Source organism: Opisthocomus hoazin, chromosome 6, assembly GCF_030867145.1.
Source record: "Opisthocomus hoazin isolate bOpiHoa1 chromosome 6, bOpiHoa1.hap1, whole genome shotgun sequence".
In the NCBI taxonomy this organism is placed as follows: Eukaryota; Metazoa; Chordata; class Aves; order Opisthocomiformes; family Opisthocomidae; genus Opisthocomus; species Opisthocomus hoazin.
This window is the reverse complement of record NC_134419.1, coordinates 31,701,249-31,763,214: the sequence shown is the minus strand read 5'-3', so window position 1 is coordinate 31,763,214 and position 61,966 is coordinate 31,701,249. Positions and strand designations below refer to the sequence as shown.

Here is a 61,966-nt window from a genome sequence, read left to right as displayed (position 1 = left end):
GGCACTGAAATACAAAAGGGAAATTGTGGAGCATCGCTGACAGACACCCATATGGTTTTCCTCGCTGTAAATGAGATTTAAAGAGTGCTCGCAAGCTGGGGGGCTGCTGGTGGCCCCTCTCCTCCTGGTCAGGCACAGAGCTCATCTTCCTTCACGCCACCCAGCTGGTAAGCGGTCCCATTACCCCTGATCATGTCTTTGCTAATTGAATCCCCGCGCGGTGGTCGTCTCGCTGGCACGCTTGCAGGCAGGCGGGAGGGCAGATGCTGGCAGGACACGGGGGGACGTCCCCTGCGCATCCCCGGGGAGCAGCATCCCTCCAGCACGTGGTCGCTGTTTCAGCCACCGGCCCTACAGCGTTATCTGGGCTGCAGGAGGGCACGACTTAAAACCAGGAGCTGAGCAGGAGAAATGATTTTCTATTTCATTTTAGCGAAAGAAAGAAATTGGGTGACGTCGAGGCACGACAGATCTGCCCCGGCGCGACTCAGGCGGCGTTGCCCGAGCGTGCCGTGCCAGGAGGGCTGGAGCTGGCAGGGTGACAAAGGCGCCAGCCTCGGCCAGAGCTTTTCCCCCGGGCTTTGCTCCTGGGAGTGGAGCCTGCTGCAACACGGAGAGGTTTTACACGAGTCGTGTTTCGTACATCAGGCTGGGAGGAATGGGGATGCGGCGGCGAGGGCAGATCCCGGCGGGAATTGGGAAACTGGGCAGAGGGTTTTCATGGGAATGATGGAAATGAGGTAGAAAGGGCGAGATGGCACCGACGTCCAGGGCACGGAGGGAGATAACAAGGTGGTGCTGGGAGGAGAAGCTGTCCTGGGGGTTGTTTCAAAGAAAGCTGGTGAGAAACCGGCTTAATGAAGAAAAACCTTTGGTGGGAAACTCGCTGCTGTGCTCAGTTGGATCTTGTGGGGGATGCTCCACGCTGTGGTGCAGGATGCCACTGCTGGGACGGATCCTCCTCTTCCAGTTCGTGCCAGGGTGGAGATGCGGTTGGTGTCCCTGCCTTCCCCGGTGGCATTAGCCCCGCTGGAGAGCAGAGCATGCACCTTCCTGTGGTCGAGCAGCGAGAAAACTGAATCAGGGAGAAGATGCTATCTCCACAGAGCGGGTTGGCAGCCCCCGGGGGAATGGAGGGATCCAGCCAAGGTCTCCGTGCCCTTGCCCTGATGGGTGCAAATCAGGATCTGCACGGGGTGCAAATCCGTCCAACCCAGCGGGACCAGCGGGGTGGCACCAGCTCACACCAGTGGGCACCAGTTCCCAGTTTGATTGACAAGGTCTCAGTGGGAGACCTCCCAAACTGTTCCTCTCCCGCCGCCTCCCTGACAGATTCACCAGAACCACAACAGGTGCCTTTTGTTAAGACTAGGAATTGCTTTTTTTAAAACTCATAATCGTGGTTTTTGCATTGGGGAAGGAAAGAGTAACCGAGGTCTGGTGTCTGCGCTGTCTCGCCTGAGTTTTTGCCCTTGCTCGCTCGCTGCTTTCTGGGCTGGACGCAGAAATCGCAGTTATTTCGGGAGCCCGGAGCCCAGTGTGGTGCCGGTGTTGGAGCCCCGGCCTCCTGCACCCTGGGACGTGACCTCCGGGAGGCAGAGCCAGCGGGATAACACATTGCCCGCTCCTCCGTCCCGAGACGTGGCCGCCCGGTTTCCCCGCAGTTTCCCACCCTGGCTCCCAGTTACACCCAGCTCAGACCCTGCTGCATCAGCAGCTGCAAAGTCCGTGCCGAGATCCCATCTTCGGAGGGGACGAGCCCAGTCCTCGCTCTCCAGGGCCAACGCTCACTTAGGCTCCGCAGTACGGCCGGATCCATCCTGGGCTCCATCTCTCCACCGTCCATGGGCATCGTCCCGAGCCTTTAGCTCTCCTCAGCGAAACGCTCCGGCTCTTTGGCAAGGGTCGGTCTCACCCGGGCCGTGTGCAGCGTCCTGGCTCCCGGTGGCTTCGCTCTGCTCCTGGGGCAGATGCTGCTGCCGCAGCTGCCCAGCGCGAGGAGGTATTTGGGCACTGGTGGGGATGCTGGCTGGGTCCTGGCTGGCTCCAGAGAGCCCGTGGGGGATAATCTCAAAAGCCCTTCTCTGTGCGACTTGGCTTGATGCCGCCAGTTTTTATCCCCTGGTTATTTTGGGGCCGTGGCGGAGTGGTGGCTCAGCCACGGCTTTGGTCAGGAGAAGCCCCAGGAGGGACCACAGTGGCAGGCGGTGAGCCACGTGCGTCCCCATCCCATGTCCCACCGCAGGCTGCCCACCTCTGATGCCTTCCCTGTGTCCGAGGCTGCCCATCACCCCTTCCCGGGGCTGCACCCGCCTACCGTGGCTCCCGAGCCAAGCGAACGCAGCGGGCAGGAGACTCATGAGGGGACGAGAAGGGAGGTGACATCTTCCTGCCCTGGGTTTTAAGCCATCCTGCGACGAGGAGGGGCTGCGAAGGGTGTGTAATGATATAGGGACTCGCCTAGCCCTGGCCACGCCACAGGCTTTGCAGCAGCGCGTTGATGTGTGTGCTCAGGGGGGACAAGGTGGGGTGACGGTCCCTTCTGTGTCTCTCGGTCCGTTAATCCACGCAGGCGGGTGAGACAGGATCCCAATAGTTGCTTCAGGAGATAAAGGGCAGACGAGATGCCCAAGTAACAAGGTACTGGTACAATCCGTGCCTGGGACATCCGAGGCTGCAAAGCCACCCTTCCTCCAGAAGCCCGGGAAGCCCTGGGAGGTCTCTGTGGGACAGGGATGCGGACGTGCCGGCCAGTCCCAGGACGTGCCAGGGCTTCACACACCCGACGCTGCCACGGAGACGGATGCTCGGTCCTACGTGGCCATAAAGGCAACTGCTGCCGGCGGGGGAGATCTCCAGGGCTCCCGCAGGACAGGATGAGGTTGGCAAAAACATGGGTTTTTGGTAGGGTTTGATGGCCTGGAGAGGGGATCTCCTGGGCTTGGTGGGTCCGGAGCATGGTGTTAGCAGCAGGAGCGCAGCCCTTCACGCCCACCCAGGAGCCAGGGTCTGGCCAGCAGCTTCCACCCTTGATTTTTGCTAATTGCAATTAATACCTTGCCTTTTCCAAGAAGCTTTTTGCAAGAAAAGAGCTGGCTTCAAAACCTTGTTGGTATTTCTTCTTCCCTGTCCCTCGGCAGCCCCACGGAGCCGGTGCGGGTGGTGGAGAGAAAGCAAGGGTAGGCTTGCGGCAGGGCATGGGATTTTCGGTTTTGATGACGGACTGGAAATTGCCGGAGCCTCAGCGGGGGGACGGTGTCACCTCTGCGACCGGGCTGTCCGTGTGGTGGCCGGGAGCTGGGGGGGTTTGGCTGAGGTTTCCCTTGCGAAGCTGCTGCTCGGGGCATGGAGAAGCCTCTGGTAGGAAACGGGTTGTGCAAAACCCCCTTCCTGCGGGGAAAATCCTTGCTTGGCGTTCTCTGCGGCAGGCTGAAATCCAAGTATTCCCACCTGCCGCCGTGATTTCTGCCCGCAGGCTGGTCCCAGCTCGGATGTAACCGGGGCAGCGCCAGCCATGGAGCCCAGCGCCCGTCCCGGGGCCGCTGCTGCTGCAGGAGGGAGCAGGGTTCCTCCGGTCGCCCAGCGCCACGGGAGATTCGTATGCCTTAAGGATGCTTTTTCCTCGATATATTTGCTAACAGCATATCAAGAGTCAGAAGGGGCTGGCCCCATCCTGCCCTCCCCCCCCTAGAAATGATGGGGCTGAGGCAAGTTATGTGCAAGGGTAAATCACAGCAGCAATTTGTAACTAAATCCTCCAAAAATCAGTGTTCACAGGGCCCAGGGCGGGCAGCAGCTTCAGCTCCCCAGTGACCCCTCCGGCTTCATTAATGAACAGTTTAAAGGCTTCAAGCTGACCCAGTGGTTTGGGACCCGGGCCAGGAGCCGGAGGGTGAGTGTTGGGGGTGGGAGGGGGGCTGTTGGCTGGGTGCAGCCCCTGCGTCCTCTCGCATCCTGCGCTGCCGTCGCTCGCAGGGTGAAATTATGTCTGGACTCGGCTCGTTTCGGGGGGGAAGGTCTCCTTGTTTCTGCTCCCCATGACTCGGCTCGTCCCCTTCTGCCTTGCAGCGCTGAGCATCCGACGTGCAGTGAGTTTGCAGGGTCTCAGCCCTCCTTGTGCACCATGGAGGCGGGGGTGGACACGGATGGGGACGCGCTGCTGGTGTCCTCACCCCTCGCCGAGGTTTGCAGCTGCGGGTTAATCCACCTGAATCCCACCGAGCTGAGCCCGTGCGGGGCAGGCTGCAGCCGCCCGGGAGCTGCCCTGTTGTTTGCTGCCATGTTCTGTTTTGAAGAGGCAGCCCCTGATGCTGTTTTTTTCCAATTAGGCCCTGGGAGATGATTCTGGTAAGGCAGCGGCCGGGCTAATTTACCAGGCAGACATTTCATTGAATTAGCCCGGGAGCTGCAGAGCGAAACGGGGAGAGCAGAGCCCGGGCTGGGGCAGGACTCGCTCGGCACGGCGCTCATGGCCGACAGCCTAAAACCTGCTCCCGGTGACCCGTGTTGGCGTTCAGCCCTTGTTGGGTGGAGGGGTGAGCTCGGGGCCGGTGGGACGCGCTGGGCGAAGGCAGATGGGAGTTTCTCGGCTGGGCTGAGAGCGCTGGCGGCTGGCAGAAGCCTCACCACCGACCTGCCAGCCGTGCAAATCCGCGATGGACGTCACTGAAGGGGAATAAATATAGAAACCTGCGACACCGCTCGTTCCCATAGTCACTTTCCAGGCCGTAACTTTGCGCTGCGAGGTGACATCAATTAAAGAAAATGTATCTCTGCAGCGAGCGGTTTCGCATTCCTGCCCGGAGGAGTTCGATACTGGGGACCCTCCCTCCACCCGCTCCCGTCCCCGTGACACCAGAGCCCAGCGTCGTCTCGAATCGCGTCCTGAAAGCCAGCGAGGGGCAGGGAGGGTAACGCATCCCCGCTCGTATCAATCCTGACTTTATCCGGCAGTGCTTTGTGCACCAGAGGGTCCCCGCGCCCGCCCTTGGGGTGCAGCCCCTTCTCCGGGAGTGGGTGAGCGGCGGGCGCCGACGCATCTGCTCAGCGGGGGATATTCAAACTTTTAAACAGCTCCCAACTCCCTTGGTGAGCCAGAAGGAGAAATGGGAGTTTGGCTCCGCACGACGCGCATCCCCCCTCCGAAGCCTCCGCATCCCGTCGTGCGGCTCAGCTCGCAGGGCAGCCCGAGGATTTCAGGGGACCCCTAAAAACGGACGGCTTTTTGTCGGGACGGGGTGGTGGGGCCGTGTGATGCCTGAGCCAGGGAAAAGCTAAGCCAGTGGAGCCCAAAATGCCGCTTTCCTGGCAGGTTGGGATGTGCTTGGGGAGGGCGGATGGAAGACGGACGTGGGCTGATCCCCGGTGGCAGGGATGCGGGTGCTGGGGCCGCTGTGTGGCCCGTGCACAGGCTCGAAAAGGCTGCTGTAGATGTCCTGCCCCTTTCCAGGCAGATTTACCTTGTAATTCCCAAGATCCCAATTACTCCGGAGGTTGGGGCTCTTGCTCCTTCCCGGGGGAGGCGTTTCATTCCCTGCTGCATCCTTGCAGAAGCGAGCTGTGGGCGAGGGAAGGCTGGTTGATAGGTGCAAACTATTTTGTAGGCAAAATCTGAGTCGAAAATGAAGCGCTGGGCTGCTGGTGAGCCGGATTTTGGGGGGAGGAGGGCAGGAAACTTCCTCCTCTCTGCGAGCATCGCCTCCAAAGAGGTGAGGAAAGGCAACGAGCGCTTCTCTTCTGCTTCGTTTGAATTCTTACCTTTTTTTCTTTTTAACACTCTCTGTTTTAATAAGGAAGAGCCTGGGTCAGGAGCGGGTCTGGCGAAACGCTGATCCCGGCAGCCCCAGGAGCCGGGATGCCGGAGATGGGGCACGTGGGAGCCCAACCGTCTTTGTGGCAGCACCAGTCAGGCTTGGAAGTGACCAAAGGGTCCCCAGGGCCAGTCCCTCCCCGTCCGGGGTCGTTCTCCGAGGCCGCTGGCTCGCTCCGAACCTTGGGCTAATCGGATGCCGCTCTCCGAGCTCTAGATCAAATCACAACTCCCACGAAATGAAGTTTTCTGGATGCGGACGGCCGCCTGCATCATCCATCACCGCACGGCTCGTGGCACGTCCCTCTAGGGGGTCATCATGCTCAACATTTGCCTTTTTCCAGCCGCCACCATCAGCTTTTCCCCATTAAGGATGCCACCGGGGGAGGCGAGAACTCCGTCGAAGACCCCCCCCACCCCGTGTCCCCCGCCGCCGTCCCCCGGTTGCGTTTCGAGGTGCAGCTTGGTAACAGGGCGCAGGAGCCGAGCACGTCGAGGTCTGTTATTAGCTCTGCCTCGGGTCCCCTGATGGATGGAGATGTTTGCTGGGTTACAGACCTATTGATTTCTCAAGGTTTGGGCTTTATTTTTCCTTTGTTCCATGCGCAAGAGAGGCTGGAGGAGGAAATCCAATGCGCGCCCACTCTTTGGCTCCCCACGGGAACTTCCCAAGGGCTGCGCATCAATTCACGGCGGGTCAGATGCTGCAAGTCACCGCGGCAGAATGAGGAGGGTGGGTGATTTTAGAGGGGCCGGGGGGGGATCCCCGCAGTGCCGGGGACAGGGTTGGGCAGGTCTCGTCTGGAAGCTGCCACCTCCCTCCGTCAATTAGGGCCGCGTGGCGAGCAGGTAATTAGATCTGCTCGGCTGCAACCGGCTGGCACTTGGGCCCTATCAATTAGCCTTGCTCTGGGTGAGGCACAGAGGGACGAGGGGGCTGATAATGAAATGCGGTCGTGCCAGGCGTCGCCGGAGGGTGGGGGCGATGGGTGCACCCGCTGCTTGGGTGCGAGTCTCTCGCTCGGGCTGAAATCGCGGGTTTCGGGCGCGGGATCCTGGCAGTTTGGGTTTACCCAGCTTTGCAGCACCCGCCTTTCCTGCCGGTTTTCCTTAAAAAAGCAATTTATTCAGCCCCGCCGTGGGGACAGAGGTGGCATCAGCGGGGACGGGGACAGCGGGCAGCCCCCCGGGCAGGGGGGACGAGCTGACGGCGGTGGGTTTTTCTCCTTGTCGTCCCTCCCAGGGCCGCCGGCATCTCTCCGTGGCCATGCAGCGCTGCCTGTCCCGGCCGGTCGCCCCGGGGCCAGCGTGACCGTGACGCCCTGCCTGTCCGTTTCCAGGTAGGTGCCCGCAGGGTGGTGAGGGGACTCTGGGGCTCCGGAGGGGATGGAGGGGAGAGCCCCCTTCCCAGCAGCACCCAAAACATTGGCCGCTTGCGCGGTGACGCATCCACCTCCTCCATAATTGATTTTAAAGAGGAAAAGGCTGAGTGCTGACAAAGCCAGGCCCTCGCCCTGCGAAGCTGTGTGATTCACAAGTCACTGACAGCATAGCCTTGTCCTGCGGAGTATTTCTCTGAGCTCGGGAAATGCCTCCTTCACCTGCTCCAAATCAACTAAAATCATCACAATTATAATCAGTGTCCCTGCCCATGGCAGGGGGCTTGGAACTAGATGATCTATAAGGTCCCTTCCAACCCAAACCATTCTATGATTTGTTCTATTATAATAATTATCATCACCGTCATCATCATCATCATCTGCAGGACCCAAAACACCTTTTGCACCACAGAGGCTCCCAGGGCACAGGCATATGCTGAGCCCCGGCCCTATGGGACACGGGGCAAAGCAGGGCTTCCCGTAGGTCCCAAATCCAGGCAAATTTTGGGGAAGCGGAGCAACGCGCAGGAGGGGTGCTGGTGGGTCACGGCTAACCTCTCCCTCTGCTTCTTCCAGGTCCAACGCCTCCGTCACGGAACGTAAGTAACCCCCATGGCACGGGGACAGCGGTGGGGATGCCAAGCCCACGTTAGACTAGTTGGTACCCGGCAAGCAGCCGGGGTGCGTTTCTGGGGCTCAGACTGCCAGCGTTTCAGAATTCAAAGGCTCCCCTTTGGCATTTCCTGGTGGAAACCCAGGTTTGCTTCTGCGTTTTGAGGCAGAAGCTGTATTTTCTGCTGGGAAGGTGGAGATCAGGCCTTCTCTGCCCTAGTGAGGTCCCATCTGGAGTACTGTGTCCAGTGCTGGGCTCCCCAGTTCAAGAAAGATGAGGAGCTACTGGAGAGAGTCCAGTGGAGGGCTACAAGGATAGTGAGGGGACTGGAACAGCTCTCCTATGAGGAGAGGCTGAGGGAGCTGGGCTTGTTCAGCCTGGAGAAGAGAAGGCTGAGAGGGGACCTAATAAATGCTTATAAATATCTGCAGGGTGGGTGTCAGGAGCACGGGGCCAGACTCTTTCCAGTGGTGCCCAGTGACAGGACAAGGGGCAACGGGCACAACCTGAAGCAGAGGAAGTTCCAGCTGAAGATGAGGAAGAACTTCTTCCCTCTGAGGGTGACGGAGCCCTGGCACAGGCTGCCCAGGGAGGCTGTGGAGTCTCCTTCTCTGGAGATCTTCAAGACCCGCCTGGACACAGTCCTGTGCAGCCTGCTCTGGGTGACCCTGCTTCGGCAGGGAGTTGGACTGGGTGACCCACAGAGGTCCCTTCCAACCCCTGCCATTCTGGGATTCTGTGATTCTGGTTCAGCGAGGGGGGAGGCTCTTCAGGTGGACCACAGGGTGTTTGCCAAGGACCTGGCTGGGGAGGGAGGAACCAGGATGCGGTATTTCGGGGATGCTACCCCACCTGAGACGTGAGGCTGAAGCCGTGGTGGGCGAGGTTCACGTCCCAGGGTGACACGTGTCCCCGCGGCCCTGCCTTTCAGAGTTTGATGGAGAATCGGTCGGATGACCGCGGGAACTGTTGTTATCACCGGGGGAATCCTAGCGACGGTGATCCTCCTGTGCATCATTGCCGTCCTCTGCTACTGTAGGCTACAGGTGAGCGCCGCAGCCGTCCCCTGTCTTGCCACGAACCCCAGCGGGTCTCACTGGGGGTCTTCTTGCCCGTGAAGCGCTGGGAGTTGAAACCCTGCTTTCCCCCAGGTGCTGCAGTTAAGTCCTTTCCTCCTCCCGGCACAGGAGGATTGTCCTAAGGCTTCTGGGGCTCTGCAGCACTTGCTGGTTTAGGTGTTGGCTTGGCTGGGTTTGCAATACCAAATGGAGATTATTTTATTTTATTTTTTCCCCGCCCTGTAAATTAAACAAGGAGGCTTTCAACCATGGCTGGCTACAACCTCCTGCTCTTTAAAAGTTAACGTGAAGTCTGCGCCACACAGCAGTGCCCGTGTGACGAACAGCCCAGCGGTTCCTTGGAGGGGTTTCCAGCTGGCGTGGTGGAACACCTCCCCGCTGCAAACCTCGCTGGCAGGGGAGAGGACAAGCTCCCCAGCAGCTGCCTCCCGCAGCACGCTCGGGCCCTGGCCAGGCTTTGTCCGGCTTCTGCTGCTTTGCTGGACCCAGGGGTTGATGGAGCCAAGCGGCGAGAGGCCAGCGGGGGGTTTCTGGGGTGGAGGGACATGGCAGGGCTGGCTGTGACCCCTTCCCTTCTCGCCCAGTACTATTGCTGCAAAAAAGATGACTCCGATGAGGAAGAGGAGGAGGAGGAGGAAGAGGAAGAGCCCGACCTTCCCACGTGCTCGCACCTCAGCGCATGCAACGCCTACAACTCGCGTGCGGCGGACGGCCAGGGCAGCCCCGCTCCCTCCCCCAGCGAGCTCAACCACCACGGGGCTCACAGCTACTGCCCAACCTGCTCCCCGTACGGATCCCCCTTTTACATCCGGACTGCCGAGATGGTGCGCAATGGGGGCGAGAGGGTCGCCTACGGCCCCACGTGCTGCAAGGAGATGGGGCCGCCCATCGGCATGGCCGCCCTGCAGAGCTACCCGGTGAGCCGGCACAGCCTCCTCCGCGAGAGCTGCCCCAACCCACGGGCCCTCAGCACGGAGGTGTAGCCACCATCGCCACAATGGAGGTGTAGTCACCATCACCATGATGGAGGTGTAGTCACCATCGCCACGATGGAGGTGTAGTCGCCATCGCCACGATGGAGGTGTAGTCGCCATCGCCACGATGGAGGTGTAGCCGCCATCGCCATGATGGAGGTGTAGCCGTCATCGCCACGACGGAGGTGTAGTCGCCGTCGCCATGATGGAGGTGTAGCCGCCATCGCCATGATGGAGCTGTAGCCGCCATCACCACGACAGAGGTGTAGTCGCCATCGCCACGATGGAGGTGTAGTCACCATCACCATGATGGAGGTGTAGTCGCCATCGCCTAAATGGAGGTGTAGTCACCATTGCCACGATGGTAATGGAGGTGTAGCCACCATCACCACGATGGAGGTGTAGTCACCATCGCCACGAGCACTGGGGAAGGGGCTTTTTGCTTGTCTTTGGGGGAGGGGGTTTCATGCGGAGAGGACCCTGTAAGCCCAGCCTGAGACCAGCACAGTCCTCCTGCTGAACCGCCCAGCACAGCTAAGCTTCATGGGCGAGAAGACGAGAGACACCTCGAAGGGCGACATTAAACCGGCCACCTCCGAACCCATCGTGTCATTATTGCTCTGTCTCCCAAAGGGACTTGTCTAACGAGGGCTATGTACAGTACAACCCAATTTAATTACCCCCGGCTCCCCCGAGTCCCCGAGCCTGGAGCGAGGTCTCCGGGGTCCCCACGCCGCCATGCCCACATGTGACCACCCACCAGCCGCTGCCTCGGCAAACCCCTCTGTGGAGCTGGGAATGGCAGTGTTCCTCGGCGACGGGGAAAGCGAAGAAGGGAAGATCTGGAAAGCAAAGGCAGGAGGGAAGATCTGGACCGTCCTGCTCCCCTCGCACTGCGTTCGTTGCTGCTAGCAGATAGCTTTTGTGTTCGAGTGCAAGATGGGACACCGTCTCCCACCCGCTTCGGTCTTTGCACGTGCTGGGTGAAATTCAGATCACTGCCGGGGGAGGCAAAGTTGCTCGCAAAACTGCTTGTCCACGCAAACGGGCACAGGCTGATCCTCCTGCGGCCGAAGCCCCCACCTCTCCTACTCTTCACAAGCTTTCCTAGGAGTGATTTTAACTTGGACCCATAAAAATGGCAAGATTTTACTTACGGGTAGAATTGCATCCCTAAATAACCGTAGTTTTGGTCACCTTCAGCTTTCAAAGCCTTACCCAGCCCACCCTGGCAGCCAGAGGAAGGTTGGCTTTAGGACGGCTTTTGCTCTCAACAGCAGAGACCAGCGGGTGACATCTCCTCCTCGGCGGGGACCGCGGCCTCCCATGGCAGAGTGGTGTGGAGGTGGCAGCGGTCCTCGCCCTTTTGCTTAGGGAAGAAGAAGGGGCAAGACCTGAACCTGGGTTCGCCGGCCCTGTGGCTGGTGACAACAGCCGGTGACTCGGCCTTTCCGCAAAAAATGAATGTGGGAAAGTTCCTTCTCCCTCCATAAATCAAATGAGGTGAAAAAAAATACTAAAAGAACATCTCCGTCACTCGCGGGCGCTTCCCGGGCAGCCACAATCCCCGCAGCCGTGCGGATGCCGTCGGAGGCAACGGCAGGAAGCGCTCGCCTTTGCAATATAGGATACAACTGCTCAGAAATGGGAGTGGTCTGGGGTTTCTTTTCCCACAGCCGCCATCTAGGAATAGTCCTGCTGCTCACAGGGTTTGGACTTGACCTCTCTGTTCATGCGTGGAAAAAGCAGGTCTCGGCACGGAGATGCACGTGAGCCTCGGGTGTCAACGTTATCAAGCGAAAAGCTGCTTCACACTCGGGAGCTGCTCATGCCTTGGCACCTCTGCTCAAACTACCCGAAAGAAAAGGAGCCAGATGAACGCCAAATGCGGTGACGGTCCTCGTCAGCAAGCAGCGTGCCCCAGCCCGCATTTTACGCAGCCTTTTGAGCAAGCGTCGCGCGCCATCACCCCCGCCTCTGGCGCAGAAAGGCATCGCATTTCCATTATCCTGCAGCTAGCTGCGTCTCTTTTAGAGAGTCTCCTTCCCATTTTCCACGTAGCGATACCAGGTCTTTAAATGTCCTCTCACACGAAGGGCAGGCGGGAGGGAAGATGAAAGTTAGCGTCGGCCAAGATCTTTGGATCCCGTTCGTAGCTCCTACTGCTTCCCATCCAGCCTGAAAATACAGTCTGTAACTGGGAGAAAAAACCTTGTCTAACTCGGTAAACCCCACCCTTTCCCACAAAAGCATCCACTCAGCTAGGTCCCATCCCGCTGGGAGCCCCGGGAAGTCGCTGTGTCCCGGCGTGAGCTGCGGGCTACTCTGCCCAGCGGCCCTGCGACGCCGTCCCCTCGCAGGGCGCGGAGCCAGCTCGCAGGCACGGCAGCTCCCGGCATCCAGCGCTACCTCTTGGCACGCAGCAAGGCTCCCCACCGCCGGGCCGTGACCTCCGGAGGGTGGGAACAACACCGGGAGCTTTCACTTCTGCGCATCACCCTTCCGGTGGAAGGAAGGCGACCATCATCTTCGTCACACGCAAATTAAGCGTGACCCGTCACCTGCTAACGAGGCGCCAAGGCTGGCCAGGCAGTTCCAGAGCAGCCCCGATGAGGGTTAGCCTCACGGTTAACGCAGCACCCTGCGTCTGGCGTGGCTGCAGAGAAACGGGGGAGTGCGAAAGGGCTGGAGACACGGGAGATGCCGCCGTGGGTTAGAAGGTTTGGGGAATGGTGGAGGGACAGGATAGGGTAGGGGCAGGGATCCCCAGATTTTTTCCACTTCAGATTCCTCCTGTTGTTATTCTCTGTCTTTGTTGCTCAGCTATGGGTCCAGATTCAATGTCAGAAATAAACGAGGACTTTGAAATACAAAACAGGAGTGGTTTCTGCTCTTTGGCAGGCAACACAAAATGGGTTTTACCCGGTGCTGCCTGGAAGCTCTACTGGAGGATTCTTCCACCTCACCCTCCCCGCTCCTGCTTTTGTTCCTCTCGTGTCCCTCCTTCTCCCCTGCTTCCGTCCCAGGTACACGCATCCCAAACCCACAGTTTTAGACTTTAGCTCTTTATTGCGACACAGAATTTTTCGGTGTGTTTTGGAAATTGCCCCTCTAGTAGAAAAATCTGTAGGGGGGGCAGACCAAAGAGATGGCTGCTGTCGTCTGTGCCCTGCTGTGGGCTGGCCTCTGCGCCCCACCGCCTCCAGCTAGAGCTCTCCAGAGATGATGATGGCAGGGACGAACTTCCCCAACTCACTCCTCAGTAGCTTTCTAGGAACGGATGGTTTGTCTTATGTAAAAATCCTCTTGGTGGAGAGGGAACGGTGATGACTTAAGCCCTAGGGATCCTTCCTCGCTGAGCAGGCTGATCTACAGGGACTGGCTCTGGAGCCAAGCCAAAGGAGGTGGCTTCAAGTGGTAAAGTCTGGCTTGAAGGGGCTCTTGCCCCTGACCTTGGAAGGGAAGTATGGCCTGGCAGCAGTCAGGGTGACTTCAGCCGACACGACTGGCAGCAAGCCTTCCTGTAGTACCAGTGAGAGCACAGCTTCACCTTCAGCACCAGCACGCAGTTGGCCGTCACTTTGTCCTCACAGTTGTCTTCTGGGGAGCAGAAGCGTCCACAGAAGGGGTTAAAAAGGAGACAGATGTGCTTCCCCGGCGAAAAGCTGGACGGAGGAAAGGGCTCCCCTCCCTCCCTGCCCTCCCAGACATACCTGGTGCCTCTGTGGGGCACGGCTGGAGCTGGCACATCTGCCTGGCTTCTGGTTTGGCAGCGGGGTCGCAGCCCTGAGCCAGCGCTTCCCCCTGGTAACACTTCACCTCACGAAGCCGCACACCAGCACCGCATGTCTTGCTGCACTGTCGGGACCGAGAGAGAGGAAAGGGATCGTGAGAGGCATTTTTAAATTTCTCTGTAGTTCCCAAGTTCGTTCTTCCAGTGATGCCTCCTGGTCCCTGCTCTGGAGAGTGTTCTTGAGGAGCTCTGGGTCCAACCCCACACTGATCTCAAACTTATGCTCCCCTTCTGTTGTGGAGGAGAGCCTCCCTGAACCGAGGCTGGGGCAGAGCAAGGGAGGAGTCTGATTTCATCTCTTTAATGCAACTCGGACTTGTTTTTGTTTTGAGTGTTGATGCTGTGACAGAAGATGGAGAAAATGGCTGCTGCAAGCCAGGCCCAGCATCTCCTGTCCTCCTATTCCCTAAACGCTCACCAGCTAAAATCAAGGGAGAGCAGGGCAGGACGGAACATTGACTCCTGGCAGAGGAGGAGACACGGCTGTATCCTGTATGCCTGCAGTGTGGTGCACGCTCTCGCTTGAGGCAATAACCCACAGGCTCTGAGGTTTCCTCCAGCTTGCCTGTGCCAGTCCCTCCGCCTGCTGCCTGCTCTGCCGCAGAGCAGAGCTCACGCTCCCCTCCAGACCTGGCAGAGCCGTCGGCAGAACAGGCTGCCAGAAATCCTCAGCGAAGGTCGTGCTCCACCAGCCAGGGTTATGAGGCCTCCTCTACCCCTTCCCCACCGCCCCGAGCCCTACCTGAGACCAGGAGGTGGTGAACCACGTTGAACATGGTCTCCTGAAACAGGCGGCTTGTTCCTCAGGTTTCTGGGAGGCTTCACAGCGCTTCTCGGGATACTCCTTGTACACACCGTTCTCCAGGCCCGCGCACAAGACGACTCGGGTCTTCATCCCTCGCCCACAGCTAGCATCGCACTGGGAAAGAGAAGTGTGATGGGTAACAAACGATGCTTGTCAGCCGTGGAGCTTCAAATCAGAGGGCATCCTGCTCAGAAGCAAGATGCTTAATGCCTGTGCTAACACCGGTCTAATGGAGGTAGTGCTGCCCAGGGCACAGGAGCAAAGGGAGCTGAATTCCTTAGGGAGCGGGGATGGAAGCTGGTGATTTGTGTTTAGCCCGCACTGGGGATCCTGAATTCACCTTGGCTGGCCTCAAGAGCAGCTACCACAAGGGACCTGGAGCAGCCAAGGTAAGACTACAAGATGCTGCTTCTGTCTTATTTTATGCGTATCTGTGTTCTCAAAAACCATGCAGCATACTCATGTAGCAACCTACATCCTGGAGTACTGAGAAGCTTTGCATGGGCCCAAGGGGACCAAACTGGTGCACTGCAGGTACTTTGCATGTACAAGCACTGCAGAGCCCAAAGCCAGGCAGGCTCAGCTGGGAGGACTCCCTCTCTCAGGACACCACCAAGAGAAGCAGCAGGATCTGATTCCAGTTCAGCTCTGCTCCCTGATGCACACAGGAGCAGTTGCCAGTCTGAGATTTCACTGCTTTGTGCCCTTTCTCAGCACGGCAGGGTCAGCACAGCTGGCTTTCATCCACCTTCAGCCATCCTGTGAACTCAGAACCTGAGGGAACACAGCTAAAGCAAAGAAGCTGGCACACGCAAAGGTGGGGAGCTCAGCCGGTCTTTCAGAGTTCAGGTGAGTTTAATAGCCTGGACACAGCTGAAAAACTGCACTGCAGCATCATGTGTGACCCACACAGGCCAGAGCAGGAGAGGCTTAGGGGACTGCCACGGGTCCCCAGGTTTAACTGGTTTGTGCTTGTTAACAGTGCTGGAGGGAGACTCAGCTGAATGTAGTCAACAGCTATAAAGGGCAGCGAAAGGAGCCTGGAGGTTTAACTGCGGTTAGAGGGGAGAGGCTACTTCTCTGGTTCCCTAGAAACCTTCCTCCTTAGTGCTTTGTGAATCTCTGTTTTGCTCAAGACTTTAAAGACAGAGCCCAAATCCTACAACTGACTCAATGCGTTCCTCCCGGCTGCTCTGGGATTTGGATCAGCTTGTATCAGGGAGCCTGAAGTCTCTAGCCCTTGAGCAACAGAAGAAGAGCAAGCAGATTGGCAGAGGCAGATTGTCTGGTAGAACAGGGCACCTGGACTGCGTTCACTGGACTCTAAGTCCTGAGGCAAGTATGCAGTCACAGCCTGGATGTGACATCCAGGGCAGGGATCTGGGCTGTGGTTCAGGTTTACCTCTGGCTATTCTCTACCAGAGATTAAGCTGGTTTCATTGTGGCTTTCTCTTTAGTGGTGGGACCAAAACCTTGGGGGGGGGGGGTGCATGCATGTTCTTGACAAAGAGCTCTGCTGAGGTGTCTGTAAGTGCCAGCTGGGAGCCAGAGGTGGGGGAGGAGGACAGTTTCCTCAAGACATTGCTGCCCTCCAATGGAGGTCCCTGGGAAGGCAGCAAATGCCACAAACTTTAGGGTGATCTAGACTGTATGGGGGGGTACAAGCTGGGGTATTCATAACCCCTTCCCTCTGTCTAAAAGGAGCCAGGACAAGGGTACAGCTCCATGGCTGGAGGTCGCACCATACAGCCTTGCTCTGTCAGGGGAGCCAGGCTCCCACCATCTGCTGTGGGACGTGGGGTGGAAAGGAGGGCAGAGGACACAGGGCTGGGCTTGGCTTTACCTGGTCCCACTCCTGCTCCACCCAGTGCGGTGGGCAGTTCTTGTCTCCACACGGATGGACAGCCAGCGGCTTGGTGGCTGGGTCACACTGCGAGTCGGAGATCACCTTGCCCTCCAGGTTGCGACACGCGATGAAGCGGCTCATGCGTCCCTCGCCACACGAACCTGAGCACTTGGAGGAATAAAGGGCATTTAGACACACCAGAAAGCAGGAAGGTGGAGGGGTCAGGGTCGCTGGTGCCAGGAGACCGGAGTCTAGAGGCCCTGCCACTGGGACTGTGGCACTGGATCCCAAGGGTCTGTAGAGGTACATCTGGTTGGGGCTTCCATTCTCCAGGTGCTGTGGGCTTCCCAGATTATTGAACGGAGCTCACCTCACAGCTAACCAAAATTTACAGCATGGAGGCAAAAACCAGTTTGTTCTAGGTTCTTTAGCTTAGCCTCTGCCAGAAGAAAGCCAAAAGAGAGCAGTAGCGTGGCTGTCCACCTGCTCCCTATGCCAGCCCTGCACCCCGGCACCGGGGGCAAGGAGCAGCAGACCCTCCAGACTCACCGGGCCCCAGTCCGAAGCGGTCCAGCCGCGGTCACAGGGCGGACCTGTGCATGCCTTCTCGCTGCTGGGCTTCCAAGACTCGTCACAGAGGGGTGCTTCCACCGAGCAGCGCACCTCCCGCTTCATCGTCCCCTGCGTGCCACACCGGGCTGAGCACTGCAATGGCCACAGAGTCAGAAGCAGAGAATAAGGGGGATGAGTGAAGGTGAGGGAGGCAGCCATGCCTCCTCCTGTTTCGCTCCTGCTGCCCTCGGGGAGAAGGGAAGGGCCCCAGCAGGGACAGAAAAAGGTGGGTCTGTCTCTGCTGCTTATCTACTTTGGGTCCTAGAGCTCCAGAGCTCCAAGATGCTGAGGCCTGGACTGCTCTTCAAAGTCACTGGGCAGCTCCACTGCCCCAGTCCCAAGCAGCCTGTGGAACATCAATTGAAGGGACTTCAGTTGGGGTTTAGCTCCTCTATGTCTCCATGCTGTTTTCCCATCTGCCTTTAGTTAAATCCTTGGGAAGAGGCAGGCAAAGCCTGTTGCTGAGAGGGCTTTCATTTGATCAGCATCTCGGCTTGAGAAGTGACCTTTGAAAAAAGGTTTCACAATAGCCTTTGTTTGCTGGGCAGTGCCAGAACAGGGGAGCTGTGGGTAACAGCAGTCCTCGTTTCCCCAGCAAGTGGCTGGCCAGAGGCTTCCTCAGGGCCCAGCATCCACCAGCCCCCTTCCTCCAGCCTGGCCCTGGCTGCTCACCTCTGGGAGCAAAGCTCTCCTGCTGCCTACCTCAGACCACTCGGAGAGTTCCCACTGGGGACCACAGGCCTTATTCTTGCAGGCTTTCCTCTCCATGGGCCTGGTCAATCCAGTGGACTCGCAGAGGTCGTCGTAAACGGAGCTGTCAAAGCCTGGAGCCAGCATCTTCCAGCAGCGTACAGTGCGGTACTGATAGCCCTCACCACAGGTCCTGGAGCATTCGCTCCACCGGCTGGTCTCCCACCTCCACGAGCGGTCCCCAGGAGAGAAAGCACAAAGGAAAACCCAGGTAAGGGGGACAAGGGACACGAGGTGGCTGGGGAGTGCCTGCACGCCTCGGACTCCCTCACCCAGCAGTGGCTGCTATGAATCCGCTCATCATATGTACGTCTGCGTTGAGGGGATGCTGGTCTGGAAAGTCAGCTACGCCCTTAGCAGGCAATTTAGGCAGCAAATTCCTTCCCCCTTTTTGCTTACAAGGGCTTAGCTGTTCAAGCGTATCTTCCAGCCCAGAAATAGCTGTATACTTTGAGCAGAAAATGATCCTCACAAAGACACGTTGTCCCTGCGGACAGCTGATGTCGTTTCCACTCACCTAGGCTGGCAATCTCTCCCTGTGCAAAACTCGTGAGTAGGTTCTGGTCGGGTTAGGGCATCGCAGTAAGTTTCGTCCACTTCCACTCCGTCGTACCGGACGCACATCGCATAGGAGGTGCTGATACCTGCTGGGCAATCAAGACCCTCTCTTGGTCAGGCTCCATCAGATCCAAAAGCCTCCTCCCACCATGATTAGATTACTGGAGCAGTCACTGCATCTGAAACTCTACCTGCCATTTTAAAAAATACCAGTATTCTCTTCATCAACAGCCAAAAAGGACCTCACACGATCAGTCACCTGAAGCCAAACCTACCTGAAGTGCACGTGGAGCTGCAGGGGGCATAAGCGGAGACTTTCCACCGATACATGTCAGCCAAGCTGATGTCGTCATGGCCCATGGGGCTCACATCAAACTCATTGCTGTGGAAAAATGAGGCAGCGTGAGCAAAAAATGAAAAATTGATTCAAGCATAAAATACACTGAAATTCCTCCTCACTGTCTCCAAAGATGGCAAGAAACCCACTGTTCCTGCTCTCTGTCTCCTGCACCCTGGGCAAGATGGACCACTGATGAACAGAGAGTGTAAAGCCCTGATCCACCTCCTGAATTCAACCAGCAAGGCTGTGAATAGCCGCGGATCAACATCCTTCTGAGTGGAGGCATTGCTCACAGTGAGTCTTGTGTATATCATGGTCTTTTGACCACGCAGGTGCCCTCAGCCTCAGTTCATACCATCACCTTGAGGGGTATGACGTCAGGTTGGAAAGGGGAGCTCAAGCAAGGTCCCTCCTACTATCATAATGTGGTGGGGAGAGTTCACATCTGGATGGCCAGAAATGTTGAAAAGTTGGCCCTCAGACTCCTGCCAAATGTTTATTGAAGTTACAGAAACTTCTGTGCCCAGAGGAACAGGACAGAAGGGGCATGATGCGGTAGTAAACATGTGCGTGTGACATGCTATAGACTCCCGGCCTTCTTTACAATCACATCAGTGTTGGCCTCGCAGGTCCTTCGGCACCCATTTAAATGGATCCCTTAGAGGCAGGGGGACCTAAAATAGATTCCGGGAGTTCTGTGTCAGGCCAGTTATGATAATAATCTACAGCAGCTGATATGGACAGACACTGGTGAATGGGGATATCAAGGACAGCTGTGACAGCACCAGATTATTGGCTTGACCCTCCCTCCCCAGCTAACCCTGCTCCTGTTTTGCCCAGGAAATCAAGAGCCACCTTTCAGTGCCAGGGGCGTGCAGAGGCTCTGCCTGGCTGATGTCCGTGGCGGGGCTGGCACCTAGTAGAGGGCTCTCCACCGATGCCATCATGCTGTAGTTGGCTGCTTCCCCCTGACTCCCAGCAAACACCTCCACCTTCAAGTCCTCCAGTGAGTTCTTACGGGCCGGTGCTTTGTGGAGGCCCTGTGGCCACCGGGCAGCTGCCTCGGTCCACAGTCCTGCTGTGGCATTCCTCGGGGCCAGTCTGGATGCCAGCTGCTGCAGCTCCCTACAGAAGGCAGTGTTGTGATGGCCTCGGTGACACAGTCGCCTGAAGAGACGAAGCCTGGAGGACGCTACGTGGCTGCTCTCCGAGAGCTCAGATCTTCTCATGCTGTAGGGTATGGCTGTGCTGATGGAAATCTGGTTGAACCTGAGAGCTAGAAGGAAAACACAGAAATGCTTTAACTATGTTGGATGGCTTATACTTCAGCATGCCGTATTTAACAAGGCAAAAACCATTCAGTATTGGGCCTCAAAATCGTAAATTGCCACCAGGGTGCACCAACAGTCCCTAACTGCCCTGACCAACCCCGTACACTCTCTGCCCATTGCTCAGGAGCTCCTAGGCCTTCAGTCCCAGCCCTAGCCAATGTTGCAGGTGTACTTTGCTCCTGAATTGTTGTTTGGCTTTCCCAGATTGACCTCAGATTTGACTTGTCACCTGGCTTTTTGATCACTGGACCTGTTGCTGTCACTGCCCTGCCTGCCAAGCTCAAGTGCCGTGCAACTGCACTGCCCAAGAGGCACTTGCCTCATCTGTATTGTGGCTACCCTCTCCCAGCTCCCCTCCCCTTACAGAGCTACTGGCCCTTGCTGCTCCCCAGCAGCCTCCACCACCTTCCCATCCTGTCTGCTCTGACAGTAAAGCTACCTTAGATTTCAGGAAGGCCAATGTGAGATGTCCGCTTTCAACAAACAAAACAGGAGAGAAAGAAAAACAAAGCAACCAACCCAACCCTGTTTCTCCACCAATTGCTGCTGCTTCCTCCTCCTCCTCTCCTGTGTTTGCATGGTAGACTTGTCTTATCTGGAGGTCATACTTTTCCTTCTCTTCACCTTGTTCCCAGTCCCGAGTCTGACTGGTGGAGTTGGTTTGGAAGAAGTGCGGGTGGCTGAAGCCTAAATCTTCATGCCCTTCTCTTAGAGGAAGCTGTTCGCTGGTGTCATCTGGCAACAGGGAGAGCCACGTGGCATTGAAGTCCTGGGCCGCTCTGGAGTTGGCTGGGATGGGATGGTTCTGGCTGGTCTCTGGTAGGTGATGATAGAGAGGTCTGGCCACAGCAGGGGCTGCAGTTCGGAGAGGTGGTGTCCGTGGTATGGTGTAGTCGTAAGTTATGTGTGGCATTTTCCCATTAAAGTTATAGTACTAGAGGCAACAGGGAAAGAAAACAAAACCCTTTTTATTTTAAGGACATGTATTTCCCAGAGATCTCTTCTAGCCACATCTATTTTGTGATGGATGTCAAGAGAAGATAGCATCCTCATACATCGAAGGGTACACCCACCGACCCCTCCACCTCCCCAAGACAAGACAATACCTGGCTTCCTCAGCCACCTACACACTCGGGTTTGGCTTGGGAAGCACGTTAATATTCCCTTTGTCTGAGGGAGGCTCACAGTCTTGGCACAGGCAAGACAGGAAAGCCTAGAACTAGCTCCTCACATACCATGGCATTCAGAGACTGGTTAGTGGGCCCGTGAGCTATGATATACTCCAGCCCATCTGAGTTCAGGCTTGAGGGCCGCCGGTACTTGAAGATCGTGCCAGCTACCCTGAAGTTCTGGGGGTTGTCAATGGCGGAGTTGCCGTTGAAGAAGAAATGCCCGGATTCATCTGTGAGTGCTTCAAAGAGAGAGAAAAGGGACAAATGCGGTACTTATGCAGAACACTGGGGCTGCACTGGCACTGAGGAGAGCCAACAGCTCATGGCCGAGAAAAGCCCAATAGAAAAAGAACTGCAGGCCCTCCAGTGTTCATCTTCTGCATCGGGACAGATCAGCAGTGTTCAACGCCTGCTGCTTTCACCTCCCTCTCCAGCAAGAGCACAAATGTCTTCAGAACAGGGACTGTCCACAGTGAGCTTGGTCTCTGAATGCCCCTCCTGCAGCTGGCTGCCGGAGATGTGGTAGCCTTAGTTTGCGGAGAGATGAAGTGCCCCTGTGCTGCCCTGGAGGAAACGCTCACAGACAGCACAGATGGGAGTGCACAGAGCCCTTCTCCCAGGCAGCTGAACTGGGATCTCCACATCCATCCGGGTCCGCTTCTTACCTAGGATGTTTTCCGTTTTCCTGCGCTCAATGATGAGGATGTCCATGGCACCGGCAGGGATGTTGGTGATGAATACATAACCTGAGGAACGGGAACAGAGGGTGAGGAAACCATTCCGAGGACAGAATAAAAAAGGTCTGGGTAGGAAAAGCAGCTTGTGAGATAAGTGTGTATGCAGGAGGCCAGTGCTTCCCTTCAGGGCCAGGACGCTAAGGGCATGAGTGCGTGTTGTGCCAGCCTGTCAGCTCTAATCCCAGCTCCCCTCCGAAGTCCCATTACTGATCACCATCAGAGGTCTCTAAGGCTCAGTCTGAGCACTGCTGGGTTTGGAGTCAGGAAGAAACTGCGTAAGTGTAACAGTCTGGCTTTAGGGGTGTGGATGAATGTGCTCTCATGCTCTCTCCCATGCTCTTTCTGGCAAGAGCACAGAAAAGGCTTACTAGTGGTCAGGGCTGATGCTGAACAGAGGATGGAAAAGACCATAGGTTCCCTCAGCTCCTGACTCAACAGAGTTTGTCTCGGGAGCAGCATAAAAAATTACCTTTAAAGGGAGAGGAAATAAGAAGGCTCTTAAAGTTGCGTGGTTTGGCAGCCTGTCTTTCCTGCTAGAAATGCAGGTCCTGTCTGTTCTGTAAGATTTTATGAGGACTGGAATGGGAGGCCAAAACTGTATCTGTACTGCTAGAGGGGTTAGCACCATTACCCCTGCTCTGGAAAGGGGCCTGAGTGCTTTCCTAGTCTGGTGTCTGCAGAGAGCGAGGCAGACTAGTGAAACAAGAAGAGTGTGAAATGATGTTCCAAAACATCCTCAAACCACAGTTAATTAATTACTAATGAGCATACCGCAGTCTATTCCTTCTGTGGGTAGAGGAATGGGCCATGAGGTTGCAAGGGATGAATCTCAGCCTGGTTTCAGAGGGACCGTCCCTCAGCTGTGCCAGCCATAGGACTGGGGAAAGCAGGAGAGTAAGTGCAGGCTGAAACAAACACTGGGGCCCTCATCACAGGAGCTTAAGTTTCAAATGAACACGTAGCACAAATAAAAGGAGATTCATTGATCTCTTCACATTATCTGAGGCAGGCAAGATGCCAGAATCAATAGGAACAAATAGATCCCCAGCTGCTTCCTACTATAAAGAGGTGAAGGGAAACCTTACTGGCCTAATATACAGCACACCAAACCAATCTCCTCCGATTGATTAAGTGAAAAGGACAAAATACAGGCATTTAAGCAGGGGTAGCACTCTTCAGCTCTTTCCACCAAGCAGCTGGGAAACTCCTACCCGCATTCAAGCCAGTCACCCTTCATGCCAGCTGGTGGTAAGAAGTAGCAGGTGAAGTCTCCGGACTGTGGTAGCAGGGAGTACCTATCTGTGAGACTGCCTTTCGGAAGCTGCCCGAGACACGGTGGCAAGTGCTGCCGTCCCCTCCACACACCCTGCATCTGTCCATCGTCCGGGGCGAGTACAGGCTCCCATCGCACCCAACTGGCTGCAAAGAATAAAACAAGAGAGGGTTTCCTAGGGCCAGCTTATCTCCACAGGTCAGGGTCTATCCAAGGAAATGCTACCATGTTCTTTTGGCGAGGTTCAGGGTGCGGATGTACATTGGCACAGAGTGATGAATGAATGGATCCAGCAGCAGCAGAAATTCACCCGTGTAACATCTGACCACCCACACTGTGCCCCTGAACCTGGGGTGGGGGCTTGTGTGTGTAGGTGAATGGAGGCAGGCTCGGGTGAGCTGTTTCTGTTCCTTCTGTCTCTGTATTTAGGCCAATCCTTCTCGCTGAATAATGACATACAAAATCGCTCCGCAGGAGACGCTGCACTAAAGGCAGGCCTTTCTGAGGTTGTAAGGCACCTCTCTAACTTCATATACAACCACCCTTTGTCCTTGCCACATGAGGTGAAAAATCAAACAGAAGAAATATTTTTTTTTTTTGAAATTGGATTACTGTGTAAAACAGACTTGCAATTCCAGTCTTTGCTGGAAGGAAAAGTGCTGTCGCGCAGTGAGAAAGTGTGGATGTATACAATTCCCTTTGTGTGAACCTCTCTGCTCTCTTCTAGCCCACAGGCATTCAAGAGCGAATGTAATTACTCCATGCCAGGCCTTGGTTTCAGTTCCCTGCTGGGACCCCTGGCCTTGTGATGACTAGGAGGTCCAGCCATGCACTTACACGCCCAACTTCTGTGCTGCTTCCTCCCAGAGCCTCACCTCACACTTCCCATTGATGCACACCCCTTGATAGGTCCTGTCCTTGCAGGAGGTACCATCCTGTGCTCGGGCCATCAGCTGCCTCTCTCCGCTCCGGGTGATGCACTGGAGGTCACACGGCTTGTTGGAGATGCTGGTGTAGTCATCTGAAGGGACAGAGGCAGAAAGTCACCAGGCACATCAAGGTGCTCGGAGACAGGCAGCGAGGAAGGGGATGTTCCTCTCATCCATACTGATGGTTTGATACCACCTTGGATGTTCTTGCTGTTTGAGATGAGACCACAAGGCTACAGATTTTGTAGCAGTAAAAGGGTCGTGGTATGAGGCTGCAGCTGGGGACCATGCCTAGCAGAAATACTTCTTGTTGGCAAACCCTCCTTCCTGCCATGTCCTTTCCCCTCTGTAGTGCCATCCCCTGTGCCAGACTTGGGAATCTGCACCAGCAAATTCCAGGCCACACATAAATACTCAAGAGCAAGCAAGACCTGTAAGAGAGGTACCGACCGTAGGGCCGTGGCCAGCTACACCCCATTCAGCTGAGCAACTGAAGCTAGAGATGCAGATGTTCTATGTCCCCTTGGCAGCTAATGGAAAGAGGAAAAACCCATGGGTCCAGAAAGAGGGTAACAGCTTAGGTGAGCTCAACCTGGGCCTCAAGGGACAACTGGCAACCCATGTGAAGCAATCTGTCTCGCCTGTGCAGGAAACAGATGGGCATCCTGTTCAGAAGAACCCACCACCAACCCAGTGGGAAGCATGCTGGGCGACAGAGGCAGCCAAAATGGTAGAAGGCACAAAGAGCGTGAACACCCACTCTGCCAGGATGACTGCTGGTTAGCCAAAACAGCTCAGAGAAGCCTGTGTCCTGTCTGCCCACCAGTGCTTGCTGATGTAGGATCCAAAACAGGAGCAATGTGGTGAAAGAGGAGGCCTGGCTGGGTGGAGAGGTTCTGTGAAGAGACAGGGAATGATTTCTCCAAAGCAGGGAGCATAGGGAAGCGCTTCCAGACCAGCCAGGAGCATCCATCCCTTGTCCCCTGGGACATTCCCCTTCTCCTGTGTCTGAGAAGATCCTGTGGGTGTTTTCTCGCCCTAATCCTTTGTGTGAAGGTGTGAAAACCCACCTGGATAGAGGGGCATCCAGTGGTAGTAGCGCTTCCCAAAGGCTTTGGCATTGAAACTGGAGCACTGCTGCTGTTTGAAGCTTGCTGTGTTGGCTGGGCAGGCCTATGGAGGGAATAAATGTGATCAAAAGCTCCCTATGTCACAGCCATGGCTGTGACAGCTGCTTGTCCTCGCTGCATCCTTGGAGGATGAAAATGCCCCATCCACCCTGGAAGGAAACAGTGATGGACTCCGAGGTGCCGTAATACAGGGAGAAAGGCCAGGCCTCCGTTGCCAAGGGCCCCTCAGACAGCTGTATTCAACAGTCCCGCAAAAAGTACTTCCGGCGAAGGGAAAAGCATACTGAAGAACTGCATCTCTCCCCCCACCTGACAACAAATATGTTTTTATCTCCTTTTCCCCATCTCTCAGACCCAGAGAGTAGAGCTCATCTCCCACCTCTTCCAAGGCACACCGTCAGCCACTCCAGGAGTGGACCATACCCTTGTCTGCACTCCTCTGACAGACCAGTCGCACTCTGAGTGCTGGTGCTCTTGCAGCTCCAAGCGTGACCCGCTGAGTCCTGCATCCCCCAGCGAGGACCAGTCAGTACTGGAAGCGGTTCTCACCTGCTGCTGGCACAGTTGGTAGTGCTTGGCTTGACCAACACACATGGTGTTGTTTGTTCCCTGGGGCATCTGGAGCCTGCAAAGCAGAAGGAAAATGAGCCGGAGGTCTGCGAAGTACTGAGGTGTTGAGGACGACGGAAAAGCCGGGCCTGACTTAATTGGGTGAAGCAAGGCAGGCGGTTTATCAGAGCAAAGCTTTCTGGATCTAGGCTAGCCAACATCTCCTCTGAAAAACATTTTCAGTGCTTTTAGGTGGGCTGTGATTTTAGGCTACTCTGGTTTTGGGGGCAGGCTGAGCAGACAGAGAGCAACAGCAGTATTACCACCGCTGTGTCCCTTCACCGCTGAGCTCCAAAAGGGTTGATGTGACAAAAGGACAATAGACCCTGATGATCCATTGCTCCCGTGGAAGCGCCCAGGATCTGCAGTGACCAGGGGAGGTGGTTTCAGGATTCACTGTGCAGTAACCAGAGAGATGGCACCTCTCATGGGGACTGGCCGCCTTAAAAGATTAGCACAGAAGGCTTGGTGAGGATGATGGACCAAATCCAGGGGAATTTCTCAACACTTGATGCTTTAGCTCTGGCCAGCAGGAGTTATCCAGGAGATACCGGAGTCCTTGAACAATGCAAAGGTGAAAGAAGTCTTGAAAGCTGGGAAGACGTTGGGAGAGTGGCTGAGACCACAGGTTCAGGCAATGTGGTCTCTGTAAAGAACAGCAGCAGACAATGCATTAACAGGACTGGGAACTTCGGACGCGCTGTACAATCAAGAACCCCATAGGTATATTCGAGCTGGACTGGCTAGAGGTACTGCAGAGCAACGCTTTGCACAATGTAGGCAAAGCCTAAATGTGCACCAAAAGGCTTGAAAACTGCCAGTCCTTTCAGCTGAAGCAGAGGCTGCCCGCAGACTCGGGCAGAAATTGTTTCGTGAGCATACTTGGCTCACACCTCAGCTGTTCTCCTTACAGCTGCAGAAACTTTTTGGCTGGGTTCTATGTTGGGCTCTTTTTTAAAAGATTCAGACTTGAACCCTGGAGCAAAATGCCACAGCAAAGCCCTCCCCTCCTCAGCTGTGGGGTCCAGGATTGAGCAAATGTCAAATGGGGAGAAAAATCTCTCTTGGGGCAGCAGGGCTGCTCTGGCTGTGCGGGGGGTGAGACAGCCCCAAGCTCCCTCCTGCCCGCTGTTTCCCACCGCTCTCCCACGATGGCCATGATGTGCTGGGGAGGAGGGACAGCAGCTGAGACACTGGCAAGCCCAGTTAGCGGGGAGGCCGTGTCCAGGCAGAAGGTACTGCAGCACAGCTGGACCCTCACCATGCTGCCAACCAGCCCGCATAAAAGAAGTTCTCTGCTGCAGGCAGGAGAGCGGGTGGGGGCCCTGCTCTGAGCTTTCTCCGCTCAGGAGTGCATTCATGCAGAAGGGAAAGGGGCTGGGCGTGGGGCAGGCAGGCCCCGTGGGCTTGCTGTGCTGCAGGACCTCATTAACATCTCGGGAGCCTGGAGCAGCAGGTTAGTGAGGTGCCCAAGGAGGAAGAGGGCTTGGTGGCAAGGGGACCCGGAGGGGACAGCAGGAGTTCAGGCAGCTGAGTTCAGGTTGCCCAGCTCCCACAAACCCTGTCCAACCAACACCAGGACTGTAGCAGCTGCAGGGGACAAACGTGGCTGTAGGGGACAAACGGAGATGCTGCCAGGTGACAGCCAGATAAATGACAGAGGGAGAAAGACTTGCAAGCTCTGCAGAGGACAGAGGGGAAATTGCCGAGACGTGGCTGAGCTGGCTGCTGCCAGGAGTAAATCAAGTCCCCAGAAGGTGTCTGGGAATACGTACCCACATCCTTAGCACAGCAACTGGCTACAAATGAGGGTCAGGTTGGCCAAAGCAGCCACGGTAAGCAAGGGTTGGTGAAAGAAAAGGGAAGAGGAACAGAGCTAGTCTTCTCCAGCCCACAACCCTGTCACCTTCAAGTCTCTCGCAGACCCCAAGAGGGGACCAACCCCTTCCTCCCCACCAGACGAGCCAGGCTGAGTGGGTGACGTGTTTAGGGGGCCTGTCACCTGCCCCACTGCTGCGTGCTTCTCCTTCATCAGCGCTCCCCACCACTGCCTACCCCACTAGCAACAGCCACCTTCCTTTCTGAGAGGCTGCAGAAGAGAGAAGGGACAACCCTGCAAACCCAGGCGGTTTGGCCCAAAAATGCAGGTCAGGAGCAGTCCGTTTCCCCTTCGGTGCTCAAGGCCTGGCCCAGGGTGCAGGCTGGGACATGACTCACCTCTGTCGCAAGCAGTGCCTCTCCCGGGACATCACGCCTCCCCCACAGGACCGGGAGCAGGTGGACCAGGAGCTCCACTCTCCCCACCACTTGGTGACTTCTTCATCCCAGGGGCCAGCTCCGTCTGCTGCCTCACTACTGTCCTGACAGAAACAGAGGATGGTTAGCTGGAGAACCTGGCTGCTCACCACATCCTCTGGTTGCCTTCTAAATGGGCAGCACCGGGACAACCGTGGCAGGGTCAGGTCCCTGTGGGGTCACACCAGGCTCGTGCATCTCAAAATTCAAATTTCCCTCCAGGACCGAGTTATGCACAGGAAGCAGGATGCCTCCAAGGTCTCATGATGTGCTGTGGAGAAGCGCTGTCGGGCTGGACACGTGTGACAATAACAGCGGCTGCAGCCTGACCCTGCAGCATCACTCCCATCCCGGGTCAGACGGAACAGCAGCCCACAGCCCACACTGCCTGCCCGGGTCTGACGTACGGCCAGGAGAGCCAGAGAAAAGCTGCGGTGCTTGGCCGTGCGGAGCCCTGCCCGCAGGGAAGCTGGGCGTGTGTGTCTGCCACTCACTGGAGCTGCGTTTCAACGAACAAACTTGTCTTTGCAACTAAATCAGCTCAGATCCAAGCTCCTCGCCCTCCAACCCTCAAAAAAAGTCATTTTTCAAGAGTGCTTCAGAACCAGAGCCCCCTGCAACTGCTGTTGTCCCCTTTCCCCACCATGCTCAGGGGAGGATTGCTCCATCTCCCAGCACGCCTTGCTGGGGCTGAGCCTTTAAACTGGGCACACCTGAGCTCTTCTGGCCCCAAGGTGGTCATTGCAGCAGGCTGCTGTTGGCTGTGCCTCCACAATTCCCAGCAGGTAAGAGATTCTGTGTTTTACCCGGGTTTTTTTCCTCGCAATATTTTCCTGTTTGGTGTCTCATGGCCTAAAAGCTCCCAGGGACTCTGGCAAACTAGCCTGTGCAGGAACTAATTTGCTGTTTACTGAAATATAGCTGTGAGTAGTGTTAAATGCAGCAATGAGTTTAATGCAAGACAGTGACTGGAAAGGATTTATCCAGCTGAAAATGCTGAGTGTGTCAGCGTTAGTAGAAGAAACCGAATGATGTGCGTGTGTGTGAAGGCTGCTATGTTAAAGGGCTCAGGGAAGTTCTCTCCATGCTACTATCAGCAAAACATGCTGGTTTGTGGCAGCAGCTGGTAGTCCTGTTGCAAAGAACCGGACTGCAAAGCGGTGGACGTGAAAGTAAATTCAGCAGGGCTTGCTCATCACTGAACGTGCTCTGTTCACTGCTTTGGTTGACTGTCTCTTGGCTTTCTGGTCTTTCATGGTGTAATAAGGCCAAAACGTTCTTCATCTCGCTGTGTCGTTCCCGCTTGAGAACTTGTCATTCCTACATGGTCTGCCAACAGCACATCCTCCGGGCAGAGGAGATGCAGCTGGGTTTATGCAAACGTTTTCAAGTTGTAGCTTAGCGTGGCTGAAATGCGCATAGTGCCTCTTCTCGGGGATAGCCAGAGCATGTTGAAAGTAACCTACTCCGCTGCAAAAAGGCACCCTGTTACCTGATGCTTTACTCCCTAGTGATTACAATCGCTGATTTTGAAAACAATACAGCAAAACTCTCTGCTGTACTTGGATGTTCTGGCTGGAGCTGACTTGCCTGACAGGGACCAAATGCTGTGGCCAGCAGCTGAGCTGCTCAAGAGAAAAAAGAAACTGAAAAGAAACAGACGTGTTTTCAAAACCGCCTTTTTCTCTTCTTCCAAAAGGTCACCTCAACCTATTTCCTACTAGAATTTTTGTCTGACTGTGTATTATCAGACTGTAAATGGAAATGCTGGCTATGTAGCTTCCAAATTTACAAATGAGAGACACTAAAGGTCATTTATTGTAGGGTAATTTCAGCTAAAATCTTTCCCTGACCCCCTCCATGTTTCTCTGTGATGAGCATCTCAAGGCCAGCGGAGGAAGAGCTCTTCATGGCTGTTGGGAAGCAGAATGCCCACGGTTTATCTGGTGTCTGTGCGGAGAGCTTGGCACAATACAGATGCTCCCATAGCTGGGGTAATGATCAAAGCTGGTGCCCTACCACTTCGCTGAGCAGTTACACGAGGCACGTGGGCTGCCTGGAGGGAAGGCACATGGGCCAGTAGCTGTGATATTTACCTAGATCTTCCCCAGGTGGCAATAAAAATCTGCATAGCTGTGACCTGCATGAAAGTCCTGCTCTACGGATCTTGCAATTCAAATAGGTGAGACAGGGTGGGAGGAATACGGGCAAAGGGAAGTGAAATAGCCTGTTCTGCCAACCTACCCCTGGCTGTGAAAAAGACTTTGTGTATTTGGAGTGGCGGAAAGCTGCAGGCTCCTTTTCAGGGTTACTGCTCTTGGGTGTTCTGCCTGGATGCAAGGCGACTCGGCAAGTGGTGGCAGAGCCTGAGGTCTGGGGAAGATCAGTGTCTCTGCCTCCGCGCGCCTCTTTCTTACAGTTAAAAATAGGACACGCTCCTCTCTGTGCTATGACTTTCAGGAATGACAGGAGCCCAAATGAAGATTTATTGAAGGATGCTAGTCAAAGAGACTACTTTTTTTCCCCTAATAAAATGTGTTCCCCTGTGTCCATCAGCCTTGTTCCTGCTTCCCCTCTGCACTGGAGGAATCAATCACTTTTTAAGTAGATTGATTTGGCTCTCGGGTTTTCCCTGACCGAGCTCCCTTGCCAGTCCTTGCCTAGGAGCATTTATTGTCCTGTGTAAGCAAGGACAACGCTGAGCTGTGCCCTTGGCCAGTGAGACTTGCGGCATGACTGCGTCCGAATCCTAGGCCTGGTGATGCAGAGGGGGAACTTCAGGTACTTAGAGCTGGGGCAGCTGGTTCCAATTTGTGCTGAATTTATTGTATTCTCAGAAATAAATCTGCATTAACCACGACACATAAATGGTTCTCGGTTTTAATTCGAGACACTTGCATTTTTCCAAATTTCCAGATAATAAATTAAGGACTGCGGGACAGAGTCCAGATTAGCTGCTAGCTTTAGTTTCCCAAGCCCCTCGGAAAATCCCAAGAGCTACCTTCCGGCTGAGCGAATCCCCTCCGCCTCCTCCTCACAGGAGGAGAAATCGAAGCGGCTTTATGGCAACTCTTTTGCACTCTCCTTATTAGTTATTATATCCTTATATACGATTCCTTAGGTGATGAGGAATATAAGGCCTAGAATTTACATCTGTCGAACCGATAGACCATATTCCAGTGTTCCAGTTCAGCCAGGTGCTCTCCGCAAGAATGTCCCCCGAGGCGCTTGTGGCTTGGCATGGGGCGATTATACAGCTGCAGTTCTTCCTCTCTGAGGCTAACCGAGTTATTTCCGCGCCTCCGCACCTACGCCGGAGGCCACGCGACCGAGTCGGCGAGGGTTGCCCTCCCGTCCCCTCGCTGGGAGCTTTGAACCCCACCCCGCAGGGAGCTTTTCCAGGATAAAATACCCGTCTCCAGATTTGCCAACAGCAGTGGCAGAAACATCAGTCTCCAAGCCAGCATCGCTGAAAGCATTCTTCCGTCTAACCGAAGGCCCAGCAGCTGCTCCCCCTCTCCCCCCTGCCAGACAAAGGCTGCCACAAACAAAACCCTTCAGCCCTGCAAAGCAGGGTGGGCCCGGGCTGGCGTCCTATCGGATTTCCAGGCGGTCTTTCTGAAGAGCTGAAAGGGATAAAATAAACTCCCCGCTGATTCTCTGTCATGATCCGGAGATCAGCTCTGAGCTACGCTGGGTTTCCCAGAAACCTGGGAATAGCTGCAATTACCTTGTCGGTGGCCCAGTCTCCCGCGTTGCTTATTGCTGTGCTTAATCTTCAGATTCATTAGTCTGGGTCCTGGAAAAAAGCCGTCTGGGAAGAGGGACCACAAACATGCCTGTCTAGCTCCCTTAATAGAGGAGCTGGGGGGGGAGGCTCTCCGTTGTGGCTGGCCCACCACTGAAGGGCACAGTAGCTGTTGTAAACTGTTCTGCTCAACCCTGTCTGAGCTTGTCAGACTGCTAGAAACAGCAGCTGAAAATGAAACAAATTCTTCACAGGCCTTTTCTGAGGCCATTAGCTGCACGTCCTCTACCAAAAAGTTCCACGATCTCGTTACTCAAGGGCATCTTTCTACAGCAAACCACACCGCTTACTGAAACACCAAGTAGCTTCAGATGTCTCAATGCCTGGAATGGACGGCAGATTATTTTTTGGAAACGAATGACCGTGTTCAGTTCCCTGGTTTGGGCTCCCCGTGCCATTCTTTGACTAAAGCTGTGGTGACAGACTCTGCCACAGCCCTGAAAAAAACAATAGCATTTGCGATTATGCCCCGATGTTTTACAAAAGAGTTGGTGTTTGTGTAAAGCTACTTCTCATCCCGTCATTGTCTTCTCCCTGTTTGGGTAGCCTAGATGGTTTGTACCAGAGATTCAACGTTGGAAGCAGACACAAAACCAATTCTTCCTTAGAAAAGCTGAAGCGATATTCAAGAAGGAGTTTTCCACGAGGGGAAGGTATCCTGAGGTGAAATGAGCAATGCAGAATAATTTTTACAGGATCGGGAAGAACACCAATCTAGGGAAAAATCATAGTTTGCGAAAGATGCGCTGTTGCAGCAGATCAGTAACAGAAATCTGGACACGTAATGAGGCACAGATGAGAAGCAAACTAGAAAACCGGTGACCAGAAGCCAGTGGAGAACTGTCACGTACTGTTCATAACCCTGCCGTGACAGAGAGTTCACAGGCAAGCGCCGCACGTCATTACAAAATACTTGATCCAAGTCAGTTAGGTCGCTCCCTTCGAGTGGGATAACGGACTTATTCTGGGGCAAGCCGGTAGAAAGGATGGAAACCTGCGACAGGGAGGAAGGGAGTGCACGAGGGGCATCCCTATCGCCAGGTTTTTCAGAGGCATTGCAGGCAGTTAGCCCCACGCAGGAAGGGATTTGCTCACCCTGTCTGCGGATCGAGGTTTTCTCTGACACCCTCAGTACGATCGCGTTGTGCGTAGCAAACGGGACAGCAAGAGGAACTGCAGGTTAACACCCTAACGACCCTTTTGTGCGCTGGCTCCCACCACAGACACCAATTGACACCAGGAACCACATCTGCCAGGCCAGCTCGCTCCACGCAATCCTCAACCAGGGTGCTCTGCGGGGGTCTCCCGGAGCACGCGGGTCCTCGTGGCAGACCTGGCTGCAGCGCTGGGGTGGGTTTGTGCTGGGGAGGGCTGAGCAGCCCTCCTCCCAGCCCCAGATGCCCTCCTCTCAGATGCTGAACAAACACAGCTGGGGGGCAGGGAAGACCACCAGCAGCCGAGGCTTGTGTACGCACGTTGGTGGAGGAGTCCATCCAGGCCAGTCCCACGTGAAGGACCTCACATCTGTTTAGCTTGACCCTGTTTGCTCTGCCTGAAACTTCTCTCTGACTTAGCCCTACAGTTAATGGGTGAACTGAACAGGCAGCGGACGCATGTGAAGGTGAAAACAAAGTGGAAATGAGACGCTTGAGCTTTGGAATGAAGACAACCCCACAACAGCAGACACTGCTGTTCCTCAAACCTGGGTTATCCGCGGTAAAGCTGCGGTGTCTGGGCCTCTCTGTGTTTAAGACCGCTCAGGTGCAATTGCTTCACCCCAGCCACGGAGTTTGGGGTGTAGGGGCGGGCAGCACAACCCAAACCCCTCTCCCTTTAGCACTGCAGAGCAATCCGTGCCGCCATGCAGGCAGCGACCCAGGAAGGCAGGGGCACAGTCGGCGCCCTGTGACACCGGGATTTCTGCCACCACAACCAGGGCGATTCTCCCAGGCCGGGCCTCGGAAAAGAGCGGGGGTCCGGCTGGCGGAGAGAGAGAGGGGTACAGCTGGCAGAGGGGGGGTCCGGCTGGCAGAGGGGTTTGTGTGCTGCTGTGAACCCAAAGCCGCGAGCGGGACCAGGCTGCGAGGGTCCTTCGTGGGGGAGAGCAGCGACGAGGGGAGCACGGGGCATCGATGCCCGGACGGGCACCCCACAGTCAGCGGAGAGTGCGGCTTCTTGGGGCGGCGGGAGGGAGGGGGAAGAGGAAAATCTGCTCGTTTGCAGCCCTAACCCGGAGTCACCGCTCTGCTGGGGCCGAACGCGGGGGGCAGCCTCGGCGGACCCCCAGGCTGGGACAGCCCGTGCTGCCCCAGGGTCCCTCTGGTGATGCTGGGCAGCCTCCCCCGGCCCCTCACCCCCACCTTCGCCCTTTTGTTCGTGCCCGGCGGGCGAAGCCGGGGACGGACAGGGCAGAACCCCCCGCCGCCGCTTACCTTAGCGCCGAGGAGCAGGAGGAGGAGGAGGAGGAGGCGGCGGAGGGGAGCGGCGGCCATGCCGCGCTGCTGCTGCCGCGGCGGAGCAGGAGGAGGCGGCGAGGCGGCCCACCAGCGGCCGGAGCAGGAGCAGCGGCCGCCGGGGAGCGGGCCGGCATGGCTGAGGGAGGTAATGGCTTCACAGCCGGCCGGGTGGCGGGAGGAGGCGACCCGCGGCGCGGCCGCTCGGCGGGGGCCGGGCCGGCCTGGGGGGGGGGCCGGGCGGTGCTCAGGACCCGCCGCCCCGGGGCTCGGCCCCGCGTCCCGCCTACCCGGCTCGGCTGCTGCGGGCGGGCTCCGCGCCTCGGCGCGTCCCGCTTGGGGTGGACAGAAAGGAGGGAAAGGAGGGAAACGCCGCCCGAGCCGGCCCCGCGGGCTGCCCCTCGGGGGGAGAAGGCACGGCTGTCCGCAGGCCCCGGTTCTTTCTCCATCGCCTCAGCTCGCGGCTGCCTCTTGTGAAGCCGCGTACCAAAGCCCGGCCAAAGCCTCGCATCAAGGCTCTTTCTCCATCGCCTCAGCTCATGGCTGCCTTTCATGAAGCCACAAACCAAAGCCTCGCGTCTGGGCTCTTTCTCCATCGCTTCAGCTTGCGGACACCTCTCATGAAGCCGCGTACCAAAGCCCAGCCAAAGCCTCGCGTCAAGGCTCCTTCTCCATCGCCTCAGCTCGTGGCCGCCTCTCGTGAAGCCACATACTGAAGCCTCGTGTCAAGGCTCTTTCTCCATCGCCTCAGCTCGCGTATCCCGCCTCGACACACGAACGGCAAACTCGGACGGCATGAGCCTGCTCCACCTGAGGCCTGCGCAGAAGACCCGATGGGACCTTAGAAGCCCCCTCCACAAGCTCTCCGAGACCTTCCAGGCTAAAGAAATCTACCCACCCTCATTTTCAAGGGGCTGCTTTTAGGCTGGCGCACAGAGATGAACTGCTGTGCAGCTTTCAAAGGGATGAATTTGCTTGCTGATACCTTCACCCCTCGTTTCTGGACCCCCCTCCAAGCTGTGCTTGTGCTCGGAAGGCAGCTCTTGGCGAGAGATGCTGCCAGTCTCTGTGCTGGCGCACCTCGGCCCTCCCAGAGCCTGGCTGCTGCGAGCCGTGGACAGAAGCTGCGCGAAAACGGCACGAGGCATCCCCGGCCTGGGGTGGGAGTCTGGGGAGCCGTGGTTTCTGCCTGCCAGATGTGCTGCCATTAGCATGGGGAGGTGATGTGAGCCCTCCGCGCCTCTCCCCACCAAGGGGTTTGGCCCCAGGGTGGAGGGAGGGGAGAGGGATGGGGGGGTGGGGGGGTGTCAGCAGCGGGGAGCGGTTGGGGACTCCTGATGAGAGCTTGCTAGGGGGCAAGGGGAGGAGAGGGCAATCTGACCCGCCCAGAGAAAGCGAGGGTGAGGAGCACGGGAGTGCGGACAAGTAACGTGGCTGCTCCGTGAGCTGCCTTCGACAAAGGCGGGGGGGGGAAAAAGCTTCGGAGTCAATTCTTGACTTTCCTGCCCTGCTGCAGCCCTGCGTAATGTTCTTCTGGAGCCAGCTCCTGCCCTGCAGAGAGGCACAGAGAGGGGGGAGAGGCTGTGCCCAAGAAGAAAAGCGGGGGCTGGCTCCAGCTGAGCGAGGCGGTCGGTAGCAGCGCCGGTCTCGCACACGTTCCAGCGCACCTGATCTTCTCCAGCCCCTTTCCAAGCCAGCGGCTGAGCCGCAGCCCCGGGAGGCAGAAGCAGGCTGTCGAGAGGAGATTTGGGGGACGGGGGATCTGTGTGTGAGGCACTAAGGGAGCATGACCACGCAAATCCAGGTGGCCTGCGATGCTCTCCCCTCCAGGGCCCCTCTGTGCCCCCTCTCTCCTGACCTTTCTTGCTACTCCTGCTCTCGTCCCACAAGCACAACTCCCGAGCCTCTTCTGGTCCCAGGGGTGTTGCAGGCGCGGTGTGGAAGGCAGCAAGACAATGCTATAACGCTGCTTGCCGTTTTCCATCCTGCGTTTAAGCACAGTGGTTGTTTTCTTGACGTTCGGAAGAGATTTTGAATGCTCTCACTGTGGGAGCAAGCGTATGGGAGATAAAGATTCCCTCGCAGTCTTGAGACCCCTCCAGGTAACCAGTGTACAGAAAGGTTTGGTAGTGCTGTTGAATCAATTAATACATTTAAAATCTTGCTGATAAAACCACCACCAGCCACCACAACCAGCTTCCAGTCTTGTAATTGCTTATAATCCACCTCTCTCAATTTGTACTTTTTTTATTCCTACTGTCTTTATTTAGACCATAAAGTCAAGTTGCCACTTTCTACCTGGGCCAGCCGTTTCTGCTGTGGTCTGTATTACATGTGAGCAGGCTGAGCTCTGCACATGCAGCAGCCCTTTGCAGTTTTGCATTCAGCCTTACCACGACAAGGGCCTTTTGCCCAGTTGTTTCCCAGTTGCATGTGCCCTGTTCACAGAAAAGCAGGTCTGCAATACTGCCAGGGGATGTTTAAAAGATTCACAAAGGTTGAGGATTTCTTCTTTATTAGCTTCCAAGCACCAAAGCCACATGGTTTCATCCTAACAGTCCCTCCATAACCAGAATGGAGCTGGGGCCAGCCAGTGCCTTTCATCGTCGGTGCCAGCCATGTTCGGGCACATGGGCTGCTGAGGGGGACTGATTCGCACCCATCCCCTGCCCTCTGGAAGCTGCCTGGGATTTCAGCCACTTGTTTCATTGAATTGGGTTTCATCAGCTAACTGTATCTCCAAAAAGCTTCCAAGCATAGCCAGGAGGGCAATCAAAGGGCACTGGCTCTGGGGAGGAGGACCAGGACCGGTGTTTGTGGCTGCTGTTGCAGCAGGTCCTGCAGGACTGGAGTAGACCATCCTCTAACATGACCTGAAGAGATTTATTCTGCTCACAACTCACAGGAAAAGTCCTGGGATCGTAATTATAGAGGTTGAGAGTTCAGAAAAATTCATGTGAGAGACTGGCCTGGAGTGTAAGGGTCTTTGGACACCTCTTTATTTCTCTCTGTGTGTGTTCTCCTGTTGACCAAGTTGCTGGTGGGAGCCTGTCTTTGACAGCAGCCTTGCAGGACGTCGCGCTGTGTTTTTAGTGCATCTCTCTGGCTGAACAGTCCCAGGAACTCAGTTGGCTTTACCTGGTGCTTGCCCCAGCACAGATGCCCCTTCCTGGCCCCTGGGCTGCTGGGGCAGAGGATGGAGCAGACCTCAAAGGATGCGTGGTGCGGGGAGGCCGTTTCCATCGCTCGTGTTGAAACATGCTGCTGCCTCTGCTTTGGCTCCAAGACGATCCTCAGCTCTCAAGTGCCCTCGCGAGGGATCTGCAGAGCCCTCTCCTTGGACTGGGCATAGCTGTGCAGTCCGGACAGGGCATAGCTGTGCAGTCCAGCCAAAGTGGGAAGAGGCCAGCAAGAGGTCTGCGTACGGCTTTGCCCCCTCCCTGTGCCAGGAACACAGTTGCATGCTGTATTCTTCGATCCTTTTCATTGCAGGCTCTTGGGTCCGTGTCCCACAGGCTGAGGCCAAGCTCCTTCGTGCGGTTCATCGTACAGCTGCTTCCCTTGGAGAGGCGAAGCGGGGAGATAAGGCAAGTTTTAAGCTCCCAGTATCTGCAAATCTCTCAAACAATGGAGGTTCTGTAGGCCTGAAATGAGCCCCAAGGGAGCAGCCCAGTGGCAGCGGGGCCTGCCCGTGCGTGGAGCTGTGGGAGGGTTAAGCTGCGGACGAGCTCCCAGAGGTTGAGGCTCACCAGGAGAAACAAGCCTGTGCAGCGCTGGCTGGGCCGCTCGCCTTTAAGAGCTGGGGATGACGACTTTGTGTCAGCTCGCGTGCTCGCACGTATCATCAGCGCTAATTTTGTAGTGGAGCAGTCCAGACTGGCCTTCCAGAACGGGTTTTGCCCCTTAGTTGAGCTGCTACGTAATTTTCAAGGTAATTTTTAGGGTCGTTGAGCGCCCTGTGGCAGCACATCCTTCGCTGCAGAGCTACTGCCGCAGAGAGTGGGACTGGAGAAAAAAGGGGAAACATAGCTGGGGAGGGGGATGCGTTGTTGAACAGGCCAAGAAAAATAAGAATAAATTTTAATTTTTTTTGTAGATGAGAAATTGAAACGGAATTTAGTGTTAGCATTAACATAACACCAGGCAATTCATAAGTTTCAGCTAAACCCATGGCCTTGCTGTGCTTGGGCAAGGCATGTATGTGCAGGAAGAGATGCTCCCGCAGAGGTTATGAACTAGGTGTGGGGGGGCAGTCGAAGGGATGAACTGTCCCTAGCACAGGTGGATGTGGTGCCCAGGAGGAATAAATTCATTTACCCCAGAGGGTGCAGAGCTGGACTGTGTCCTGTTCCATCCTGGTCTTAGTCTCACCTGTCGCAGCTGTCGGAGAGTTGGTAGGAAGGGAGAGCTTTGGTTCCCCCGGAGCTGCCGCGGGTGCACCAGAATAACATGGTAAATCCTCTTTTTTTCAGCTGTTTAGGCCAGAGTGGGGCAAAATAATTCACCACAAATGTGAAAATTTTTGTGTGCTGAGATGGTGTGATATTGAGTGGAACTGATCTGATCAAGGGTGTTGAAATGGGAAATATTTGCCTTCTGTATTTCTAAAATATTTCAGTTGTCAGTGGATTTCAGTTTAATTATTATCATTAAGTATTACGCAAACCTCAGTATGTTTCAGTCTGGGCTGATTTCAGCAGCTCTTTGGGGGGTTGTTTTGAGTTTCGCACTTAGCTGAAAAAGCTGTGAATGTTTGTACCAAACAATTAAGGAAAAAAGTTGTTTGGTTTTTTTTCCAGAAAAAGCAAATATTCACTTCTCTTGCACAACTACAGCCCTGACCTAAATAGAACTTTGTCCAATATGATGATCTCTTTTGCTTAATGAACTGAAAACAGCTAGAGAAAAAAACAGAATACAGTAAGACTCCAGTCCCACTTCAGAGAGTCCTGGTTTCTTTCACCATCTCATTATTTATTTTTAAATAGAAGTCTTGTTTCAGAAGCAAGCAGATATTTTGTCATAAAAATATCTCTGTATTAGGACAGCTGGGGCGGATGACGCTTACGGTGGTGTGCCCAAGTGGCGTGAAATTGCCCTTGCATACCTTGGCTTACATTACAATGCATTACAAATACAGTACATAAAATTGAGAGCGAGGTAATGTCTTTATGGAATTCTGTATTTTAACATTGACATTGATTAACGCTCTGCTGGTTCTTACAGCAAGACCCATACTGAACCGTGCAGAGCAGAAACAGTGTTTTCTGTTCCAAAGGTAGTGTACAGTAATACAAAGGAGGGAGGGATGGAAGCAACCCGTACCTGGTACAAAACCATGCTCTGGGCTGCCCTGCTGATGCTGAGCTCCAGCAGGTAGTTCTCACGTTTGTCGCGGTTAGAACGCCTGCAGTCTTGCCTTCATGTCCCCAGGCAAACAAAAAGTCTCTTTTTTGGTTAGAATTTGAGCACATGACCCCCTCCTCTTCCTTCATTTTCTCTCCTCCTCCAAGTTCATGGCCACAAATCTCCTGAGACAGGACAAGGCACGCAGCAGTAGGGAAGAAGAGACAGGCTGTGGTTTTCGGGTGCAGGGCGGTGCGTCGGTGGGGCAGATCAGCAAGGCACCATTGGCAGGAGATCCGGGTCTAGTTGCTGTTAGGAGCGCTCGAATGAGCTGCTTGTGAAAACACCGTAGTGTTCTTAACGTGTGTCTTGTTTGGACACAAAGCCTGGCTCTGCGAGGCCCCAGTCTGTGCTGCTTATACAGAAACAAGCCGTATTCTGCTACAGCTGCTCCTTCTCCGGCAGGCAGCTCTGTAGGCACGAGGGGCTGGCACGTGGGGCTGACCGTTGGGTTATTATAAATGCTGGAACCTGCACCTAACACCTCGGCGTTCCCCGAGCTGGCTCCTCTGCCCCAAGTATCTGCAGAAACACAGCGCGCAGGGGCACCACAGTGGTTCCAGGACTCGGATTTCTTCTCCCGGGATGCAGAAGAGGAGGCACAGTAAGAAACCAGCCTGCTTCGTTGAGGATTTTTAGTGTTAACGCCAGAGATCTTGTCTTCACCAGCTAATCCCAGCTCAACTCCTAGTTGCTTTAGCGTATGCCAGAGCATCGGCTGCCTAGCAGGGAGGCAAATGTACCTTTGGAGGGCAAGCAACTGGTGGGCTACCCTGCGTGGTTTGAAATGAATATCAATGTTAACATATACATTCATCAATGAAATTTAGCTGGGGAGACGCAGGCGGGCAGCTCTCTGCCCTAGGGACACATCAGAGACCCAGGAGAAGAGCAGTCTGTGGTATAGGAACAACGCTGATGCGTCAGCCCTATGAGACAGTCATAGCCTTGCAGTGGCAAAGGGATCAAGCGTGGACTTTTTTTCTTTTTAAGAGGTAGCATGAAGTTCAACCGCATTACTTGTTCTTTCACCGGTGCAATCCCTTCAGGCTTCACTCTATCAGAGTGACAGCGAGGTGGTTTCTGTTTCATTGCTCTCTGGTTTTGGAGCTTATTCTCTGGCACGTGGGATGCCCTCATGGGATCCCCCCTTTAGAGCAGTGTTTAAGTGCTGACAACCTGAAATTTCCCGGAATTGATGATTAGGGGATTTCTGAATTGCAGGTTTGTTTGAACATCCTATATTTAGGGTCTGGTCTTTGCTGGGCATCAGTCTGTGCAAGTGGGACTCTGTCAGGACTGACTGGTCAAACCCTTGACTAGCAGACAGATTTTCTTTTTGAAGCATGCCTTCAAAATGTTGGGCTTTGCGGAATTTGACCTTCCTGTGTTCCAGCGGCTCTCTGCAAAGAGAGGGAAACCTTCTAGATAAAGTACATTGTGAGACTGATGTGCACAACACTAGCAAATGGAGGGGCAGGGAGAAATGAAAGAGCTACTGAACTGAAGTACCTTTCTGGCCTGCTAGTTGTGTACGTTAGTTGTGTATTTCGTGATAGAAATGCTACCTGCAAAGTCCCGTTCTCCTTCTCGCCTCCCCACACTGCGATGTTCTGTGCAATTAGGAGCCTAAATATCTGCTCTTCCCATCTGCCAGAAGGAAGCGTGTGATCCATTGCCTCCAGGACTCAGCTGGCCAAATGGCCTGGATCAAGTTCCACCTGTCAAACTCTTCCCAGGAAGATACGAGAAACAAACTGAAGAGAAATAGCACTGGTCATGCCTCTGCCTGCACCAGAGTCAGCCAGAACCGTCTTTCCAACCCTTCCCGGGGCTCTGGCACCCTTTGCCCCTAGGGTTTGGTGTGGACGTGGCAGCCCCCCTTCTCGATGGCCTGCACCGGGTGGATCGGTAGGACCAGGTGGGAGATGCGGCTCCACAGCCCACTCAGCTTGTCGGAGTCCATGTGGTCGTAGGAGCTGGGAGTCCTGGTGTTGGTGAACTTGGCCCAGAGGAAGTCGCGGACCCTCTCTTCCACCTGCTGGAGGCTGATGTGGGTCTCCAGCGTCTCCTCCTCCAGCAGCACGGTCAGCAGCAGGGCCACGTCCTTGAAAGCAGCACTTTCGTGATCGCAGTACTTGTAGAAGATGAGGGTAGCCCCCGCTGGCAGCAACTCGAAGCGGTGTATCACTGCAGCACGGTCCCCAGCCTCGAAAGCTGAGCTCAGCTCTGAGTCCACCTCCAGCTTGGCCTGGTCACTCTGGAGCCTGGATTTATCTGTGCCATCGATCTGGACCGTGCTGGCATGCAGGGCAGCCGAGTAGGTGTCGGCCACGTGGGCGCTAAGGCATCGCAAGGTCTGCTCACCCTTGCGGGCAGCCGTGAAGATGATGATGGCCGGCTGCGTGTGATAGGACGCGTTGAGGTGCTTCTGCAGGAACTTGCGCCCGCGAAGCCACAGCTGGGGACTCTGCCCTGGAAACCTGTCCTGCAGCTGGCTGAACTGGGACAGGAACGCCTCCACCATGGGGTTCTTGGGGGCTTGCTGGGAGTTGGAGCTCGGGTTGCCGAAACAGAATATGCAGAAGCCGACCAATACGAGGCTTATGACAAGCCCTGTTCAACAGGGGAGAGACCCGAGAAGGAGAACACAAGTCAGTCCCAAGTGACCTGCACCGACGTGCTGGAGAGTAGCTACAAGGGCTCTTTTTCCCCTCCTAGACCTTCCCCACTACCCCAGGAAAGTGTTTCACATTGACACGCTCTCTGGGGGCCCAGGAATGGTGAAGAGGCTGCTTGCTCCATGTTGTGAGACCCACGCTGGTACACGCCAGCCGGGGAGGACTACAGCTCCATCGACTGAGGCAAGGCTACAGCTTTGTTGTTGCAGTGCAAAATTTCCTGAGGAAATTGCAGCTGGCCACAAGCTTTCTCCTCTTCCCTCTGCTCTGTTTTCTTTGTGGTTTGTGGCCGTTCGGAGCACCTGCATATGGAGGCATCTGACCCAGCTAAGGTGTCCTGTTCTCTGCCTTCCTCCTAGCTATGCCAGGTGAACAAAGGCTGCCACGCTTCTGCCCAGAAAAGGAGGATGAGACTGAGGGGGCCTGGGAAGGGGGACCATCAGTGTAGGAGCTTCAGACCTCCCAGGACGTGCCAGGGTACTCCTGGCATGCTGAACACCATGTGCCTGCTTTTGGGGCTGGGGAGCTGGAGGGAAAGCTGCTCAAACTGAGCCTATTCTTAAGGGATGGTTTTTCCCCCGAACCCTCAGAAAAGGCTGTGAAAGGTCCCGAGAGAGAAGAAGAATTAAATGTGCTTCATTACTTGTTCCTGGAGGATCAGTGCCTTCTGGTCGAGGAGTAACGCACAAGGGAAGCTTCTTTTCCTCACCTGTCAGCAAGAGGAACTTTTTGGCCTTCTCCTGGTCTGTGTTTTCGGTGGGTTTCTGCAAGCAGGACTGAGCCTCTGGCTTTGGGGCTGTGTGCACTAGAGCAAGAAAAAGAAATGTGCCACTCATCGTTCAGGGAACAGGTAAGTTGGGCTGTGGTGAGAAAAGCAACAGAGCTGCCAGGAGCTCCCAGCTGAGGCAGACAGTTGGAAGCGAACACTGCTTTGGGTTAATACTGCTTTGAGTCTTGGCTCCCCTCCCTTTTGGGGCAGCGGAAGGAGAAAGATGATGCAGAGCGCAGCGTGGTTTCATGCCTTTCAAAGCAGGACAGTAGCCAAAGCAGAGAGAAAGAGAGAAGCCAGGTAATTTCTTATACCTTCTTTCCCGCTCAACTCCAGAAAACTGACAGTGGGCACTAGAGAGCTCGCCATACCATTTTTCTGATTCCTGTGGAAAGTGTAGGCATGTGCACGGTGGAAGAGCAGCAGTGTGCAGCCACCAGCTCACCTTTGGTCCCATGTCTGTTCCTTAATGTGCCCTGGGATCTGCTCTCCTGTGTTTCTTGCTCTGTAGGCTCTTCTGGCTCCCGATCTTGGAGAGGGGCACTGGTGACATCTGCCAAGAGGCCCTTGGTGACATCTTCTGTGGCAGTCACATCCAAATGTGTCATTTTAGTGTCAGAGCTCAGTGACTTGCTTCTTGATGAAGCGTCTTCCTCTGCTGTGTTGGAGCTTTCCCGTTGCTTGCTTGTCTTCTGGTCCTCCCGTATTTCGAGGTGGACAAGGCTGTCTCCTTTGCTATCTGTTTCATCGTGGGCCAGCCTGGCTGTAGGGAATAAAATTCGCAGACCTACACTTAGTCTGTTACAGCACAAGAACCAACAACCTTTTCTCCTGCTCTGCCTCCTCTAAGCAAAGGCCCAGGTTCTCAGCATTTTGGAAATGCTGTACAAACAGAAGGGGAAAGACTCACCTCCATCCAAGCTGTCTTCTTCCTGGGGTCTTCCTGAGACACCATCTCTTGTCTTCCCAGATTCTTCTACTGATACTTCAGTTTCCTGGGGAACCTTCTTCTCTGATCTGGGGCCAGCTAAATCCGACAGCGTCTCCTCTCCCCCATCAGCAGGTGGTGATTTACACACCAAAGAGTCTTCCTCCAGTTTGCAGGAGGTCTCAGGCTGCCTGCTTGTCACTTGGTGCTCAAGTGTTTCTTGGGGGGGCTCTTGGTGCTCAGAATGCTCTGCTATGCGCTCCACCTCATCTTGGGCTGGCCCAGCTGTTGGGATCAGAGTTCACGACCTCAGCTAGCCATGCAGGAGTCAAGAACACCCAGTGCTTTACCACCACCCTGTAAAACTCCCAGTTCTTGCATTTCAGAAACATCTACACGAGCTGCATTTCAGAAATATCTACCCGCAGTGAGATGAGGGAGAGAACAGTGTGTTAACAAGCGGCGCAAAGACAGTCGCTCACCGCCTCCCATCAGCAGACTGATGCCAGGCAAGTCTCCGAGCGATGGCCACCTTGGAAGCCAACCCCCCCTCCCTTTCCTCCTGTATGCCAGTTTTTCTTGCTGAGCATGATGTTAGACTGTATGCAATATCCCTTTGCCCAGGGGTCCATGCCCGAGATTATTTCCTTGGAGGGGGGAGAGGGGGAGAAAAGAGAAGGCCTTGACACCGTGCCAGCACTGTTCAGCAACAGCCAAAACACTGCTATGTTATCAACCCTTTGTTTTTTTAAACCACAAATCCAAAATACGGCACTGTACCGGCTGCTATGAGGAAAGTGAACTCAATCCCAGCCTGTGTCCCACGCTGTCCCACGTGGGGTGGGCAGGCAGTTCCTTCATTAAGGGGTAGGATATGTTACTACATCTTTCGCAGAGAGTGGGTTTTCCTAGGTTGGTAAATTAAGGTGATAGATTTGAGGAATTTCTAAGGCTGTTGTTGAGTACTGGCCAGAACAGTTCCGCCAATGTACTTCAAGCATCTGCCTGAATGTAAATGTTTGCTCTGCTCGTGCTCCTTCTCTGCTCCTGTTCTGGAGCTGCTCTTCCGAAGGGCTCTGGTATCATATAATTAAAAGCAAACACTGGAGCATCATCAGAAATTCTGAGGCTGAACATAAGTGTTTGCAACATATTCTGAATCTTACAAAACCAAACAGCGCAGCTCAAATTTCAGGTGCTATTTGTGAAAAATTGCTTATGAATGATCAAGCAGTACGATGACAGAAACGAATGTGCTAAAATTAGAATAAAGACTGATGAAAATGGCAAGGACCCTCCCTACTAATTTGAAAACAGAGAAAAAGCTGCACTTGTCAGAACATGCTGTCCTCGGAGCATGATTTTTACATTCCTTGTTGCTGATTATTACGGGAAGACTTCGGACTGCCTGGGACAGATCTGAGCTAGTTACAGCATCATCACGGTGTCACTGAAATACTCCCATGTAGTAGTCATAACGAGGCAGCCGGAGCATGTAAGTACACGGTAGAAACTGAAATATGAGCAACCTGGAGGTATCCTGCTATCGGGCACAAACAGTACTCCTTGCCCTGCCTCCTCCAGAGGTTTCCTACCCGTAGGTGGTGGGAAACTGGCTTATTATTTAAGCATCTGTAGATGGGAAGCACTGGGATGCAGGGAAGAAAGCTCTCCCAGTCTGCAGATCCCTCTTTAGCCTTCCTTGTGCGGCCATCCTGGATGCACAGTCCAAACCTGTTGCAGATGGGAATCCAAAACTGAAAGTAATTTGTTAATCTTTCACCCTTCAAAAAAAGATAGCAACTTGCTTTTCTTGGCCTGGAAAAGAGGGGATTCTCTCTTTTTTTTTTTTTTTTTAATTATTATTTTGCTTAGGTTTCCCATGTGACTGTTGAAATCTTCTTGCAAAGGGATTTTCCTAGTAGATGGAACAAGCATAGGATTCACTTACCTCCAGACAGATCCACGCTTGGATTCTCTTCCATTTTCTGTCTCTCCTGGAGCTCTGGCTTCTGCACCGTTTTGTTTCACTTTCTCCTTGGGCCGTAAGGAGACGTATCTCCCCGCTGTTCGAGTGGCTGCCCAAGCCCCCTCACAGACACCATCCCGTCTTGACAGCGGGAGCTGCAACTAAACGCCTGTAAACCTGATAAGCAGAAACACAGGAGCAGTGATTCACGGTGAAAAAGGAGGTCGACACAGAGCGATGCCCCACCTTACCTTCCCGCCTCCAGCATGTCGGATCGGGACACAGCGGTGCTGGAAGGTGAAGCCGCTGGCAGAAGCACTGCCCGGCCCCTCTGTAGCAACATTACAGCCTCCTGACCTGATGGGGCCCAGCAGTGCCCTGGCCGGGCGCTGCGAACCTGGAGACTCAGCCTGACTCTCCTGCAGTGAAACTTCCTCCTCTGCCAAAGCGCTTTGGGATGGGATGGCCACGCAGGACGGCGCTAGGCTCGCCGGTGTAACCTGAGAAAGCTGAGGGCTTTCATGAGCGCAACGCCTACCCACGGAAAATTAGGCGGCATGGAAAACTCCCAAGAAACTTTTCCCGCTGCAGAGCGGTGGGTGCGGATTTCCGTGCCAAAATCTCAACACCCGGCCTTCACAGCAGCTCTTCTGGCATCCGGGGGCACCTTCCCCCACCCACGCTGTCCCCACAGCTGAGTTTTCTTCCCAAATACAAGATGTGGAGGTGGGGGGGGGGGGGGGGTAGTGGCTGCTGTCTGTCTCGTCCCTCCCCTCCCTGTGCCGTTCCTGCTGGTGACGCTCTGGCAGAAGAAGGAAGTCAGAGGAACAAAGTGGTTTGCAGAGTCAGACACTTACCCAGGCAGGTTCGGAGCCAGCCGGGGCAGCGAAGCGAAGCGGAGGCGAGAGGAAGCAGCGCTGGCCCCTTGCTTGCCCTTCCCAGAGGCCTTCGGCTCTGCGGGTGGCAGGCCAGCCCGTGCCCCCAACGCGCACCCTTAATCCTCTGCTGTCAACGTTGACAGTGAACTCTGCCCGTCCACGGGGCCGGCAGGCTGCTGGGAGGTGTAGTTTTCCTTCCCTCCTTCTCGCCAAAGGCCAACGGCTTTTCCTGAATGAACGGCGGTCGTTCTCGGGAGCGTTCAGGAAACGGTAACTTCTTTTTTTGGCTGTATTTCCGAAAATCTGTGGTCGTACAGACTTTGCTTCAGGCAGGCTGGGTGACTGGTGCCTTCCTGCATTAAGTAACAGCGTTGCAGATTTAAACAACTAAATGGCAGTGAGGAGGGAACTATTTTGAGAGTTGATTTATGGAGACGAAGAGTACCGCAAGAAAAACAACCTGAACACGTGTGCAGCAAACCCAAGACTCTGGAACGTCACACTGTGCAAGCACAGGGAGCCTGGGGAGCTGCGTGCTGTGAGAAGGAGTGTCTTTGCCATCAGCCTGGATGGAAAGGGATGGGGAAGTGCCCCGGTGCTCCCCTTGCAGTATGGTCCAGAGACTGCACCAGGGGGGAGGTCAGAGCGTGTGTAGCTGCTCCTGGCTTCATTTGGGCAATGCTTTTCCAAAAAAATGATACTATGTTTTGCTGTGCCCAGGGGAAAGGCATCAGCGCAGAGACTGCAACCCCCCCCTCAAACTCAACTTGCAGCCTTTTCACTAACAACCCCCAAGAAGCCCAGCAGCAAAAGGCTGAGACGAAGCAGGGGAAAAGGCAACTGAAGTGGTGCTGGTAAGGAGCAGGCACTAAATGGCTGGGACTCCTTAACTGGGAGAGCAGAAGGCTGAAGGGGCGGGGGGATTTAAGTAATATGTTCACTAAATTCCCCAATGCTGGGACTCGAGACAATTCTAAAACATGTAAGAGGCTGGATTCAAATGGGCAGAAAAAAAATAGTTTTTTATGCTATATGCAGGAAACCTTGCTGGCACAGGGGCCACAGTGGCAGAGTGTCAGAAGGTTCAGAACAGGACGAGTCTCGTTCATGGACAGCAGGTCCGTAAGCAGTTAGCACAGGACCAGGCAGGGCTGTAGCTGGCCATGGGAGATGCCGTTTAGGTGGAGCGCGTGATCCCAGCCCCGTCCTGCGCTCCGTTCTCCTTCTGCTCCTGCACCAGCCGGCACTGTCCCACGGGGGTGCTGAAGCCGAAAGGGGCTGTGCGTGCCACCCGGACAGGGGTGCTGTGCTTCCTCTCTGTCTCTCCCCAGGCCTCCATGAGCTGCCCCTGCCCTATGGCCAACTTCGCATCCATCCATTGGCCGTCTTGTAACCGCTTGGTTGAGACACGAGTGTGTCACGCTGCACAAGCAGTGAGCGCATGCATGAGTATCGATGCCGACGCTGGCTGTATCGGAAAGTGTGAGGTGTGCGTGGGCACAGCAGGGTCGCAGCTTCTCTCCAGTGGCGCAGAAAGGCAGCGGTGGCTTCACCAGTGACCCGCAGAGCCACCCTGCTGCCGGTGGCCCTGAGGGGACAGAGTCTACCTTCCTCCCCAGCAGATCCAGCACATTCTCTTATCGTGGCCAGCCTAACACTGGGTGCAGCAGAGGCTGTAAAACCGGGGAGAATGGCAAGGCAGGAAGGAAAAAGTCCAAGTGGCTGATCTAGAGGTCAAGATCTCCCTGAGGGCCCAGTTCTTGGTTGCTGTCCATCTCACATCCCGGCCAAGGGTACATTTGGCTTGATCTGCTTCTAGCCGTAAGTCAGGAACAGCCAAGGTAGCCAAAGCGGACAGGAGCTGCAGGTGTCACGGGCTTCATGAAAATCAACGTGTTTTACATCCCTCTGTCTCTACCACCAGCCAGTCACTCCGCTGCAGGAGGCATTGGGAGAGGGCAGAGGGACTGCCCTGTCCACAGCAGCACAAGTGTCGTGAAACAGGCCATGGAACTCCAGCTCAGCGCATCAGAGAGGCGAGTGCGTGATAAAACCGGGCTGCAGCTTCAGCCTGTGCAGCTGGAGAACCCGGCTACCAAAAAGCAGCTTGGCAGGAGAGCGTTAACTCCTTGCTTTAGGACATGAAGTCTTCCAGTGTCACGAAACTGTTACAAAAAGGCCTGCTGGCATGGTGTAACATTGCTCTGCAGCCTCTAGCATGCAGTCTCAGGGGATGGGAGCTGCAGTACAGAACTGTAACAACAAATCTGGTCTTTTTTTAACTCAAATTTGAGGGAGGGTTTTGTTTAAACGGGAGTAACGTTCTTTCTCGATCTGCAGAAGAAGCAACAGTGACTAGGTGAATTATCAAGGAGGTGCTATGTAAATATTTACACAATGTAATCATTTAGTAACTTCCTTTGGAAGCCGGCGAATGCAGCGATACCACTCGCAGCTGTGGTTCCGCAGTCACCGGCAGGTCTTTTCTGACTCGCTGCGAGCTGCACAGCCGGTTCGGCCGCACTTCGCAACCTCCTTATTTTTGCTTTAGAAAACATCGCTCAAGGCCCGTGTACCTCTTTCGCATCTTAAAAGCATGGCAGCGGGCAGCAACCCGCCAGGGCCTGCAGCAGGGCCTCCTCCCGAGCTGGTCCTCGGCCGCCGGCCCTGCGTGGCGGTGGCAGAGCCGCCGGCCCAGAGAGGGGAGAACCCGGCGCGGCAAATGGCAGCGGCGCAGGGCCGGCGCCTCTGGCCCGCGGCACCCACCCACCGCGCCGCCTGGCCTGGCCTGGCCCTGCCCCGGGCGGCCGCACCGCCCGAGTGCGGCAGCGGGCCCAGGCCCGCCCGGGCCCGGCCTCCCCTCAGGGGCCGCCCCCGCGGGGCCCCGTCGGGCTGGGGGAGGCCGCGGCCGGGGGAGCGGCTGGCCGCGCCGGGCGCTCCCTCGGGTTTCTTTCCCTGGAGGGCAGCCGGGCGGCGGGGCGGCGGCTCCTGGGCCTCGCTGGGCCCCGGCGGCGGCGGGGGGGGGGGGCCCGGTCCCGCGGCGGGGCGGGCGGGGGGGGGGGCGGCGGCGGGCCATGGCGGGCCTGCCGCTGTACCACGTGACGCCGCGGCGCCCCCTCCGCGCGCAGGCGGCGGAAGCGGCGGGCGCTGAGCCCGCCCCGCGGCGGGAAGTGAGGTTCGCGGAGCCGCCCCCGCCGCGGGAAGGCGGCAGCTTTGGTCCCGCGCGGCGCCGCGAGGAGGAGGAGGCGGCGGCGGCGGCGGCGGCGGCGGCGGCGGCGGCGGCGGCGGCGGCGGCGGCGGCGGCGGCGGCGGCGGCGGCGGCGGCGGGGGGGGGGCGGCGGCGGCCTGGGCAGGGGGAGGCGGCGGCGGCGCGGGGCGGCAGCGGGCAGGATGGCGGGGGGCAGCGACGGGCAGGCCCCGGCGGACGGCACCGAGCTGAAGCGCAGGCGGAAGAGCCCCCGGTTGGCGGCGGCGGCGCGGGCGGAGGAGGAGGAGGAGGCGGCCGAGGCGGAGGCCGCGGCCGAGCCCGGCCCCGGAGGGGCCGTGGAGGGTGAGCGGCGCGGGCGGGCGCGCGTAGCGCCCCGCGGTGGATCCCGCGGTTGAGGGCGCGGCGGGGCGGCGCGAAGCGGGGCGGGCGGCCGGGCTCGCCTCTCCCCTTCCCGAAGGGGACCCCTCCGGGACACCCCGCTGGGTCTGCGAGGGGTGTTGGGTGCACCCCGCCGCGCCCTTCACGCGGTTCTCGTTTCAGGAGGCGAGCATGGCTTCGGGAACACGGACCCCCTGACAAGACCCCCCATCAAAGCCTGCAGGTCGGCAGGTAGGTCGGAGCTCGGAGACGCTTCTGCGCCCAGAGGTGCTGGAACGCACCGGAGGGGATGGAGCTGTTTGGGTTTGTAGCTCCTGTGCCGGTTTTACCATGGCTCCGGGCATTCAGGTGAGGAAAGCCCGCTGCGGATTTTATTCTGTGCGTCAAGGATGAGGAGTGCTCCAAGGCCGTGCTCCGTACGGTGAGTGGCGTCGCTGGCGAGGAGGTGCGCAGCCCCCGATGCGCCAAGCGTGCCTTGGGCCTTGTTCTTGGATGCTATTGCGCTCATCCTGTGTGGCACCTTCTTGCTTCTACAGCTGATGGAAACCACACGGTTTCTCCTCGAAGCTTCAGGGGGTTGCTGGCTTTGTCACGGTCACATGGCTGTCGCCTGTCATTCCGTCAGAAAACTGGAAGCGAATTGTCTGTGTTTCCTTCCCTTTTCGTCTGTATTCTATTCTGGGTTGAACTGTACACATCATTTAGCGGGTGGCAATCCTCAGATGGGTGAGCTGGGCTGGCCTGAGACTGTTCTCCATTCCCATCTGTATTCTTGCGACGGGGCTGTCACCAAGCTCCTGTTGCAGTGCGTGGTCTGAAGTACGTGGCACTGCCCTGAAAAAGGGCTGCCAGTGTTATGCTCCAGCAGCAGAATTCCCAGAGGTGCGGACATATCTGAAGGGAGGAAGGGAGAGGTTATCGGTGTTTCTTTGGGAAAGTACAAAAGTTTATCGGTGAAAAAAGCTGTGGGAAGCTGTTACTCTTGAGCGATGGCTAACAGGGTACTAGCACGCTTGGTGTTCTACATGTGGCTGGACTGCTTTAGGAGGTGCAGCTGAGTTTTTTCTTTTAATGTAGACATCTCTAAAAATGTGGCTGGGGGAAGAGATGTCCTCCCTCACCTGCTCGTGTTCGTTACAGCAGTATTTGATTATAGTCACAACAGGTGTAAGCATAGGATGTTAAGAGGCCTTGATGCTTTATACTGGAGTGAAGGAGTGATTTCCCCCCTCGCAGTCCTCCCACCTGTAGCTGTTCAGTGTTGGGATTTTTCTGCAGAGTTCAGGGGAAACACAGCATCTGTGAGGCAGTGGGAGAAGCAGAGTGGATTTTTATAAGCATGCAACTGTCATGCTTCCCCGAGAGCAGAATGGAAGCAAAACCACAACTTGAGAAACTGGTTTCTGCTTAGAGGTTTTAAATACAGGTTAGGAAACTTGCTTCTAGAGCTAAAGAGCTTTGAGATCCTACAAACTGTGCCTCGAATCAGGTCTCTGCTAGATCAATGAGCTAAAGATATACGCTAGCAATCTCCATTGAAGATGTCTCAAAATATGCAAGTAGAGAATATGACTGTGTGAGTTAAAGGGGAGAGGAATTAAAAAGTATGGTCTGCGTGAGTAGCCCTCTTCAGATTCATAGATCTTTCTGGTCTGGTGATTACTAGCCACCGCTGCTAGTGCGATTTTCCTTGCAAAATCTCAGTACCTAGTGAAATATTATGGGTGTGTTGTTTGGCATTCCTGAAGATCAGGTAATTTGGTACCTTCATTCTTAGCTGGGTGGGAAATCAGTCACTTAACAGCTTTTGAAGATTGTTTTGAAAATACGATCTTAGTGAGTGAGTATCCCACTCGCTATGTGCAAATACTTCACTGTTGTACCTGTGACTTAGTATCTTAGTTTAAAACTTAAAGTTTCCTCCCTTGTTTGTGTTTTGTGTTTCTTTTTTTTCCTCCTTTGTGTGCTTCACATACACTGGCATGTTAAAGATGCCAGAAGGTATTAGAAAAAGGCTATGTTTTCTTTTCCTGAGTAAAATTTAATAAACACTAGGTGGCAAGCTGTGTGTTGCCCTCGTATGGCAAAAGAGCTATAGAAGCACGTTAAACCCCCAGAGAGCCCAGTACTGTTAAAAAAAATAAAAATAAAAGGGCCCAGCGTGAATGTTACAGAGAAAAAGTTATACCAATTGTATTCTTCCCTTTGCTGTTTCCTCTGCGTATGCCCTTCAGCTCCATTGCTGTCTCATGGTCTCTCGTCCACCGTTGTACTACAGCCTTCATTCCATACCTGAACTTCCTTCCCCCTCACCTTGAATCTGGGCAACCATGTGGTTGCACTTTATCCTTTCAAACCTCTTCTCCTGCCGTTCTGCTTTTGGCTGGCTTTCCAGCCCTGACCTTTGCTCTCTGACTCCTGTCATCTTACAGGGCTTTAGACTTTCTAGTTAGTAACATTAACTGAGTTGGGTTTCAGCATCTGAGTGGCTATGTAATGTGGCAAACAATCTAAAGGTGTTGGTTTCGATCCTTTGAGCTACCTGAGGGGTTTAAGTAAGGAGCATAGGTGCCCTAGATTAATCACAAAAAGACCCAACTAAAGGATGGCTGGACTATATAAAAAGGGGACTTATGTTCTATATTTTGCTTCTGTCTCTTTTCCTCTCTGCCTAATGCTATGGAAGACAGCACAATTATTGTTTATCAGTTATGTGCCCAAAGCTGTGGGAAAAATTCTCTTTACTACCATGCTTGTGCATTTACTAGTTTACACTGAATCCCCTCAGTGTAACGCATTTCTTGGCTTTTAGCATTTGGTGTCATGATGTCTGGGGTTTTTTTTTTAAGGGTTTTTAAGCCAGAGACTCTCAAAAAATAAAAAAAATTGAAGGAAAAAAACCACCAAAGCAAAGCATATGCTGATGTAGACAGCTATATTTGTAGTGAACTCAAATTCACCATAAGCTTTTCAAGTCTTAGTTGCTTTTGGTTACATTTTAAGAAAGTAACTCTTGGGAGATGGCAACTTGAAAATCACTAATGTAGATCACGTGTTCTGAAACTGTCTTGGTCCTTCAGGTTTGTGATGTTACGAGCACAAATGATACTGCACCTATACCGATCCTCTATTTTTCTTTTTTCTTCTTTTTTTGCCTCCTGACAGGCAGTTCTTCGATTTACTTTCAAGAGAATCGTATAAAGGAAAAAGCAAAGGCTTATGACAGTGATGAATGTGAGAAACCATCAGGGCATCAACCAAACATTTATACACCGCTAAAAGGTAACAACACTGGTTTTCTCAGTACCTTTTCCACGACGTAACAAGTGATTGGTTAAATGTGCTAAAATGACATTCTTTCAGCTCTGTTACAAAAGGGGGAGTTGTTGAGTTGAAATCTGAATGGATGAAGTTTAAAAAAAAAAAAACAACAAGGTAAGAATTTCAGGGTGTACTCCTGCCCATGAGTCAAATTCAAACTGATTGTAGTACGGCAGTCATCTGCTTGTGTGTAAAACCCTAAAGTTCAAGAAAATGCAGTTTTCAACTTTGATAAATACATAGCCATCTGCTTTTTGAAAGGCAAAACAAAAAGATGAGTAATATCATACCCGCTTTGAAAACTGCTATCAGAGTGGGTCTTTAATTGCTTCAGGCAAAACAAAACAAAACTGTTCTTTTTCTAAAATGCTGAGTTACTTTTGACTTTAGCAGGTGTAAGCTGAGTATACCAAGTGATTTGAAAGTGAGGGATCACTTTTTCTGTTCATTGCTCAAGAGATTCTTCTCAATGTATGTTACAGAAGCAATAGGGAAATACAATGAGGAAGAAAATATAGGATACTTTTTAGCCCAGCAGAAAGTAGTTATGTTACTACAGGTGATTTTAAAACACCCAAATAGATGCGCTACGTAAGGGAGGTTTTTAGGGTAGCTGGTAGGAAACTGAGGTAGTGGCTTGTGTTCATTCAGTCAGTAGCAGTCCTAATCACACGGTATTTATGGGAGAGCACTGAAATCGGTTGTGAGTGCAGGCTGACAAAACGCAGACGTGAACCAGGTAGCTGAGATGTACAAAAGAACGCATCAGTGTCAGCCTGCTGTTTGCCAGGAGCTCATGCAGGCATTTTGCTCAGGCGGCTAAGGACGTGCCCATGTCTGCTGGCATCGCCCCGGTCTGACAGCAGTGTTGTTGAGGTGGTAGCTTTACACTGGTTATTTCTGGTTTTCCCTCCTTGCTGAATAGCTTTGGTTTCACAAGTGACACATCCATACTCTCCATTAGCAGTCAGATAACACTGCTAATTTCCCCAGTCCTTTGCATTTTATCATTATTGCAGTGTTACTTTTTTAAGGAAAAAATAGGAAGGATAACTTTCTGTCATATTGGGAAAAGCAGGATGAAGGGCCAAACTAAGCCCTTTCTTTTAGATAATAGTAGCTTTCTCTGTCTACAGAGGGGTCCGAGAGCCTGTCACGTGGCGCAGGCTTGGTTTGGCAGGACAGCATATACTCCTTCCCTAACAACCTTTGAAGACTTCCTAGAAAGAGCTAGACATATGCGTGGCTTCTCTGTCTCATTCTGACCTCTGATGTGATAACGAAGTTCCTTCATTTGTGCTTTGGTTTCAGAAAGAAAGGCTGACTTCCTTGAGAAAAATCAAGAGCCCCACTCAACTCCATCACAGAGTAAGTCGAAAAACTTCCCTCCCTCCCTCCCTCCCTCCCTCCCTCTCTCCCTCTCTCTCTCTCACAGGACAATCAGTAAGTGCAGAGCATGTACTGGTGGCATTGTGGGGATGAGCCGAGGAAGGGGACAAAACCTTCACCTTTTGGTAGCAGTGAATGTGAGATTAGTTTGTACGCATCACGTTCCCTTCTAGCCTTTCCCTGAGTAATGGTGGCTTGCTATGGTTGAATGAGTTCTGGTATATTCCTGGAGAGGAGCAGTGTTTTTCTTTGCTGGCAAACTCCAGTCTGTTCAGCTAATGACCAGTTCCTTGTGTTTCAGATTTTTATCTTTGATTGTTTTTGTGGATTTGTTGGTTTGGGTTTTTTTTCCTCTTGGAAGAGTACTTGAAAGAAGAGGGGGGGGGAAATGTTCTGAATTCTTCGTGGCCTGCTGTTCTTAATGTCTCAGCTCTTGTTTCAATTCTGAGTGGGTATAGATAAACAGTCTTGTTAATTAGAAGTCAATCTGGAGAACCCGGGGGGCTGTTCAGGGATTTTTGAAAACCACAGTGCCTTCTGGAAGAGAAGCTTGTCTTGTGGTGCCTGCGCATATGTGAAACGCCTTTGAAAAATGAATGGATGCAGGGAGTTCTTGCTAGTCCGGTACTTTTTCTTTCCTGTGCCAGAGGTAATAGGTGCTGCAGGAATGACCACTTGTGTGTTGGGTGAAGAACTCTGGAAAATCACTTGAAATTCTGAAAACTCTAAGGTGCCTGCAGAAGTTACGCCTTTTCAGTTATGCAAGACAAATAATTTGCTTGGTCTTTGTGCAAACTGTGTTGTAAATAAGGCCAGATTCTTAGGTAGGATAGGATCTGTTTTTAGACTGCTTATTGAAATATTTTTTCCTTTAGGATATGAATCGCAGCTGTCTCCTAAATATGAAACCTAGTCTTTGCAAACAGGGCTACATTGTAAAATATTACAGAATTGAGATGATTTTGATCTGTTAACTATTAGAAGATTTACATAAGCTTAGCCAGTTACAAGCTCCACGTCTGTGCCCTGTCGGGGCGGGGGGGTTAAATTACGGAATAGTGTGGCTCATTAAGCCAGTTAAGCTCTGCCTTAAACCAGAGCTGCTTTTAGCACCTTCTGCAACTACATTCATACAGAAACAAGCTTATAGAACTCATTTTAGTGTTCTTGAAATAACTACTGCAGGGTGTGTTTGTCAATTTATTCTCAATAGCGCCATTGACAGTATCCTGGTTTGGGTATATATTATTAAAGAGCCTTCAGCTTTGAACCAGTTGCTGTAGTTCACAAGGAACCAGAAATTCTTGTGTCTTTTTAATTAACTGACTAAATGCAGAAAACATGCTGACCAATAATTGCACTGTATATATTCATACTGGTGTCTTGGGAAAATTGTTCATAATGCTCTTTTATGGGTAATGTCTCTTGTACTTTGCTGTCTGAGCCCATTTAAATAAATAGACCAAAAGTGTATTTTGAAGTTGAAAGCTTGCATTTTGCTTTAAAAGCACAATTCATCCCAAGAAACACTGCTGATGAAGCAGGCCTCTGACCCAAGCTAAATGGAGAGGGGATGTGAGACTATGCCTTTAACGTATTGCTTTGCTTTTGCTACTTATAGCTTGCATTACATTGGTGTTTTTTTGTGTCTTAATTGAGCTTCCATTTTTCTGTCCCTCAAATTCCTGAGCAGAATCAGGAAACTTAATCGGGACATGGGAACCTTGCGCAGACAAGAACAAGTTGTTAAATCTCTGTCATTTTGTCATCTTGTACTTGAAATGCCTCTGGATTTATTTGCGTAACTTTTCAAGAGTTAAAAATCTCTGGGCGTGATTTGTGCTAGGTTGGGCACTTCTGCTTTTTATGCCAGATCGTCAAGATGGCTTAAGAACCGACTTTTGGCAAAGGCCATAGATGGACTGTTGGTCTGCCCATTCAACGGGACTTCTCAGGCTGGTAATAGCGGTGAACTTGTCATTTTCCTTGCTCAAGACTGGCCTTGCCTGAGCGCAGGAGGGCGAATGACACAGGAAGGAACAGAAGGCCCCGTACGTGATAGAGCCCTACCCGGGATGAGATCACAGCTTCCTCGCCTGTGCTCCTGCTTAGCAGGACTGCGTTCGCTTCAACAAGGTGTTAACGCAAGGGCGCTTTGGTAACCTTCCTGTGAGCTTTCCAGAAGTTTGAATGTAAAAGCATAACTAAGAACAGCTTTTCCCTGAAAGTACTGCAGTTTGGTGATTTCAACTCCCTGCCAAATTCCCCGCGGGAAGATTGATGGTAATTGTTGTCTTAGTATTTTTCTCATGTTCCTGTCTTTCAACAGGCAGAAGTAAATTTCGAGATCAGCCCAGCATAGGGAAGCAGTCCCCGCCTTTGGCCAGAAGTAAGACTTCTGCTTTCACTTCTATTTGATACGTGTGTTACATTTAACCATTTTCATGCCTGTCCAAGTGTTGGATTTCCTGGTAGCTGGTGTTAAACTGAGGGTCCTTGCCAGAACAGATGGCTTGCTTGCTAGGGCCTGTGTTCTCAGCACTAAGGACGGAAGAGTCTTCTATAATAGGTACCATTTCCACCTGAATTTGAGGTCTCCCGTCTGTAGTGTTTACAAGATTTGCTGCGAGATTAAAACTGAGGCAGGCCTAGTGGTGGTCTTATTTAACAGCTGTTGTGTTGCTGTCCCGATTAAAGTTAGGATATAAAAAGGTAGCATAAGGTATACAGTTCTTTCCCGTTTCCAGGGAGGTTGGTGTATTTTGTCACTAATTTTACTCGGAACAGAATCAAGCTTTATGCTTGTGCTAGGTCAAACAAGTGTTAATTTAATCATTCAAACACAAAACCAAATCAAAATATCTGATATTCTGTATGCTTCCTGTGCACTGTTTGCTGTGTGTACTCTTTGTGAAGCTGACTGATCCAAAGACCACAAACGTTTTCTGATAGTGTTGATCACCAGTGTTGGAGATGCAAATACTGTTGCAGAAATTATTTTTATCTTTGTGGGGACAGGGAGGAGAAATAACACAAACCATTCTGGTCGTGCCAGGTTTTGTATAGGGCTTTTTCTGCGGAGCCTTAATATAGGGAAAAGCTTGACCTTTTTCAGAACTGTTTTAAGCTCTTAGCTTGGGTTTGGTTAAATAGAGTGGAGTATTGATAAACTTTCAGAAAAGCCCTTTTTCCAGAAGAATGTCCATTTTCTTAGTCAATCTGGAAATGTGTAAAAATGTATTTTTTTTTTTAATGCTGTCACATCGCTAAGTTGCTGAAGTTGTTGTTTCGTTAACTAGAACATCTTCATGCTCTTCAGCTGCTGTACCAGTAGCTTGAGAGTGGGATGAGTTCACTGAATTCTACTAGTTCTTCTTATTTTCATCTCACTTGTTGACTTCTGATTTCTTTTAAAACATTGTTTTCTTCCTGTTTGCTCCTCCTTTCTACAGATGACGGTGAATCGCAGAGTAGATTTCACAAGAGTTGGACTTTGTTACTGGTTCTGTTAATTGGTGTCCCATTGCTTTATGTCATGTGGAGTGGAATACCAAGTCTTCTGGATTCAACTTTGTCAAGTAGAGATACTCAAATTCTGCAAGCGTTTCGGGCCCGCATGAGCAAACTGAAAAATACTTACCAAAGTCAGGACCCCAATCTGTGGAAAAGAACCCACGTGTTCCTTGAGAAGCATCTTAATGCTTCCCATCTGCATTTGGAGCCGGCCATCTTACTGTTCACAGCTGGCCAAGAAGCTGAGAAAGCGCTGAGGTGCCTAAGTAACGAGATTGCTGAAGCTTTTGCCTTCTCCCAGAATGCTACTACAATCAAAATTAATGGTGCAGACAAAGCCGTGTTGGATAGTGACGCTGTCAAGCTGGAGGTAGATAAAGAGCTCAGCTCTGGGTTCAGAGAAGGCAAGAAGGTAGCAGTGGTGCATCGATTTGAGTTGCTGCCTGCAGGCTCCACCTTAATCTTTTACAAGTACTGTGACCATGAAAACGCAGCATTTAAGGATGTGGCTCTTCTGCTGACAGTTCTCCTGGATGAGCAGTCACTGAGAAAGAGCCTTACCTTGCAAGAAGTTGAGGAGAAAGTCCGGGATTTCCTCTGGGCAAAGTTTACCAGTTCAGATGTTCCTAGTTCTTACAATAGCATGGACACAGATAAGCTGAGTGGACTGTGGAGCCGTATATCTCACCTTGTGTTGCCTGTTTGGCCTGAAAAGGGCCTCCCTGTGGAGGGATGCGCATAAAAGTTATTGGAGAAGACTCGAGAAAGGAGGAAGACAGAAAAAAGACAGTGGCTGAACAGGGAAGAACTTACTGTGGCTGCTGAGCTCAGGCGACGTACAGTCCTTCCTGTGTAAAAAAAATTCCACCAGCTGGCAGGGTCGTTTCTGCTGAAGTAACTGAGACTTCTCTGAATCAACTGCAGAACGTGAGCAAGGAACTTGCTGGTTGTTGCTAAGCTGTGTTCAGTGGCTTAACTCAGGCTTGGTGTCCTGGAGCTGGAAGTCAGTGTCCACTAGTGCAGAACTACTCATCTGCTTCTGAAACTGCCTTGATGCACTATTGGCTTTACTATGAGGATCCTTTTTTGGTGGTGCATAAAGCTGGTGTTGCGTTTGACAAGGTAATAGAATTGAAAACATCGCCATCATCTGCCAGAATTGCTTACTTTTCTTCTAACCTAAGAAAAAACATAAACTGAAAGTGATGATAAAGTGATGTGAGTCCAAGCACAAGCTTTTTCTTGATCCATGTGATCACAACATAGATGTTAGCCGTCTCTGATGACTTCTAGAAATGGCAAAATAGCTTGACAGATTTGTGACTTGTGGAGAACCTTTTCAGCAGTCATTTCTTCCTTAAATGAGCCTGTCCCAAACAGTTCTGCAGAGTGAGAAAAGCTGAGGTATGAAGGATTGCTTGACATTAGTAGTACTGACGTCAGTTAAATAATCCCTCAGCACCTCTTCTCCTCACTGCTTCCAGAAATTCTCTGCTCTTTATCAAAGTTCTGCAAGTCTTAAAATTTGGGGGGAAAGGGAAAAATGTCAACTGTGTGTGTGTACTAAAGACCTGTTGCATCTCCTTTCCAAACAAAAGTTTAGGAAGACATAGGTTATTTCTCATTTTAGTAAGATAATTATTTTTGCATCAAGAAAATTTATTTATTTGTGGTATTTGATATCCTAGAAAAATAAACTTTCTTCGTGTTTTTGCGTACAAACTGCTGCTTGCTGGGTAAGCTTCTAGTGCAGAACAGATTTGCAGAGCATCTTTTTAAAATACTTTTTTTTTTAACGTGCCTCATGCCAAGAATCTCTCACACCAGACTAAAAACATGTACTTGTTTCTATTGGAAGTATTTTATGAAAAAAAATAAGACAATGGCAGGACTTCCACTTCATTGCTGTTAGTGTATGCTCTTGAACTATTGGTCTGTGTGCATTTGGTTTTATTGACTGAAGGAACGTGTGAAGGCTGCTCTCAAATGAATATGATGTTTTCTTGTAACAGCTGAGAGATCAGTGGTGCTTGGACCCATCCTTTGTTCACAAGGCCCTTGAGCTGTCCTGTTGCAAAAACTCCTTAACCAGGAAAACGTATTGAGGTTTTGGAGCTTCTGGCTTCTTGTGCAAGTCAAGTTTTTGGGGGTGTTAGGTGAAACAGACCAAAATCACCTTAAGCATATAAAAGAATACAGTTTGAGAGACACGGAGCTGTGGTCACTTAACCCAGAGGTGGATTTGTTCTAACCACTGAGAGCCAGCAATGGGTAGTGCTTTTTATTTTAACGGCAAGAAATATAAACAGTAAAAAGACATGGAAGTGCTGCTGTTCTGGATGTTTAAGAATAGCTCAGGAAGGAAAAGATGGCATTTACGTTTTGGACATTTCACTGGACAAATGTTTTTTTAAAACAACTGTGACTTAGATTTCTGAGTGTGTCCTGATAGCATATCTGTTTGTATATTATGTAACTATTTTAGTAATCATTAAAAATAAATTTACTTGTTTGTTTTATAAGCTGTTTTAAGATTTACCCGTTGAATTTTAAGTGGTCAGACTTTTTTTTTTTACATGTTTAAGATATTTCCTCTTACCTTTGACCAAATACAGATGCCTAAAATACAACCTTCTGCAAAATGTAGAACTTTTGAGAAACTTCAGTGGGGTGGTAGATACTGGGATGCAGATGTGTGTATTTGATAATATCAGTGCTTTTCTCTAATGGGGCACAATTCAGGAAATGGTAGTAGCTCTGAATTGTCTTTTACTCGGTGTTCTTGTACTATTCCTCAGTTCTGATTTCAGCTGGAACTAATGATAAGGTATGGCTCACTTGTTTCATTAGTCTCATACAAGAGTCAGCAGCTGACAAAAGGGATGACTTCATTCTTGTTCCACTCCTAGCTGCACGTTCTGTACCTCTGCTGTTGCAAACCAGTGCACTGTGAACTGACTGGAGGGACAGTCTTACTAAAAACTAGCTTAGAAGAAAAGTATATACGTAGCAGAACTGGCAACCACAACAAAAGATGACTGAGTTATTACATGAAGGCAGGAGATTCTATGCTCTTATACAAATAAAACATATGTAATCCAGGTTATTTTCTTTTTCTGAAACTGCCCCCCAAGATTATGGGGTATTAAAGAGCTATGTTCTGCTGTTTCAACACAAAATAGGAAGATGCCTGGAAACTGAAGACTTAATGTTCTATTTAATGTTGTGCCA

At 53.3% G+C, this 61,966-nt stretch overlaps 4 protein-coding genes across 11 annotated transcripts; 2 read left to right on the top strand and 2 right to left on the bottom strand.

Annotated features, from left to right (window-relative positions):
- Positions 1–7,059: 7,059 nt before the first annotated feature.
- LOC104334013 (protein FAM163A) lies at positions 7,060–9,863 on the top strand. Its single transcript, XM_075424168.1, has 4 exons — positions 7,060–7,149; positions 7,765–7,787; positions 8,733–8,847; positions 9,465–9,863. The coding sequence occupies exons 3-4, from the start codon at positions 8,755–8,757 to the stop codon at positions 9,861–9,863; spliced, it is 492 nt and encodes a 163-aa protein (XP_075280283.1). The 5' UTR covers positions 7,060–7,149; positions 7,765–7,787; positions 8,733–8,754.
- A 3,040-nt stretch (positions 9,864–12,903) lies between these two features.
- Positions 12,904–34,416, bottom strand: LOC104334036 (ADAMTS-like protein 2). Of its 5 annotated transcripts, none has more exons than XM_075422539.1 (18): positions 34,275–34,416; positions 27,957–28,099; positions 25,680–25,755; positions 25,071–25,173; positions 23,947–24,092; positions 23,094–23,217; positions 21,727–21,807; positions 21,125–21,300; positions 20,409–20,823; positions 19,414–19,834; positions 18,494–18,600; positions 18,178–18,307; positions 17,613–17,826; positions 16,848–17,003; positions 16,296–16,466; positions 14,390–14,566; positions 13,568–13,712; positions 12,904–13,454 (listed from the first exon to the last, which is right to left on the bottom strand). In XM_075422539.1, exons 1-18 carry the CDS (start codon positions 34,332–34,334, stop codon positions 13,336–13,338), a joined length of 2,964 nt encoding a protein of 987 aa, XP_075278654.1. In that variant the 5' UTR covers positions 34,335–34,416; the 3' UTR covers positions 12,904–13,335. The 5 variants fall into 5 exon arrangements, with proteins under 5 accessions (XP_075278654.1, XP_075278655.1, XP_075278656.1 ...); XM_075422540.1 differs by having other exon boundaries at positions 18,178–18,304; XM_075422541.1 differs by having other exon boundaries at positions 20,514–20,823.
- Positions 34,417–39,444: 5,028 nt separating this feature from the next.
- On the bottom strand, positions 39,445–47,164 carry TOR1AIP2 (torsin 1A interacting protein 2). 3 transcript variants are annotated; one of them, XM_009939590.2, is made up of 6 exons: positions 46,906–47,164; positions 46,031–46,225; positions 44,062–44,364; positions 43,597–43,914; positions 43,026–43,187; positions 39,445–42,317 (listed from the first exon to the last, which is right to left on the bottom strand). In XM_009939590.2, exons 2-6 carry the CDS (start codon positions 46,062–46,064, stop codon positions 41,554–41,556), a joined length of 1,581 nt encoding a protein of 526 aa, XP_009937892.1. In that variant the 5' UTR covers positions 46,065–46,225; positions 46,906–47,164; the 3' UTR covers positions 39,445–41,553. The 3 variants fall into 3 exon arrangements, with proteins under 3 accessions (XP_009937892.1, XP_075278660.1, XP_075278659.1); XM_075422545.1 differs by having other exon boundaries at positions 43,092–43,187; XM_075422544.1 differs by lacking the exon at positions 46,906–47,164 and adding an exon at positions 46,300–46,470.
- On the top strand, positions 47,145–61,282 carry LOC104334037 (torsin-1A-interacting protein 1). Of its 2 annotated transcripts, none has more exons than XM_075422548.1 (6): positions 47,145–47,196; positions 50,675–50,743; positions 53,678–53,794; positions 55,145–55,201; positions 57,552–57,611; positions 58,675–61,282. In XM_075422548.1, exons 1-6 carry the CDS (start codon positions 47,160–47,162, stop codon positions 59,475–59,477), a joined length of 1,143 nt encoding a protein of 380 aa, XP_075278663.1. In that variant the 5' UTR covers positions 47,145–47,159; the 3' UTR covers positions 59,478–61,282. The 2 variants fall into 2 exon arrangements, with proteins under 2 accessions (XP_075278663.1, XP_075278661.1); XM_075422546.1 differs by lacking the exon at positions 47,145–47,196 and adding an exon at positions 50,316–50,476.
- Positions 61,283–61,966: the final 684 nt, after the last annotated feature.

What these genes read in the sequence shown, in the direction of transcription:
- LOC104334013 (XM_075424168.1), top strand. Translation starts at nt 8,755, where the DNA reads ATGACCGCGGGAACTGTTGTTATCACCGGGGGAATCCTAGCGACGGTG. An exon ending in TCTGCTACTGTAGGCTACAG is followed by an intron (nt 8,848 to 9,464) that starts GTGAGCGCCGCA and finishes CTTCTCGCCCAG; the next exon opens with TACTATTGCTGCAAAAAAGA.
- LOC104334036 (XM_075422539.1), bottom strand. Translation starts at nt 34,334, where the DNA reads ATGGCCGCCGCTCCCCTCCGCCGCCTCCTCCTCCTCCTCCTCCTGCTC. An exon ending in AGGCACTGCTTGCGACAGAG is followed by an intron (nt 25,756 to 27,956) that starts GTGAGTCATGTC and finishes TCTGCTTTGCAG; the next exon opens with GCTCCAGATGCCCCAGGGAA. An exon ending in CTGGATGCCCCTCTATCCAG is followed by an intron (nt 24,093 to 25,070) that starts GTGGGTTTTCAC and finishes CTGTCCCTTCAG; the next exon opens with ATGACTACACCAGCATCTCC.
- TOR1AIP2 (XM_009939590.2), bottom strand. Translation starts at nt 46,064, where the DNA reads ATGGAAGAGAATCCAAGCGTGGATCTGTCTGGAG. An exon ending in AGAAGACAGCTTGGATGGAG is followed by an intron (nt 43,915 to 44,061) that starts GTGAGTCTTTCC and finishes TATTCCCTACAG; the next exon opens with CCAGGCTGGCCCACGATGAA. An exon ending in GAACAGACATGGGACCAAAG is followed by an intron (nt 43,188 to 43,596) that starts GTGAGCTGGTGG and finishes TTCTTGCTCTAG; the next exon opens with TGCACACAGCCCCAAAGCCA.
- LOC104334037 (XM_075422546.1), top strand. Translation starts at nt 50,317, where the DNA reads ATGGCGGGGGGCAGCGACGGGCAGGCCCCGGCGGACGGCACCGAGCTG. An exon ending in CAAAGCCTGCAGGTCGGCAG is followed by an intron (nt 50,744 to 53,677) that starts GTAGGTCGGAGC and finishes GCCTCCTGACAG; the next exon opens with GCAGTTCTTCGATTTACTTT. An exon ending in CCACTCAACTCCATCACAGA is followed by an intron (nt 55,202 to 57,551) that starts GTAAGTCGAAAA and finishes GTCTTTCAACAG; the next exon opens with GCAGAAGTAAATTTCGAGAT.